At 44.0% G+C, this 72,089-nt stretch overlaps 1 protein-coding gene and 2 non-coding genes across 3 annotated transcripts; all 3 read left to right on the plus strand.

The window, feature by feature from the left end:
* Nucleotides 1-1,823: 1,823 nt before the first annotated feature.
* LOC138361201 (peptidyl-prolyl cis-trans isomerase-like) lies at nt 1,824-18,545 on the plus strand. Its single transcript, XM_069320622.1, has 3 exons — nt 1,824-2,091; nt 4,187-4,366; nt 4,483-18,545. Exons 1-3 carry the CDS (start codon nt 1,975-1,977, stop codon nt 4,993-4,995), a joined length of 810 nt encoding a protein of 269 aa, XP_069176723.1. The 5' UTR covers nt 1,824-1,974; the 3' UTR covers nt 4,996-18,545.
* Nucleotides 18,546-33,264: 14,719 nt separating this feature from the next.
* TRNAN-GUU (transfer RNA asparagine (anticodon GUU)) lies at nt 33,265-33,338 on the plus strand. Its single transcript has one exon. It is a non-coding gene; the product is annotated as a tRNA-Asn (tRNA).
* A 4,338-nt stretch (nt 33,339-37,676) lies between these two features.
* TRNAM-CAU (transfer RNA methionine (anticodon CAU)) lies at nt 37,677-37,748 on the plus strand. The gene has a single exon. It is a non-coding gene; the product is annotated as a tRNA-Met (tRNA).
* The last annotated feature ends 34,341 nt before the right edge of the window (nt 37,749-72,089 follow it).

Below are 72,089 nucleotides of genomic sequence, written 5' to 3' on the forward strand. Positions count from 1 at the left end.
CAGCTGTGGTGAAACTGATGCATCAGGGACGCGTGTTTACATCTGAATGCCGAGCAAACAGACGAATACCAAACATGAACACAGCGTCTGAATACCAAAAAGTGTGAATTATGAGCAGTGCAAATACCGAGGCTCCTGTGTACAAAGATATTATGTAAATATTATATAATTTGTATTGGTAAATACAGTACAATACTGTAATATTGCTTTTTGTTGTAAATTCTTCTTGCTTAACCAAATATTTTTTTCCACAGGATAACAACCCAGAGGAATGTTCAGTGTGTTTTAACAATTATGATGACAATCAGCTACGGCCTCGCACACTGCTGTGTGGCCACACATTCTGCTCCCAGTGTATTGACAATGCTATCAAGAATGGGCAGCTGACCTGCCCCAGCTGCCGTGCCGAGCACGCTGCCACAGCTGCTACTCAGTTCCCAATTAATTATGGTATGGAGGCCCTTATCAGAAAACTAAAAGGTATCGAGGTTGTACCAGAGAAAACGTTACCAGCAAAACCCATTAAAGCTCCTGCAAGAGGAATCAGCAAGAAGTTACATTCCATGGTGGAGGAGCAGAAGAGCAGCATCAGCAGCCTCATTACTAGCTGTGAAGAGGTACTGTCCCAGCTGGGGGAGTACCGGGGCCAGCTGGGGGACTGGAAGACTCACCACCTCCAGCTCCAGGACAGACTCTATTCTCTGGTAGAGCAGAACAAGTCAGCAATGAAGCTCTTGGAACTGGAGGATACCAGTGTGGTGGATATGACAACACAAGGAGAGGAAGGGAAGACTCAGCTGCAGGCCATGTTGGGGAGCCTCGACACAGTCAACACAGCACAGGAAGTATTCATGACTATCAATGAAGTTGACCAATGCAACATGGCGGTAGAAAATTGGCTCAAGAAGTGCCAGGAACTCTTCCCTGATGTCAAGACTGTCCACACCTCAGTGAAGGTACGCTGCTGAAGATCACATTGTTCTCACCCAACTGAGTGTAGTATTGCCTCTATATAAACACTTTTGACATGGACACACATCAAGATGAGAGTAGACTTTATATATAGGAAACATTTTGCTCTAACACCTGAAACATTTTTATTAATAAAGTCAACTGTCATCTTGGTGTTTCTCTACACTGTGGTCAGTGTAGAGAAACATTACTTATATTGTCAAATTACTTTACTCAGTCTGATGCTTCAATTTAGTGCAGTTACTTTACTCAGAGCCTGATGCTTCATTATAGACCAGTTACTTTACTCAGAGCCTGATGCTTCATTATAGTCCAGTTACTTTACTCAGAGCCTGATGCTTCATTATAGTCCAGTTACTTTACTCAGTGCCTGATGCTTCATTATAGTCCAGTTACTTTACTCAGAGCCTGATGCTTCATTATAGTCCAGTTACTTTACTCGGAGCCTGATGCTTCATTATAGTCCAGTTACTTTACTCAGAGCCTGATGCTTCATTATAGTCCAGTTACTTTACTCAGAGCCTGATGCTTCATTATAGTCCAGCTACTTTACTCAGAGCCTGATGCTTCATTATAGTCCAGGTTCCACATTAATGTTTGTGTTGGTAATGACAGGTGCAGGAGACCATCAGGGAGGCCCTGGAGATGAAGACCACAGAGACAGGTGCCACAGCTGACCCCATACACCTGGGAGACTCAGCCTCCACCATTAATGTTTGTGTTGGTAATGACAGGTGCAGGAGACCATCAGGGAGGCCCTGGAGATGACGACCACAGAGACAGGTGCCACAGCTGACCCCATACACCTGGGAGACTCAGCCTCCACCATTAATGTTTGTGTTGGTAATGACAGGTGCAGGAGACCATCAGGGAGGCCCTGGAGATGATGACCACAGAGACAGGTGCCACAGCTGACCCCATACACCTGGGAGACTCAGCCTCCACCATTAATGTTTGTGTTGGTAATGACAGGTGCAGGAGACCATCAGGGAGGCCCTGGAGATGACGACCACAGAGACAGGTGCCACAGCTGACCCCGTACACCTAGGAGACTCAGCCTCCAGCATCATGAATAAAGTTCAGGAAATCACTGGAGAGATCCCCCAGAAGCAATTAACAGTAAGTTTTTTATTTTCTCTCATGGTTCATATCACAAGATATTGAGTTGCGTTTTGAGGAGAGGAAGCCTGTTCTTAGGTTTATGGAGGTTTCGCAAGGTCAACAACTGACTTTCCTTAACATACAATACACAATACTTGCCTAACTTCTGGTAAACATTTACTGGTAGGTGAACAACAGAAACAGGTGAAAAGAAACATGTGAACCATTTCTGTTCTGCATAAAAATTGAACCTGTGATCCTCTATTGAACCCGGGATCCTGGCTCCCTCACAGAGGCACAGAGAGCGGGTGACACTCCACCAACCTACCGAGAAAGCATCCAGGAAGACAGTGAACCAAAACACACCACTGCTGGGTTAGAAGAGACTGAAGCCTTGAAACTGCCAACAAACTCCCAAACAATGCCAGCTCCAACCACCCTGCCAGTAGAGGGGGCCTGGAGCTACAGGTCCAGCACCAACACCCTGCCAGTAGAGGGGGGTTGGAGCTACAGGTCCCGGACCAACCCCCTGCCAGTAGAGGGGGTGGAGCTACAGGTCCAGCACCAACCCCCTGCCAGTAGAGGAGGGCTGGAGCTACAGGTCCAGCACCAAGCCCCCTGCCAGTAGAGGGGGGCTGGAGCTACAGGTCCAGCACCAACCCCCTGCCAGTAGAGGGGGGTTGGAGCTACAGGTCCCGGACCAACCCCCTGCCAGTAGAGGGGGTGGAGCTACAGGTCCAGCACCAACCCCCTGCCAGTAGAGGAGGGCTGGAGCTACAAGTCCAGCACCAACCCCCTGCCAGTAGAGGGGGCTGGAGCTACAGGCCCAGCACCAACCCCCTGCCAGTAGAGGAGGGCTGGAGCTACAGGTCCAGCACCAACCCCCTGCCAGTAGAGAGGGGCTGGAGCTACAGGACCAGCACCAACCCCCTGCCAGTAGAGAGGGGCTGGAGCTACAGGTCCAGCACCAACCCCCTGCCAGTAGAGGTGTGCTGGAGCTACAGGTCCAGCACCAACCCCCTGCCAGTAGAGGGGGGGGTTGACCCACAGGTCCAGGACAAACCCCCTTCCAGTAGAAGGGGGCTGGAGCTACAGGTCCAGCACCAACTCTCTGCCAGTAGAGGGAGGCTGGAGCTACAGGTCCAGCACCAAGCCCCCCTGCCAGTAGAGGGGGGGGGATGGAGCTACAGGACCAGGACAAACCCCCTTCCAGTAGAGGGGGGCTGGAGCTACAGGTCCAGCACCAACCCCTTGCCAGTAGAGGAAGCGCGGGAGCTACAGAACCAGCACCATCCCCCCTGCCAGTAGAGGGGAGCTGGAGCTACAGGTCCAGCACCAACCCCCTGCCAGTAGAGGGGGCTGGAGCTACAGGTCCAGCACCAACCCCCTGCCAGAAGAGGGGGGACTGGAGCTACAGGTTCAGTACCAATTCCCTGCCAGTAGAGGGGGGGGCTGGGGCTACAGGTCCAGAACCTACCCTCTGCCAGTAGAGGGTGACTGGAGCTACAGGTCCAGCACCAACCCCCTGCCAGTAGAGGGGAGGAGTGTGTGGGGCATGAGCTACAGGTCAAGCACTAACCCCCTGCCAGTAGAAAGGGGCTGGAGTTACAGGTCCAGCACCAACCCCTTGCCAGTAGGGGGAGCGCGGGAGCTACAGGTCCAGCACCAACCCCCTGCCTGTAGAAGGGGGATGGAGCTACAGGTCCAGCATCAACCTCCTGCCAGTGGAGGAGGACTGGAGCTACAGGTCCAGCACCAACGCCCTGTCAGTAGAGGGGGCTGGATCTACAGGTTCAGCACCAACCCCCTGCCAGTAGAGGGGGGCTGGATCTACAGGTCCAGCACCAACCCCCTGCCAGTAGAGGGGGGGCTGGAGCTACAGGTTCTGCATCAATCCCCTGCCAGTAGAGGGGGGCTGGAGCTACAGGTCCAGCACATACCCCCTGCCAAATGAGGGGGGGGGGGGGCTGGAGCTACAGGTCCAGCACCAACCCCCCTGCCAGTAGAGGGGGGCTGACACTGACCACAGGTGATAATTCGGTTGACACTGTCCACAGGTGATAATGGGGATGACACTGTCCACAGGTGATAATGGGGCTGACACTGTCCACAGGTTGAGGACCTCCGCAGGATGAGGGAGCCCGTCAAGAGGCTGGTGGAGGCTGGCCGGGTGTTGGCCGTCCAGGAAGACCAAGATGGCCGCCGCTCCGCCAGGATAACTCTACAAGACGGACAGCTGTACCTCCACCCACTCCTGCGTCAGCCCACGCCCGCCCACGCCCACACCCTCCAGGTTACTTTATTACACCCAGTAGTCTTACTGACATTTCTGACTGACTGAGTTTTGATAACTAATATGATAACATTTTATTATAAAGTTATCAGTATGATTTATTTCATTTTCTGCAGGAGAGTGAGGTTGTGGGCTTGCTGGAGCCCTCCTGCACCCTGGCGTTCCTTGACCTCGGGTGGGCGGGGTCAACAAGAGGGCGGGTCACCATCCGGCTGACCCCTGACACTCCGCTGGCCAGACAGTTTGTGTTGTTGTGTACAGGCCAGCGGGGCCACACCTACCGCAACACTAAACTGTTGCGGGTGGGGAACAAGGGTCAGCCGGATGAATGGGTGGGGGGCGGAGACTACGAGAGTAATGATGGTAAGGGAGGAACCCCACTGCTGCCTGACCTCCAGGGGCGGTACCGGAGGTCAGGCCGGGCAGGAACTGTGTTGTCCTTGTGGTGGCTGGGGGGTCCCAGGTGTGCCCAGTTCGTCATCACCACCAGGGACCGCCAGGATGGTCGCCAGTGGTTAAATGTCTTCGGTGATGTGGTGAGCGGCCTGGATGTGGTGAGGGCAGCAGTCAACCACAGTGACATTAGGGAGGTGACTGTGGTGGACTGTGGTGTTGTGCTGCCACTCTAGTTCACTGTACTACCACCATCACTACTGTGGTGTTGTGCTGCCACTCTAGTTCACTGTACTACCACCATCACTACTGTGGTGTTGTGCTGCCACTCTAGTTCACTGTACCATCACCATCACTACTGTGGTGTTGTGCTGCCACTCTAGTTCACTGTACCACCACCATCACTACTGTGGTGTTGTGCTGCCACTCTAGTTCACTGTACCACCACCATCACTACTGTGGTGTTATGCTGCCACTCTAGTTCACTGTACCACCACCACCACTAGTGTGGTATTGTGATACCACTCTAGTACACTGTACCACCACCATCACTACTGTGGTGTTGTGCTGCCACTCTAGTTCACTGTACCATCACTACTGTGGTGTTGTGCTGCCACTCTAGTTCACTGTACCATCACTACTGTGGTGTTGTGCTGTCACTCTAGTTCACTGTATCACTACCATCACTACTGTGGTGTTGTGCTGCCACTCTAGTTCACTGTACCATCACTACTGTGGTGTTGTGCTGCCACTCAAGTTCACTGTACCATCACTACTGTGGTGTTGTGCTGTCACTCTAGTACACTGTACCACCACCATCACTACTGTGGTGTTGTGCTGCCACTCTAGTTCACTGTACCATCACTACTGTGTTGTTGTGCTGCCTCTCTAGTTCACTGTACCACCACCATCACTTCTGTGGTGTTGTGCTGTCACTCTAGTTCACTGTATCACTACCATCACTACTGTGGTGTTGTGCTGCCACTCTAGTTCACTGTACCATCACCATCACTACTGTGGTGTTGTGCTGCCACTCTAGTTCACTGTACCATCACTATCACTACTGTAGTGTTATGCTGCCACTCTAGTTCACTGTACCACCATCATCACTACTGTGGTGTTGTGCTGCCACTCTAGTTCACTGTACCATCACCATCACTACTGTGGTGTTGTGCTGCCACTCTAGTTCACTGTACCACCACCATCACTACTGTGGTGTTGTGCTGCCACTCTAGTTCACTGTACCACCACCATCACTACTGTGGTGTTGTGCTACCTCTCTAGTTCACTGTACCACCACCATCACTACTGTGGTGTTGTGCTGCCACTCTAGTTCACTGTACCATCACTACTGTGGTGTTGTGCTGCCACTCTAGTTCACTGTACCATCACTACTGTGGTGTTTTCCTGCCACTAATTCACTGTACCATCACCATCACTACTGTGGTGGTGTGCTGCCACTCTAGTTCACTGTACCATCACCATCACTACTGTGGTGTTGTGCTGCCATTGTAGTTCACTGTACCACCATCATCACTACTGCGGTGTAGTGCTGCCACTCTAGTTCACTGTACCATCACTACTGTGGTGTTGTGCTGCCATTCTAGTTCACTGTACCACCACCATCACTACTGTGGTGTTGTGCTGCCACTCTAGTTCACTGTACCATCACTACTGTGGTGTTGTGCTGTCACTCTAGTTCACTGTACCATCACTACTGTGGTGTTGTGCTGCCATTCTAGTTCACTGTACCATCACCATCACTACTGTGGTGTTGTGCTGCCACTCTAGTTCACTGTACCATCACTACTGTGGTGTTGTGCTGTCACTCTAGTTCACTGTACCATCACCATCACTACTGTGGTGTTTTGCTGCCTCTCTAGTTCACTGTACCATCACCATCACTACTGTGGTGTTGTGCTGCCACTCTAGTTCACTTTATCATCACTACTGTGGTGTTGTGCTGCCACTCTAGTTCACTGTACCACCACCATCACTACTGTGGTGTTGTGCTGCCACTCTAGTTCACTGTACCACCACCATCACTACTGTGGTGTTTTGCTGCCACTCTAGTTCACTGTACCATCACCATCACTACTGTGGTGTTGTGCTGCCACTCTAGTTCACTGTACCACCACCATCACTACTGTGGTGTTTTGCTGCCACTCTAGTTCACTGTACCATCACTACTGTAGTGTTGTGCTGTCACTCTAGTTCACTGTACCATCACTACTGTGGTGGTGTGCTGCCACTCTAGTTCACTGTACCATCACCATCACTACTGTGGTGTTGTGCTGCCATTGTAGTTCACTGTACCACCATCATCACTACTGCGGTGTAGTGCTGCCACTCTAGTTCACTGTACCATCACTACTGTGGTGTTGTGCTGCCATTCTAGTTCACTGTACCACCACCATCACTACTGTGGTGTTGTGCTGCCACTCTAGTTCACTGTACCATCACTACTGTGGTGTTGTGCTGTCACTCTAGTTCACTGTACCATCACTACTGTGGTGTTGTGCTGCCATTCTAGTTCACTGTACCATCACCATCACTACTGTGGTGTTGTGCTGCCACTCTAGTTCACTGTACCATCACTACTGTGGTGTTGTGCTGTCACTCTAGTTCACTGTACCATCACCATCACTACTGTGGTGTTTTGCTGCCTCTCTAGTTCACTGTACCATCACCATCACTACTGTGGTGTTGTGCTGCCACTCTAGTTCACTTTATCATCACTACTGTGGTGTTGTGCTGCCACTCGAGTTCACTGTACCACCACCATCACTACTGTGGTGTTGTGCTGCCACTCTAGTTCACTGTACCACCACCATCACTACTGTGGTGTTTTGCTGCCACTCTAGTTCACTGTACCATCACCATCACTACTGTGGTGTTGTGCTGCCACTCTAGTTCACTGTACCACCACCATCACTACTGTGGTGTTTTGCTGCCACTCTAGTTCACTGTACCATCACTACTGTAGTGTTGTGCTGCCACTCTAGTTCACTGTACCACCACCATCACTACTGTGGTGTTGTGCTGCCACTCTAGTTCACTGTACCACCACCATCACTACTGTGGTGTTGTGCTACCTCTCTAGTTCACTGTACCACCACCATCACTACTGTGGTGTTGTACTGCCACTCCAGTTCACTGTATCATCACTACTGTCGTGTTGTGCTGCCACTCTAGTTCACTGTACCATCACCATCACTACTGTGGTGTTGTGCTACCTCTCTAGTTCACTGTACCACCACCATCACTACTGTGGTGTTGTGCTGCCACTCTAGTTCACTGTACCATCACTACTGTGGTGTTGTGCTGCCACTCTAGTTCACTGTACTACCACCATCACTACTGTGGTGTTGTGCTGCCACTCTAGTTCACTGTACCATCACCATCACTACTGTGGTGTTGTGCTGCCACTCTAGTTCACTGTACCACCACCATCACTACTGTTTTGTTGTGCTACCACTCTAGTTCACTGTACCATCACCATCACTACTGTGGTGTTGTACTGCCACGCTAGTTCACTGTACCATCACCATCACTACTGTGGTGTTGTGTTGCCTCTCTAGTTCACTGTACCATCACTACTGTGTTGTTGTGCTGCCACTCTAGTTCACTGTACCATCACCATCACTACTGTGGTGTTGTGCTGCCACTCTAGTTCACTGTACCATCTCTACTGTGGTGTTGTGCTGCCACTCTAGTTCACTGTACCATCACTACTGTGGTGTTGTGCTGCCACTCTAGTTCACTGTACCACCACCATCACTACTGTGGTGTTGTGCTGCCACTCTAGTTCACTGTACCACCACCATCACTACTGTGGTGTTATGCTGCCACTCTAGTTCACTGTACCACCACCACCACTAGTGTGGTATTGTGATACCACTCTAGTACACTGTACCACCACCATCACTACTGTGGTGTTGTGCTGCCACTCTAGTTCACTGTACCATCACTACTCTGGTGTTGTGCTGCCACTCTAGTTCACTGTACCATCACTACTGTGGTGTTGTGCTGTCACTCTAGTTCACTGTATCACTACCATCACTACTGTGGTGTTGTGCTGCCACTCTAGTTCACTGTACCATCACTACTGTGGTGTTGTGCTGCCACTCTAGTTCACTGTACCATCACTACTGTGGTGTTGTGCTGCCACTCTAGTTCACTGTACTACCACCATCACTACTGTGGTGTTGTGCTGCCACTCTAGTTCACTGTACCATCACCATCACTACTGTGGTGTTGTGCTGCCACTCTAGTTCACTGTACCACCACCATCACTACTGTTTTGTTGTGCTACCACTCTAGTTCACTGTACCATCACCATCACTACTGTGGTGTTGTACTGCCACTCTAGTTCACTGTACCATCTCTACTGTGGTGTTGTGCTGCCACTCTAGTTCACTGTACCATCACTACTGTGGTGTTGTGCTGCCACTCTAGTTCACTGTACCACCACCATCACTACTGTGGTGTTGTGCTGCCACTCTAGTTCACTGTACCACCACCATCACTACTGTGGTGTTATGCTGCCACTCTAGTTCACTGTACCACCACCACCACTAGTGTGGTATTGTGATACCACTCTAGTACACTGTACCACCACCATCACTACTGTGGTGTTGTGCTGCCACTCTAGTTCACTGTACCATCACTACTCTGGTGTTGTGCTGCCACTCTAGTTCACTGTACCATCACTACTGTGGTGTTGTGCTGTCACTCTAGTTCACTGTATCACTACCATCACTACTGTGGTGTTGTGCTGCCACTCTAGTTCACTGTACCATCACTACTGTGGTGTTGTGCTGCCACTCTAGTTCACTGTACCATCACTACTGTGGTGTTGTGCTGCCACTCTAGTTCACTGTACTACCACCATCACTACTGTGGTGTTGTGCTGCCACTCTAGTTCACTGTACCATCACCATCACTACTGTGGTGTTGTGCTGCCACTCTAGTTCACTGTACCACCACCATCACTACTGTTTTGTTGTGCTACCACTCTAGTTCACTGTACCATCACCATCACTACTGTGGTGTTGTGTTGCCTCTCTAGTTCACTGTACCATCACTACTGTGTTGTTGTGCTGCCACTCTAGTTCACTGTACCATCACCATCACTACTGTGGTGTTGTGCTGCCACTCTAGTTCACTGTACCATCTCTACTGTGGTGTTGTGCTGCCACTCTAGTTCACTGTACCATCACTACTGTGGTGTTGTGCTGCCACTCTAGTTCACTGTACCACCACCATCACTACTGTGGTGTTGTGCTGCCACTCTAGTTCACTGTACCACCACCATCACTACTGTGGTGTTATGCTGCCACTCTAGTTCACTGTACCACCACCACCACTAGTGTGGTATTGTGATACCACTCTAGTACACTGTACCACCACCATCACTACTGTGGTGTTGTGCTGCCACTCTAGTTCACTGTACCATCACTACTCTGGTGTTGTGCTGCCACTCTAGTTCACTGTACCATCACTACTGTGGTGTTGTGCTGTCACTCTAGTTCACTGTATCACTACCATCACTACTGTGGTGTTGTGCTGCCACTCTAGTTCACTGTACCATCACTACTGTGGTGTTGTGCTGCCACTCTAGTTCACTGTACCATCACTACTGTGGTGTTGTGCTGCCACTCTAGTTCACTGTACTACCACCATCACTACTGTGGTGTTGTGCTGCCACTCTAGTTCACTGTACCATCACCATCACTACTGTGGTGTTGTGCTGCCACTCTAGTTCACTGTACCACCACCATCACTACTGTTTTGTTGTGCTACCACTCTAGTTCACTGTACCATCACCATCACTACTGTGGTGTTGTACTGCCACGCTAGTTCACTGTACCATCACCATCACTACTGTGGTGTTGTGTTGCCTCTCTAGTTCACTGTACCATCACTACTGTGTTGTTGTGCTGCCACTCTAGTTCACTGTACCATCACCATCACTACTGTGGTGTTGTGCTGCCACTCTAGTTCACTGTACCATCTCTACTGTGGTGTTGTGCTGCCACTCTAGTTCACTGTACCATCACTACTGTGGTGTTGTGCTGCCACTCTAGTTCACTGTACCACCACCATCACTACTGTGGTGTTGTGCTGCCACTCTAGTTCACTGTACCACCACCATCACTACTGTGGTGTTATGCTGCCACTCTAGTTCACTGTACCACCACCACCACTAGTGTGGTATTGTGATACCACTCTAGTACACTGTACCACCACCATCACTACTGTGGTGTTGTGCTGCCACTCTAGTTCACTGTACCATCACTACTCTGGTGTTGTGCTGCCACTCTAGTTCACTGTACCATCACTACTCTGGTGTTGTGCTGTCACTCTAGTTCACTGTATCACTACCATCACTACTGTGGTGTTGTGCTGCCACTCTAGTTCACTGTACCATCACTACTGTGGTGTTGTGCTGCCACTCTAGTTCACTGTACCATCACTACTGTGGTGTTGTGCTGTCACTCTAGTACACTGTACCACCACCATCACTACTGTGGTGTTGTGCTGCCATTCTAGTTCACTGTACCATAACTACTGTGTTGTTGTGCTGCCTCTCTAGTTCACTGTACCACCACCATCACTTCTTTGGTGTTGTGCTGTCACTCTAGTTCACTGTATCACTACCATCACTACTGTGGTGTTGTGCTGCCACTCTAGTTCACTGTACCATCACCATCACTACTGTGGTGTTGTGCTGCCACTCTAGTTCACTGTACCATCACTATCACTACTGTAGTGTTATGCTGCCACTCTAGTTCACTGTACCACCATCATCACTACTGTTGTGTTGTGCTGCCACTCTAGTTCACTGTACCATCACCATCACTACTGTGGTGTTGTGCTGCCACTCTAGTTCACTGTACCACCACCATCACTACTGTGGTGTTGTGCTGCCACTCTAGTTCACTGTACCACCACCATCACTACTGTGGTGTTGTGCTACCTCTCTAGTTCACTGTACCACCACCATCACTACTGTGGTGTTGTGCTGCCACTCTAGTTCACTGTACCATCACTACTGTGGTGTTGTGCTGCCACTCTAGTTCACTGTACCATCACTACTGTGGTGTTTTCCTGCCACTAATTCACTGTACCATCACCATCACTACTGTGGTGGTGTGCTGCCACTCTAGTTCACTGTACCATCACCATCACTACTGTGGTGTTGTGCTGCCATTGTAGTTCACTGTACCGCCATCATCACTACTGCGGTGTAGTGCTGCCACTCTAGTTCACTGTACCATCACTACTGTGGTGTTGTGCTGCCATTCTAGTTCACTGTACCACCACCATCACTACTGTGGTGTTGTGCTGCCACTCTAGTTCACTGTACCATCACTACTGTGGTGTTGTGCTGTCACTCTAGTTCACTGTACCATCACCATCACTACTGTGGTGTTTTGCTGCCTCTCTAGTTCACTGTACCATCACCATCACTACTGTGGTGTTGTGCTGCCACTCTAGTTCACTTTATCATCACTACTGTGGTGTTGTGCTGCCACTCTAGTTCACTGTACCACCACCATCACTACTGTGGTGTTGTGCTGCCACTCTAGTTCACTGTACCATCACTACTCTGGTGTTGTGCTGCCACTCTAGTTCACTGTACCATCACTACTGTGGTGTTGTGCTGTCACTCTAGTTCACTGTATCACTACCATCACTACTGTGGTGTTGTGCTGCCACTCTAGTTCACTGTACCATCACTACTGTGGTGTTGTGCTGCCACTCTAGTTCACTGTACCATCACTACTGTGGTGTTGTGCTGCCACTCTAGTTCACTGTACTACCACCATCACTACTGTGGTGTTGTGCTGCCACTCTAGTTCACTGTACCATCACCATCACTACTGTGGTGTTGTGCTGCCACTCTAGTTCACTGTACCACCACCATCACTACTGTTTTGTTGTGCTACCACTCTAGTTCACTGTACCATCACCATCACTACTGTGGTGTTGTACTGCCACGCTAGTTCACTGTACCATCACCATCACTACTGTGGTGTTGTGTTGCCTCTCTAGTTCACTGTACCATCACTACTGTGTTGTTGTGCTGCCACTCTAGTTCACTGTACCATCACCATCACTACTGTGGTGTTGTGCTGCCACTCTAGTTCACTGTACCATCTCTACTGTGGTGTTGTGCTGCCACTCTAGTTCACTGTACCATCACTACTGTGGTGTTGTGCTGCCACTCTAGTTCACTGTACCACCACCATCACTACTGTGGTGTTGTGCTGCCACTCTAGTTCACTGTACCACCACCATCACTACTGTGGTGTTATGCTGCCACTCTAGTTCACTGTACCACCACCACCACTAGTGTGGTATTGTGATACCACTCTAGTACACTGTACCACCACCATCACTACTGTGGTGTTGTGCTGCCACTCTAGTTCACTGTACCATCACTACTCTGGTGTTGTGCTGCCACTCTAGTTCACTGTACCATCAGTACTGTGGTGTTGTGCTGTCACTCTAGTTCACTGTATCACTACCATCACTACTGTGGTGTTGTGCTGCCACTCTAGTTCACTGTACCATCACTACTGTGGTGTTGTGCTGCCACTCTAGTTCACTGTACCATAACTACTGTGTTGTTGTGCTGCCTCTCTAGTTCACTGTACCACCACCATCACTTCTTTGGTGTTGTGCTGTCACTCTAGTTCACTGTATCACTACCATCACTACTGTGGTGTTGTGCTGCCACTCTAGTTCACTGTACCATCACCATCACTACTGTGGTGTTGTGCTGCCACTCTAGTTCACTGTACCATCACTATCACTACTGTAGTGTTATGCTGCCACTCTAGTTCACTGTACCACCATCATCACTACTGTTGTGTTGTGCTGCCACTCTAGTTCACTGTACCATCACCATCACTACTGTGGTGTTGTGCTGCCACTCTAGTTCACTGTACCACCACCATCACTACTGTGGTGTTGTGCTGCCACTCTAGTTCACTGTACCACCACCATCACTACTGTGGTGTTGTGCTACCTCTCTAGTTCACTGTACCACCACCATCACTACTGTGGTGTTGTGCTGCCACTCTAGTTCACTGTACCATCACTACTGTGGTGTTGTGCTGCCACTCTAGTTCACTGTACCATCACTACTGTGGTGTTTTCCTGCCACTAATTCACTGTACCATCACCATCACTACTGTGGTGGTGTGCTGCCACTCTAGTTCACTGTACCATCACCATCACTACTGTGGTGTTGTGCTGCCATTGTAGTTCACTGTACCGCCATCATCACTACTGCGGTGTAGTGCTGCCACTCTAGTTCACTGTACCATCACTACTGTGGTGTTGTGCTGCCATTCTAGTTCACTGTACCACCACCATCACTACTGTGGTGTTGTGCTGCCACTCTAGTTCACTGTACCATCACTACTGTGGTGTTGTGCTGTCACTCTAGTTCACTGTACCATCACCATCACTACTGTGGTGTTTTGCTGCCTCTCTAGTTCACTGTACCATCACCATCACTACTGTGGTGTTGTGCTGCCACTCTAGTTCACTTTATCATCACTACTGTGGTGTTGTGCTGCCACTCTAGTTCACTGTACCACCACCATCACTACTGTGGTGTTGTGCTGCCACTCTAGTTCACTGTACCACCACCATCACTACTGTGGTGTTTTGCTGCCACTCTAGTTCACTGTACCATCACCATCACTACTGTGGTGTTGTGCTGCCACTCTAGTTCACTGTAACACCACCATCACTACTGTGGTGTTTTGCTGCCACTCTAGTTCACTGTACCATCACTACTGTAGTGTTGTGCTGTCACTCTAGTTCACTGTACCATCACTACTGTGGTGGTGTGCTGCCACTCTAGTTCACTGTACCATCACCATCACTACTGTGGTGTTGTGCTGCCATTGTAGTTCACTGTACCACCATCATCACTACTGCGGTGTAGTGCTGCCACTCTAGTTCACTGTACCATCACTACTGTGGTGTTGTGCTGCCATTCTAGTTCACTGTACCACCACCATCACTACTGTGGTGTTGTGCTGCCACTCTAGTTCACTGTACCATCACTACTGTGGTGTTGTGCTGTCACTCTAGTTCACTGTACCATCACTACTGTGGTGTTGTGCTGCCATTCTAGTTCACTGTACCATCACCATCACTACTGTGGTGTTGTGCTGCCACTCTAGTTCACTGTACCATCACTACTGTGGTGTTGTGCTGTCACTCTAGTTCACTGTACCATCACCATCACTACTGTGGTGTTTTGCTGCCTCTCTAGTTCACTGTACCATCACCATCACTACTGTGGTGTTGTGCTGCCACTCTAGTTCACTTTATCATCACTACTGTGGTGTTGTGCTGCCACTCTAGTTCACTGTACCACCACCATCACTACTGTGGTGTTGTGCTGCCACTCTAGTTCACTGTACCACCACCATCACTACTGTGGTGTTTTGCTGCCACTCTAGTTCACTGTACCATCACCATCACTACTGTGGTGTTGTGCTGCCACTCTAGTTCACTGTACCACCACCATCACTACTGTGGTGTTTTGCTGCCACTCTAGTTCACTGTACCATCACTACTGTAGTGTTGTGCTGCCACTCTAGTTCACTGTACCACCACCATCACTACTGTGGTGTTGTGCTGCCACTCTAGTTCACTGTACCACCACCATCACTACTGTGGTGTTGTGCTACCTCTCTAGTTCACTCTACCACCACCATCACTACTGTGGTGTTGTACTGCCACTCCAGTTCACTGTATCATCACTACTGTCGTGTTGTGCTGCCACTCTAGTTCACTGTACCATCACCATCACTACTGTGGTGTTGTGCTACCTCTCTAGTTCACTGTACCACCACCATCACTACTGTGGTGTTGTGCTGCCACTCTAGTTCACTGTACCATCACTACTGTGGTGTTGTGCTGCCACTCTAGTTCACTGTACTACCACCATCACTACTGTGGTGTTGTGCTGCCACTCTAGTTCACTGTACCATCACCATCACTACTGTGGTGTTGTGCTGCCACTCTAGTTCACTGTACCACCACCATCACTACTGTTTTGTTGTGCTACCACTCTAGTTCACTGTACCATCACCATCACTACTGTGGTGTTGTACTGCCACGCTAGTTCACTGTACCATCACCATCACTACTGTGGTGTTGTGTTGCCTCTCTAGTTCACTGTACCATCACTACTGTGTTGTTGTGCTGCCACTCTAGTTCACTGTACCATCACCATCACTACTGTGGTGTTGTGCTGCCACTCTAGTTCACTGTACCATCTCTACTGTGGTGTTGTGCTGCCACTCTAGTTCACTGTACCATCACTACTGTGGTGTTGTGCTGCCACTCTAGTTCACTGTACCACCACCATCACTACTGTGGTGTTGTGCTTCCACTCTAGTTCGCTGTACCATCTCTACTGTGGTGTTGTGCTGCCACTCTAGTTCACTGTACCATCACTACTGTGGTGTTGTGCTGCCACTCTAGTTCACTGTACCACCACCATCACTACTGTGGTGTTGTCCTGCCACTCTAGTTCACTGTACCACCACCATCACTACTGTGGTGTTGTGTTGCCACTCTAGTTCACTGTACCACCACCATCACTACTGTGGTGTTGTCCTGCCACTCTAGTTCACTGTACCATCACTACTGTGGTGTTGTGCTGCCACTCTAGTTCACTGTACCATCACCATCACTACTGTGGTGTTGTGCTGCCACTCTAGTTCACTGTACCATCACCATCACTACTGTGGTGTTGTGCTACCACTCTAGTTCACTGTACCATCACTACTGTGGTGTTGTGCTACCACTCTAGTTCACTGTACCATCACTACTGTGGTGTTGTGCTGCCACTCTAGTTCACTGTACCATCACCATCACTACTGTGGTGTTGTGCTACCACTCTAGTTCACTGTACCATCACTACTGTGGTGTTGTGCTGCCACTCTAGTTCACTGTACCATCACCATCACTACTGTGGTGTTGTGCTGCCACTCAAGTTCACTGTACCATCACCATCACTACTGTGGTGTAGTGCTGCCACTCTAGTTCACTGTACCATCACCATCACAACTGTGGTGTTGTGCTACCACTCTAGTTCACTGTACCATCACCATCACTACTGTGGTGTTGTGCTGCCACTCTAGTTCACTGTACCATCACCATCACTACTGTGGTGTTGTGCTACCACTCTAGTTCACTGTACCATCACTACTGTGGTGTTGTGCTGCCACTCTAGTTCACTGTACCATCACCATCACTACTGTGGTGTTGTGCTGCCACTCAAGTTCACTGTACCATCACCATCACTACTGTGGTGTAGTGCTGCCACTCTAGTTCACTGTACCATCACCATCACAACTGTGGTGTTGTGCTACCACTCTAGTTCACTGTACCATCACCATCACTACTGTGGTGTTGTGCTGCCACTCTAGTTCACTGTACCATCACTACTGTGGTGTTGTGCTGCCACTCTAGTTCACTGTACCACCACCATCACTACTGTGATGGTGTGCTGCCACTCTAGTTCACTGTACTACCACCATCACTACTGTGGTGTTGTGCTGCCACTCTAGTTCACTGTACCACCACCATCACTACTGTGGTGTTGTGCTGCCACTCTAGTTCACTGTAACACCACCATCATTAATGTGGTGTTGTGCTGTCACTCTAGTTCACTGTACCATCACCATCACTACTGTGGTGTTGTGCTGCCACTCTAGTTCACTGTACCATCACTACTGTAGTGTTGTGCTGCCACTCTAGTTCACTGTACCACCACCATCACTACTGTGGTGTTGTGCTCCCACTCTAGTTCACTGTACCACCACCATCACTACTGTGGTGTTTGCTGCCACTCTAGTTCACTGTAACACCACCATCACTACTGTGGTGTTGTGCTGTCACTCTAGTTCACTGTACCATCACCATCACTCTTGCATCACTGCGTGTTTTGATGCCAATGTAATTTAAGGACAGACTTTTTTCACAATATCATCATAACTTCACTATCTTTGGTATTATACTTTGGTATCATATACCTGACAATCACGGCTGTATCACCATCAATGCTATATCTTCCCAGTCCTGTAACCTATCATTGCTGTATCACTATAGCTTCACTATCACCTCTATATATCACCATCACCTCAGGCCCCACACTTGGGGTCATATACTGACCATGTTGAATAACAAACTGTTGGTGTCACTATATGACAGCTATTGTCACTGTTATATCACCAACAGCTCACTATCACATAACACTATCACTGCTACACCAACATCATTTCACTTTCACTGCATTATCTTCTCGTTGATATTTTTCCTCCTTACATTTACTGATATATCACTATCACTGTCATATCACTATCACCTCACTATCACTGCTATTTCACTATTACACGGGTGTGTTGTGATATTACCATACTGGACCATGGTGTGTTGTGATATTCCCATACTGGTCCATGGTGTGTTGTGATATTACCATACTGGACCATGGTGTGTTGTGATATTACCATACTGGTCCATGGTGTGTTGTGATATTACCATACTGGACCATGGTGTGTTGTGATATTCCCATACTGGACCATGGTGTGTTGTGATATTATCATACTGGACCATGGTGTGTTGTGATATTACCATACTGGACCATGGTGTGTTGTGATATTACCATACTGGACCATGGTGTGTTGTGATATTACCATACTGGTCCATGGTGTGTTGTGATATTACCATACTGGACCATGGTGTGTTGTGATATTACCATACTGGTCCATAGTGTGTTGTAATATTAACATACTGGTCCATGGTGTGTTGTGATATTACCATACTGGTCCATGGTGTGTTGTGATATTACCATACTGGACCATGGTGTGTTGTGATATTACCACACTGGACCATGGTGTGTTGTGATATTACCATACTGGACCATGGTGTGTTGTGATATTACAATACTGGCCCATGGTGTGTTGTGATATTACCATACTGGTCCATGGTGTGTTGTGATATTACCATACTGGACCATGGTGTGTTGTGATATTACCATACTGGTCCATAGTGTGTTGTAATATTAACATACTGGTCCATGGTGTGTTGTGATATTACCATACTGGTCCATGGTGTGTTGTAATATTACCATACTGGTCCATGGTGTGTTGTGATATTACCATACTGGTCAATGGTGTGTTGTGGTATTACCATACTGGTCCATTGTGTGTTGTGGTATTACCATACTGGACCATGGTGTGTTGTGATATTACCATACTGGACCATGGTGTGTTGTGGTATTACCATACTGGTCCATGGTGTGTTGTGGTATTACCATACTGGTCCATGGTGTGTTGTGATATTACCATACTGGTCCATGGTGTGTTGTGATATTACCATACTGGTCCATGGTGTGTTGTGATATTACCATACTGGCCCATGGTGTGTTGTGATATTACCATACTGGACCATGGTGTGTTGTGGTATTACCATACTGGACCATGGTGTGTTGTGATATTACCATACTGGACCATGGTGTGTTGTGATATTACCATACTGGTCCATGGTGTGTTGTGATATTACCATACTGGACCATGGTGTGTTGTGATATTCCCATACTGGACCATGGTGTGTTGTGATATTATCATACTGGACCATGGTGTGTTGTGATATTACCATACTGGACCATGGTGTGTTGTGATATTACCATACTGGACCATGGTGTGTTGTGATATTACCATACTGGTCCATGGTGTGTTGTGATATTACCATACTGGACCATGGTGTGTTGTGATATTACCATACTGGTCCACAGTGTGTTGTAATATTAACATACTGGTCCATGGTGTGTTGTGATATTACCATACTGGTCCATGGTGTGTTGTGATATTACCATACTGGACCATGGTGTGTTGTGATATTACCATACTGGTCCATGGTGTGTTGTGATATTACCATATGGGTGTGAGGTGGTGTTATGCCCACACATACACCAGTATGATCATACTGTAGCTGGTGTATGATGTGCTCAAACTGTATAGTGATGTCTTGGCTGATTAGCCTAGTGTCATGAATATTAATTTATGTAGTTATTCTTCTTTCGACAACACACTAGTATTAAATGTGTATTGCCAATGTATTCCATATATATCTATGTATATTATATATCTGTACTATAAGTCCTTGCCATGTATTTGTGGATATATATTAGAAGTCTAGTGAATAGCAGTAGCCTAATGTCATGTAGCTTGAAAAACATCTGTATATGCTTTTATTATGGAATGCTACATAATGCTGTATAGGAAATATTATGTGAACTATGATGGAGAATGTATAAATTTAGGTCTCGGAAGTATTACTGTCATGTATACTGTGTAATTTCCTTTCATTATTGTTCATTGCATTGTCCTCTAACATTAAATTATATTTTGGCACTGTGAGATGTATACCACATAGACATGGTTTTGATACACATGTTTTATATATATATACTTTATATTGTATTCATGTATACTTATGTATAATGGCTGGCTGACAGACGTCTTGAAATCCTCCCTTAACCCCTCCTCCCCTCTCCCGCCAGTGTTACCATGTCTTGCCAATATGAATTCTTTGTTCACATATTTTTATATCGTTATATAATCTTTAATGTACTGAATTATTGATATGTAAGGTTGTGTATTATAGTCTTTATTTTGTTGATATATGAATTAGAAGTTCTTGATCGAGATATGTCTGTGTATGAGCTTGAGATATTTGAAAGAGAGGCGTCAGCTGACTCATAGAGGTGGATACAGTGTCGCTCCCGGCCAGCATGGCTCTGGGCGGTCACTCTTTGATTTTCTCAGTCGATTATTATTATTAACATCTTTATTGACAAAAATAATTATAATTTTGCCTAATCTGAGGATTTTGATAAAGTCTTATTAAAGTGAGGATAATGCTGGTATTCACTGTCACGCAGGACAGAGGGTCATACACAACACAATAGGTCTAAACTGTAGGCTGAAGCACATATATATCATGGTTACAATCAATGTTTTAATGTATGGATATGTGAAAACAACTTTCTATTGTGCACTGCCACACAAGAGCAGGGATGGTTCATAAGTGATGCAGCTTAGAAGTAATATAAATAAAATTGTTCTTCATTCTTTAAAATGGACAAGCAAATTTTGGATAAATTGTTAGGATGTCGTCCAGAACACCTGAGTCAATAAAATAGTTACACAGTTGGTGGTACAAGAGGCCAGGAGGCCTGAAGTCCTTTACGGTTTCACATTCAACAATATAGTGTTCTAGTGAATGCATTAAAGGTTTATCACAGAATTTACAATCTGAGTATTCTGGTAGTGGCTCAGCCTCACTAACCTGCCAGATGTGTCTATAGCCAAGGCGAATTCGCGCAATGACTACATCACACTGCCTGGTTCGGTTACTGTGCTGACCATACAAATACCTATTATTACAAAACTTGTCATAACTTTTAATACTGCAGCTTTCAGGTCTCTGGGCATTTCTTAGTTCTTCTAAATCTGAATTAATTTCTTTAATTTGTATGTTTCTAATAATTGCATTAGTTAGTCCAAAGTCATAATCAATGTTTTCTTTCCTGCAAGCCTCATTGGCCAATCGATCTACAAAGTCATGTTTTCCAACTCCAACATGGGATGGGATCCACACAAATTTTATACAAGAGTTATTATCATTGGCAAAAATTACATTCCGTTTAATATTACAAGCTACTTCCAACATACATTGTGATGGGTTATTTAAGGACTGCAGAGCACTTTTAGAGTCACAGAAAATAACTCCACCACCATTGAGCTTAAGGTATTCAGTGGCTAGATAAATGCCCAGTAGCTCGGTCTGTGTCGTGCTTGCCCAGTTGTTCAATCTCTATGTACTAGACATGATCATTTCATTCCACTTATATACTGCACATGCACAACCTGTTCTACCAATGCCTAACTGCGCAGAGCCATCAGTAAAGGCATAGGATTCAGTGGGTTTGAGAATTTGAAGATGACTGTCAATAGCTTCTAATGTTATACATCTCAAAATGTCAGTGTTATACATTTGTTTTACACTGATGGGGGGTATAATGCCGAGAGACCTCCACATCTTTCCAAGGGGGAATATTGTGAACAGTTTTATCAGGGTTAAGAGACACATTCAGTTTCTGAAGATTATAGGCACAACAACTGAGCCACACACTGTAGGGAGCTTTTTGCGGCGGATTGAGGGAACAGTCAGAATTGTTTAGAATGGATCTCAATTTAATTTGAATAGAGCTGGGGGACCATTATTTTTCAAAGTTTTGGCGCAAAACATAGTATTAAGTAGAACTATTCTTTCGTAAATTGAAGGGAAGTTTAGTTCCTTTCTCATGTTAACAATTCTGACAGTTCTAGGACAACCCAGGATGATGCGCATGGCATCATTCTGTACTACATCTAGGCCTTGTAATTGTTTAGGAGAAAAATTAAGAAGGTGCAAGGCATAATAATCAAGAACAGATCGTGTAAAGGCAATATAAAAACTACGAGTATATTTTATGTTACTGAAAAATCCTTTGCCAACAAGAGTTCTCAGTCGAGCGCATGTGTTGTCGCTACGGCCCGGGTCTTGTGACCTTATTTGTGTCATTTGACTGTTAGGATATCTGTCATGTTGTAGTAATGTATACCATGGATCAATTCTACCATTGTGTATCCTTTATACCAGGTGATAGGTGCTGTTATATATATTAGTGAGGTGGGTACCTGAGGATCTTAAGTGATGCCATTGTGCTGTATATGATATTGATTCCTCATGCCTCATTTGTTAATGGTTCTGACACCACCACCACCCTGTATTGGCATTAGCAGCTTAATAGGCGCTAGTGTCCCACTGCGCCACGATAGAGCCTGGCGTCAGCTAGTGCTGATTGTATGCAGTTTTGAGACCTGTTGATGATCATGCCCAGCTTTGAGAAGCTGGATAAATCATTGAGTGTGAGTTTATAGATTGTATTATTTTTGTTATGTTCATTTATGTTAATACCCAGTAAACTGGAATATTTTTTGTTAGCCTTTCACTCCCCTAGACACTTATTGATATTTGGCCAGGCTATGTTTTCCATTGATGCTGTGTGTGTGTGTATATGTATATGTATATGTATATGTGTATATATATATATATATATATATATATATATATATATATATATATATATATATATATATATATATATATATATATATAATATATAATATATAATATATAATATATATTGGGAGTTCATAACCTCATATCATAACAGGTGGGGATAATTTCTTAGTTCTTTCTCACCCAACTTGGGAGTGTCAACAAGAATCACTGCTGTCGTTGCTGAGCAGCAATATGAGCCCAGAGGTCCACTTTGGATAGTCGTTGTCCCTGTGAGGCTTTGGGCACCCCCAGCTCCACTGGTTCCTCCCCTCAACTGTGAAGGAAAGAAAGCTCTGCTTCTGGCACTTCACTGATGCCAGTAACACCCAGAGAGTCACCTGGTGAGGCCTCACATCAACCATATGTGCACCAACCATACCAGATTGAAGAAATGCAATTTATTTATATACAAGTAGGTACATTTGGTTTATAAGAATACATAGCAATGATGTTTTTACATTCTTGTAAATCCTTGTAAATTAGAACAGAAAGCCACTCAAGAGAACAAGAACACTCCAAAATATTTATTTAAGAACATTTAATACAAATAAATGATGATGACCAATATTGATATTAACTGAGGCTGGACCCACAACCCCTCAGTGTACTCTTCTTGAACTCTCCTCAACACTCCCGTTACACCATGTCACAAACATGTTGTTAATTATCTTATCACACGTGACTGTCTCCTCTGTAACTGAGGTGAACCTTTGGTCAAAACTGTACATACAACTAATGTGCTCAATATCTTCACCACATAACCTTCACTTCCTGGCCAAAAATAGTTACCAATAAATCAACATATGGTCAAACCCTTCACATAATGTTCAACAATAAATGGGTACATTAACTTGCACATATATGTCTAATATTGGTAAGTCCGTTGATGATTGTTCATCAGTAACATTCCTTGAGGTAATTAAGATCAGCCATTCTCGACACCAAGACAAAAGAATATTACATGCATGGAAAGGTATGAGCAGTTGGTCATAGGAGACACTGCTAACGACCCGTTGTTGAGTGCCTTAAACACTCCAATGGGATGTTGGGGCAATGTTTACACTGATGCATCTGGCAGCGTGGCGCCTCCCTTGCTGGCTGAGACCCAGTAACAGTCTGGGCTTCACACTGTCCTCCAAATATATCAACCCAGCCTCTTGTTTACACACTGCTTTTGTAACTGTGTGCACCTGTGTACTGCTGTGTAACTATGTGCACCTGTGTACTGCTGTGGGAGTGGACGGGGTTAGAGGGAAAGACCCGGCTTAAAAAAGGTGAAACGTATAAGAGTCAATATCTTCACTAGTCTATAATCACATCGCCACCATTCTAGTTCTCTTCACACAATGAGACTTTCCACCTGCAGAGTTCAGTATGGTCATCCCGTGCAATTGGTGTTTGCTAGAGATGAATTTATAATAATCTGACCCAATTAACACTCCTATATCTTTGATACGGTCAGATTTGTTTTATGGATCAGCTAATTTGACTCGCTGCTCTTTTAAATGTTTAATTGTGATCCCTAGACCTGGTACATGTAGGTCAGATGGGATTGTGTCCACGACTATAGAGAATACAGGTCTGAGGTAACCACCCAAGGGAATGTAGGGTTTGACCACGTTGTAGGGTTTAGGTCCACTGTTGGATAATAACCCAAGTATATTCAGGGTGACCTGCATCACTGGTTTGAATTCCATTTGTTCTGTCGCCCTCTGTGTGACAAAGGTTTTCTTGGAACCCTCATAAAACAGCCTAAGACTAGTAGTTTCCTTTTCCCCTGAGGCAGAGTTAACATGGCTGTTGGCAGGGTTGCAGCAGTGTTGGTTTGGGTCAGTATAACCCCTGTACTGCCTTCCACTTGACAGTCGTTGTCTGCTGCAGTAGTTTAGGGTTTAACGCCGGGTGACGATGGAGTTGGTCTCCTACCGTCACTCCTTCACATTCCTGCCCGTTGTTGACGTGAGGAGGCTTGGTGGGCTGCTGTCAGAGTGTGATGCTCCATGGGACAGCATTTCCTCTGTCCTTTAGTAGCCTTATGCTTCTAAAGGACATACCTCATTGTCCTTTCGTGAGAGGGGCTTAGTGGGCAGCAGTCATGGTATGATATTCCATGGGACAGTCCTCTGCCGTCTTCACTAATCATGTTGGATGCTATTTCTTCTTCCTCAGGTTTCGTTTTGCCTCCCCCCCCCCCCTCTTCTTCTTTCTAATTGTCATTTCCCGCCGATCTTTTGCATGGCTTCATTATTCTTTCGAACATCTTCTGTTTTGAAGCCCGGATGTTTGGGGAGGCACACTTTCACCCGTAGAACTGTGGTACCCGACGTTGCGAGGGAGGAGACGCTTTTATTGTCAATCCTCGCCTTCGTTGCTGAACCCGATTTTGACGGACTGACGGTTCTTAAGGTGATGATTGCGGGGAGTACACTCATGATGCACCCCTGGGGAGGGGGGGGGCATCTTGCCAGGTGTTCTATCTTCTAATTGTGGCTCCATGATGGGTATGGGGGTTTATTCGTAAATTAAATTAATACCTGCTCATTCCTATGCCACTGAATGATCCTCTTATAACTTCCCCAGGCTCGTGGCGTGGGCGACCAAGCCCCCGTGGCGGACTGTGTTGGAAGATTGGGCTCTTTAGCTCCCGCAACATTGGGCCCAGATCAAGCTACTCCTTTGACCCTATCGACTAACTCCCTCCGGTCCCCTCCCACCTCTGTGGTAGGGTTGAGCTCCACGACCCCAGGGATGACCACGTCAGCACCTTTTACCTCCCCCCTCTCCCCACTCTTACTGGGAGTGCTTCATCCCCCCCCCCCCCCACAGCTGCACTCGCATGATTCCTGCCAGTGCTAATATGTTCCACACCTTGTTTGGCCCTGCTATGTGGACTAAATACTTTGATCTCAACCATCTGCATTCTACACGGCCTGATGATTTCTTCCTCCATAAACACCCCGCTGATTCAGTGGATACCTCTGTTTCTTTTAACCTCACCCGTACTGGTTCATGTGTCATTGCTGCTCCTTCTCAGGAAGCAGCTGCCCACTTAGCCATATTGTCCAGCATTGGGGAGACCCCTGTTAGGATCTCCAAAAATACCTGGTTAAATGTCAGTATTGGCACTGTTATCCGCCCGCACTATGTTGCGGCTGGTGTTAGGGACCTGAAAGACTGCCACGAGGATATTAAACATATCCTTGCAGCCCAAGGCCATTCTGTCCTCCAGGTTGATACGTTCACCCAAACCTTTCGTGGTCGTCACCAGCCTCTTCGCAACCATGCAAACCATGCTCTGAAACTCTCCCTGGACAGATGTAATAGGACCCATTATCACCACACCAGAAATAAATATCTGTTTGATATCCCCAGGATCAAACTTAATCTGTGTAAACACTCTATGCAAATTAAGGGACCTAGTCTATGGAACCCACTCCCTAGTGAATTGAAAAGCTGTCAAACTTTTGCGTCATTTAAAAACAAAACCAAAAAGTACCTAATTTCATCTTCGTAGTTTCCTACATTGAACTTTAAATTTGCTCTGTATCTAGTGTTAGCCAATCTCCCAATCTTTATGTACTTAACCCAAACAACCTTATCATTGTGTTCATTGCTGTCTTCTTTTATGTGCTAGCTATATGCTGTATTGTGCCTACTAATTTTTGTTAAATTACCATTCAAGCTGTCATTGCAGTCAATCTGAGCTACCTATGTGCCTTAATATGCCTACAATTTTCTCTCAATTTTTATTTTTTTTTCTTGCTATGTAACTGTTATAATTTTTATAAATTTTGCAAGTATTTACCTACTTAAAATTTTCTTAGATTAAGGACCTGCCCGAAACGCTGCGCGTACTAATGGCTTTACAAGAGTGTAATTACTATGCTATGTATCCGCACAATCCCAATGTACCTTCTTGTATATATATAAATAAATAAATAAATAAATTAATAAATAAATATATAAATTGTGAAGATCACTTTTGATAGTACCTTCCCTTCCGCTTTCTATAATTCTTGCTGATGCCAGATGCCAGATACTCCATTCAGGAGTACATTCCCTCTCCTAGACTTTACAATAGGTTATCTTGAGATTATTTTGAGATGATTTCGAGGCTTAGCGTCCTCGCAGCCAAGTCCTCGACCAGGCCTCCTTATTGTTCCACACCCCCAGGAAGCAACCTGTAGCAGCTGTCTAACTCCCAGGTACCTATTTACTGCTAGGTAACAGGGGCCTTAGGGTGAAAGAAACATTTTGCCCATTTGTCTCCTTCTATCTTCTATTCCAACTTCTACCCAGTTATTCATTCTTCAATCCTTGCCCGTTGGCAGGGTCGTTTGTCTTCTGTTACCGGTAAAATAAGTAAAGTAAAGTAAAGTAAATTTTATTCAGGAAAGTACATAAATAGTTGATTTACAAACATAATGTTGGATTTATAAATAGAGCTAGTACATACAGTACCTAAAGCCACTAGTACGCATAGCGTTTTGGGCAAGGTATGGGAAAAAAAACTTAGAATAAAACTTAATAGTAATTGGGATTTGGTATAAATTATGTTGAAAAAAGGAATAAAAAATACAAAAAAAGGGGTGGGGGGAACATGGCAGAAATCAGAAATTGTACAAGTTCGTGAACAAACAGCATTGTTTTAAAAAAAAATAGCACGACATGGGGTTGACATATAAGGGGTAAGGTAGGTTACATGGAGTTAATTAGGTAGTACTTGGTTTTACTCTTAAACTGGTTGAGAGAGGTACAGTCTTTGACATGATAGGGGAGGTCATTCCACGTTCTGGGTCCCTTGAATTGTAGAGCATTTCTAGTTTGGTTAAGTCGCACTCTTGGAATATCAAATAGGTATTTGTTTCTGATGTGATGCCCATGAGTTCTGTTACAACCTTCTAAGAAGCTTCTAAGGTCAGGATTGACATTGCAGTTCAGAGTTTTAAATATATTGAGTACACATGAGAGGATGTGCAGTGACTTAATATCTAACATATTTAAAGATTTGAGTAAGGGTACCGAGTGCTGTCTGGGGCCAGAGTTAGATATTGTTCTAATAGCAGCTTCTTGTTGAGTAATTAGAGGACGTAAATGATTTTGTGTAGTAGAACCCCAAGCACAAATACCATAGTTGAGATATGGATAGATGAGGGAGTAATAGAGAGTCACCAGGGCTGGGCGGGGTACATAATATCTGATATTAGAAAGAATGCCAACAGTTTTTGAAACTTTTTTTTATATATTTAGAATGTGACCCTGGAAATTCAGCTTGTTGTCTATGAGAACACCTGTTACGAACCCGAATCCAGCGTCCGAGCACGGAGCAGTGACGACCGCGCCATCTGTGGGTCAGCTCCCGAAACCCCCTCCAAATGGACGACGACACCTGGTGAGGACGAAGTGTACCGGCCACAAGGGCCAGTTTCCAGTCCTGTTCAGCTCACAACACCGCCGCTGCTGACCTCTGGTGAGGTGGTGCTCAGACGACAACGCCATCTATGGAGTGGATACGTCGGGCGTTTGTGTCTGAGCCTGTAAGTGAGGTGCTTTAGTGTGTCCCTGTTATTGATGACGTGTCTGCTTACAGAGTCGACCTGGGACTGCTGTAAGGGAAGTTGAGTCAGTCTACCCAAGGCAGCCGTCCCCATACCAAGTGCTTTGCTGCAGCAGCTGTGAGTCGCCTCTCGGAGGAACACTGTGGTGTTACCCTGCCAGTGAAGTGGCAGTTGAAGGATTGTCGTACCCGGGACCGACTGGTGGAGACGATTGACCACTGGGGTATTGTGGACAGGAGAGTGATCTGTGGTATCACACGAGGCTCCTGACTAGGGCGCTACCCTAGTATCGCTCGTGGAGTGGCCTGAACAGCGTTGCTGATCCGGAACCTGCCAGCAGTCTGCTGGACTTGTGGTTGACGGCCTCCACGGCGGTGCCCCCAGTGGAACTGTGTTTTGGCTGGCCTGTGGCCGGGGTAGACTCAGCTTCTCGAAGAATTCGTCGTGAGGCCACGAGAGCACCGAGGGCTTGACACCGAGAGGATCCAGAGTCTTCAGGAGAAGACGACCGTGTAGATAATTCCCCTGTGCAGTGTTAATACCCCTCCCCCTGTGTAATTTTATATATATTATTTATTGGTGGCGGTTATTATATTATATTAAGTTTTTGCCTTTCTTTCCCTTCCCCTTTTAGTTTACTTGCGTTACGGATCACATCCCTTGAAAGCCACTACTGGCTTGGGGCCGGATACCCTTCCTCTAACAACATCAGAGTAAGAACCCAGTTGCGACCCGAGAGGGCCGTAACAACACCAAAGAATTTGCCATCTACTTTGTTACAAATTTGGATATTGTTTATCCCGAGATTAATTTGATTTGAGGATTTATTGCCAAACAAAATATAGAAAGTTTTGTCAATGTTGAGGGTGAGTTTGTTGGCAGTTAGCCAGAGATGGACTTTATTTAGTTCAGTATTCACTGTGACATTTAGAGTAAGAGGGTCAGGACTGGAGAAGATGAAGGTTGTGTCGTCAGCAAATAGAATTGGTTTGAGGTGTTGAGAGGCATTTGGAAGGTCATTAATGTAGATGAGAAAGAGGAGAGGGCCAAGTATGCTGCCCTGAGGAACACCAGTGTTGATGGGTAGGGTGGGAAAAATTGAATTATTCACAGAAACATACTGAAGCCTGTCAGTAAGGTAAGATTGAAGGTATTGCAGGAAGTGACCTCTGTCTCCATAATGATGTAATTTAAGAAGAAGGTTTTGGTGGTTGACAGTGTCAAAAGCCTTATGCAGGTCCACAAACAACCCAACAGGGAACTCATTTTTATCAAGAGCTGCATGTATCAAGTTTTATCAAGAGCTGCATGTATCAAGTTAAGTGCATCGTTAATACTTTTTTGGGGGGTCTGAAGCCATATTAACAAGCGCTAAGTATATTGTGTTTGGCTAGATAAGAGTAAAGCTGCTTGTAGATTAGTTTTTCAAATACTTTTGACAAGCTTGGCAGAATTGATATAGGTCTGAAGTTGTTGACATCAGTGAGATCACCACATTTATGGACTGGGGTTACTCTCGCTTTTTTTTTAGAATATCTGGAAAAGTTTGGAGTTCAAGTGACTTGTAGAGCAATGCAATGGCATGGGCTAAAGATCTGGAGTTTTTTTTTGTAGATTAGAGTTGGTATCTCAGCAAGGGCACTAGATTTGGTCTTAAGGGAACTGATTATGTCAGTAACATCAGTGGAATTAGCGGGCGTTAGGTACAGAGACTGTGGGTAGTTATCTGTAAGATAGTCCTGAACATCAGTACTGAAAGATGGAATATCATTTGCAAGGTTGACCCAATGGAAGAGAAGAATCTCTTGAATTCAATAGCAGTATCAGTGGCTGAAAGCAGACCATCGTTATTGGACAGGATTATTGGTACAGTGCTCTGTATACTGTACAGGGTGCTGTATACTGTACGGGGTGCTGTATAGTGTACAGGGCTCTGTATACTGTACACTGTTCTGTATACTGTACGAGGTTCTGTATACTGTACACTGTTCTGTATACTCTACGCTGTTCTGTATAATATACACTGTTCTGTATACTGTATGGGGTTCTGTATATTGTATGCTGTTCTGTATACTGTACGGGGTTCTGTATACTGTACACTGTTCTGTATACTGTACGGGGTTCTGTATACTGTATGCTCTCCTGTATACTGTACACTGTTCTGTATACTGTACACTGTTCTGTATACTGTACACTGTTCTGTATACTGTACACTGTTCTGTATAATGTACACTGTTGTGTATACTGTACATTGTTCTGTATTCTTTACAGGGTTCTGTATACTATATAGGGTTCAGTATACTGTATGGTGTTCTGTATACTGTACGCAGTTCTGTATACTGTATAGGGTTTCTGTATGCTGTACACTGTTCTGTATACTGAATGCTGTTCTGTATACTGTATGCTGTTCTGTATACTGTACGCTGTTCTGTATACTGTACGCTGTTCTGTATACTGTACACTGTTCTGTATACTGTACACTGCTCTGTATACTTACACTGTTCTGTATACTGTACACTGTTCTGTATACTGTATGCTGTTCTGTATACTGTACACTGTTCTGTATACTGTACACTGTTCTGTATACTGTACGCTGTTATGTATACTTACACTGTTCTGTTTACTGTACACTGTTCTGTATACTATACACTGTTCTGTATACTGTACACTGTTCTGTATACTGTACGCTGTTATGTATACCTACACTGTTCTGTATACTGTACACTGTTCTGTATACTATACACTGTTCTGTATACTTACACTGTTCTGTATACTGTACACTGTTCTGTATACTGTATGCTGTTATGTATACTTACACTGTTCTGTATACTGTACACTGTTCTGTGTACTGTACGCTGTTCTGTATACTGTACACTGTTCTGTATAATTTACACTGCTCTGTATACTGTACGCTGTTCCGTATACTGTTCGGGGTTCTGTATACTGTATGCTGTTCTGTATACTGTACGGGGTTCTGTATACTGTATGCTGTTCTGTATACTGTACGGGGTTCTGTATACTGTACGCTGTTCTGTATACTGTGGCTTGCTGTGTTCGTCCTGGGGCCCTCAACCGTTCCTGGTATGGGAGCCACCATGCCCCGTCTTGCTTGCTGTGTTAGTCCTGGGGCCCTCAACCGTTCCTGGTATGGGAGCCACCATGCCCCGTCTGGCTTGCTGTGTTAGTCCTGGGGCCCTCAACCGTTCCTGGTATGGGAGCCACCATGCCCCGTCTGGCTTGCTGTGTTAGTCCTGGGGCCCTCAACCGTTCCTGGTATGGGAGCCACCATGCCACGTCTGGCTTGCTGTGTTAGTCCTGGGGCCCTCAACCGTTCCTGGTATGGGAGCCACCATGCCCCGTCTGGCTTGCTGTGTTAGTCCTGGGGCCCTCAACCGTTCCTGGTATGGGAGCCACCATGCCCCGTCTGGCTTGCTGTGTTAGTCCTGGGGCCCTCAACCGTTCCTGGTATGGGAGCCACCATGCCCCGTCTGGCTTGCTGTGTTAGTCCTGGGGCCCTCAACCGTTCCTGGTATGGGAGCCAATATAGTTCTCAGATGCTTTTTGTCGCTCTGTGTTGTACTTTCTCCACAGCAGATATGTTCTGAAGTTGAGGCCTCTATGCTTGATACAGCAGTCCAAATGTGGCCGCACCAGAGATGTTTACAGTTCAATAACTTCATTTTCCATGAAGTCAAAGGTTCGTTTCACTATTCCTACGGTTTGGTTGACTTTCTTATTAGAGTTCCCAATTGTTGAGAAACTTTCAATGACTGGTCACCGTGCATGCAGTAGTATATGCAGTCCCCGTGGCGCAGTGGTGAAACTCTAGCCCGGCAATTCGCGAGCAATTTAGTCTGGGTTCGTATCCTGACCGAGGAGGATTGACTAGGTTCCAATTCTTAACAGTACGCCTCTCTTCATCCAGCAGTGAAACGATTTGACGGGTCGTATTCCGGGGTTATTAATTAAGATTAATATTAATCTTAGGACTTAGCCGTATTAGGATATAGGACCTGGCCGAAACGCTATGCGTGCTAGTGGCTTTACAAGAATGTAAAAACTGGTGGACCATCCAAGTAGTAGGCGTCCATCTGTCTCAGGAGACTATGGAGTTCCGTTCTGGTTGTCGGTCTGGAGTGGCCTCACCAGGGCACAAAGCCAGGGTAGGTTGATACGGGGGGAGAAGCTGTCACCCATGCAGCAGGTCCCCCTCTCCACAGCACAGAACGTCTCAATTGGAAAGGCAAACGCCAATAAGACAGGTTCCAGCGCCGTCGCAGGAACTGTCAGTAAGAGGTTGAAGACAACAAGGAACTGCCTCCAGGGGGCTCCAGCTCCGGAGTTAACCTCGAAGTTGGTACAAGAAGGCACAGGGACTCCAACCCCAGATTCTTTTTTGTTGTTGTTACTCTTTTTTGTGGGGGGAAAGGAGGAAAATTAGGGAAGAAAGAAAAGGAGGAAACTTAGGAAAAATGGGGGAGCCATTGACAAGCTGCCGGCTTCCCGTCTCCGTCGTGACCACTAGACACAAGGTTACTTAGGCATTAGGACACTATAGGAATTATCATCATCAGGAAAATATCATCAAAGCAAATGGGGGACCGTCGACAAGCCGCCGGCCTCCTGTCCTCATCGAGGCCACTATTAGTAGCTCTCAAACTCAGATAATTATTACACTTCGATATCTAAGTAGTTCCGCCTTATTACAAATTTGTTTAGTACGTTCCTCGAGCCTCCGTGGCACAATTGGTTAGCGCGTTCGGCTGTTAACCGAAAGGTTGGTGGTTCGAGCCCACCCGGGGGCGATTATTTAGGCCAACTCTAGGGGTTGACCTCAGACAAGAGCGACATAACACACTTGACAGCGATGTCACACTTGGCCCCGTGATCCAGCCCGTCCTCCTCAAGTCTCCCAACGTCAACAAACTCTCGCGCGTAAGTGACCTTATCCTAACACAACAGAGAACGGCACAGTATGTCAACGTCGCGACCCATCCTCCTGTTTACACAGTAGTTGTTGTATATGCTCCATAGTACAAACGTTGACGTACTAAGTCATTACATAATAGAACTTACTGATCACTTTATAGTCTGAAGTCTTAATTATAGTCTTAATTATAGACTCTTTATAGTCGGAAGTGAAGTATATAGCACTAATCACTTTATAGTCTGAATTCTTAATTATAGTCTTAATTATAGACTCTTTATAGTCGGAAGTGAAGTATATAACACTAATCACTTTATAGTCTGAAAAAATAAAGCTAAAAAAACATATATATTCCTAGGTCTAGCATAGCAGACATATGTACGATATTAGGCCTTAAACAGCGTGTATTAGGCCTAGGAAGGTTCAGTTAGTTAAGGTTGTCTTTGCAACAATAAGAGGATGGGCTGCAGTTTCACGAGCCGCTACTATTTTCTAGTACGACAAATTTTGGTCTTGGGAAGAGTATTCGTCAAAAGGCGCCGTTCTATTAGGAGGACGGGTTGAACATCTACATGCCGAGTTTTGGCGGCATAACACAACAATTTAGAAAATAATATATAATTATAAACTGCCTCCCAGTCCTTCGGAGCTCATCAACTGTTTAATATGTGTAAAGTCGCCAAAGACTGAGATAACATGTTCGTAAGTACTTGCGTAACTGACTGATGAATCTCGGTCCAGACACAAAATATAATTCTTATGCTTGGAATGTTTACATGCAAGAAGAGTTGCTATAGACCTCAACAAACACGACAGATCAGCCTCCAGGGCTGAGTGGATCCCATACTTATCCTGTAGACCCCATGTATACCTATCCTGTGAGCGTTAGTGCCTCCAATACATGTCCTGTTCATGAGTGGTAGTGAACCCATACCCATCGTGTGCAGCAGTGATCACATACCCATGCTATGATGTATGTCATACGCAGCTGGCTGTGCACAGTAGCAATGATGTGCGCATCCCATGCGCAAGATCAGTACGTATTGGTGCGTTACTGCGCAGAAACACTGATACTTTTATTTATGAAGAAAATATTACCAATTATAATATTATAAAAGATGTATAAAATGTATCGTCCAAATAATATGAGCAGCAGAGTGGCGCAGTGGAAGCGTGCTGGGCCCATAACCCAGAGGTCCGTAGATCGTAACTACGCTCTGCTACGAAATTGATTTAATGTATTAATAATGTTTTTATATTACAAATGTAGGTACATAGCAGTGTCTTGCTACCCCCTTCAATATAAGTAATTACAAATTACAGATTGAGCTAGCTATATGTTAAAAAAATAAAGGCACAATAACGAACGTGGGAGATTTGCAATAACGAACGTGGGAGATTTGTACCTGAATTTACCTGTCTCTCGTGTCCTCGACGGATAGTGGAAGCCATCGGCTTGTCAAAGGCCCCCCCCCCCATGGTTCATGAGGACTGTTTCTATTTGGATTTTGAACTGAGGTAATATCTTGGTATTTAACGACTTCGCCAGTTAGACAATTCCATAGGATAACCCTAGTTTATAGTTTAGTTCATTTAATATGAACTCTGAACTCTGAACTCTGAAACTCTCCCTGGACAGATGTAATAGGACCCATTATCACCACACCAGAAATAAATATCTCTTTGATATCCCCAGGGTCAAACTTAATCTGTGTAAACACTCTATGTAAATTAAGGGACCTAGTTTATGGAACTCACTCCCTAGTGAATTGAAAAACTGTAAAACTTTTGCCTTATTTAAAAGCAAAACCAAAAAGTACCTAACTTCATCTTCTTAGTTTCCTACACTGAGCTTTAAATTTGCTCTGTACCTAGTGTTACCCAATCTCCTAATTTTTATGTAATTTCAAACAACCTTATCATTGTGTTCATTGCTGTCTTCTTTTATGTGCTAGCCATATGCTGTATTGTGACTACCAATTTTTGTCAACTACCATTCAAGCTGTCATTGCAACCAATCTTATATTGTTTCTGCTGTATTATGCCTACCAATTTTTTTGTCAACTACCATTCAAGCTGTCATTGCAATCAATCTTAGCTACCTATGTGCTTTAATATACTGTACCTACAATTTTCTCTCATCTTTTTTTTCATTTCATGTAATCTGTTATCATTTTTTGTCTATAATTTTGCAAGTATTTACCTCCTTAAAATTTTCTTAGATTAAGGACCTGCCCGAAACGCTGCGCGTGCTAGTGGCTTTACAAGACTGTAATTACCATATTTGTATCCTCACATTCCTTATGTACATTCTTGTATATGCATAAATAAATAAAATAAATAAATAAATAAATATGCACCCCATACCCGTCCTGTGGGCGGTAGTGGGAAGAGTTACAGAAGCACATAATGGGCTCAGGGACTGAACCCCACAATTCATTTAGCTGAGCAAGTTAATCTTGCTGAGAGTTACAAAATTCAATGCACATCATCACATCAACAATGGGCTCGAGACCGCCAACAAGTACAGTTTCTAAATTAAGCAACTGACATGGTGAGAGCCCTACAGCGAGAAACATTTGTTCGCTAACCAACTGTGTTACGGAGGCTACGCTCTCTAAAACCTTACAAATATTTCCTCCTGCTTCTTACCGCTCGCTCCCGCCATCGAAAGTCCTAATATCACTTCCTCCTGCTTTCTCCCGCTCTCTGAAGCTCTAGTAACACTTCCTACCACTCTCTGAACATATAAAAATACTTCATCCTGCTCGCTCCCGATCTCTGAAACCCTATTAATACTTCCTTCTGCTACCTCCCACTTCCTCCCGCTCTCTGAAGCCTTAAAAATATTCCCTCCTGTTTCCTCATGAAGCACATACCTTACAAATACTTCCTATTGCTTCCTACCACTGGCTCCTGCTCTCTGAAGCCTTAAAAATACTTCCTACTGCTTCCTCCCGCTCTCTGAAGCCCTAATATCACTTTTTCCTGCTTCCTATAACAAATGTTTCAGAGATGTGTAAATATTTAATTCAGAATGATCTGCTACCAGATATTTTTGCCAAATATCCCCAGTTTGCTAACTGTAGGTAGTACCAAAGTGATTGTAAGCTATCCACCGCTGCCCACTGGAGGGGAGGGCGTTGTGCAGGACAAACATATCAATTCAATAAAATAATAAAATGTTTATTCAGGTAAGGTACATACATTCAAGAAATTTTACATAATTTGATCGATTTATAGATGGAGCTAGTACATACAATGCCTAAAGCCACTATTACGCAAAGCGTTTCGGGCAGGAAATTGTGACACTAGCTCTCCACATATGTCAGTTGCTTAATTTTAAAACTGTACTTGGTGGTCAATCACGAACCCATTTATGATGTGACGACTTATACTGAATTTTTTAACTAGCTTATCAAGATTGACGCTTGCTTAGCTAAGTGAATTGTGGGGTTCAGTCCCTGAGCCCATTATGTGCCTCTGTAACCCCTTCCACTACCTCCCACAAGATGGGTATGGGGTGCATAATAAGTGAACTAAACTAAACTAAACCTCTCATGTTATCGTGACGTCACACACGCCGTACACACATAAAACAGGATTTTCTCTCTATTTTCGTTATTAAACCTTGTTTAATTTATATAATTACTCAAGCAATGTGTTTTGATCATATTATATCGCTGAAGAAAAACTATGTGCATCTTCGGTATCAATTAACCGGATTTGGTCCATATAATAACAGGTCACTATACTTCAGGTTTCCGTAGTGTAGTGGTTATCACTTGCGCCTCACACGCGCAAGGTCCCCGGTTCGATCCCGGGCGGAAACATTTGTCTTTTAAATGTTTGTGTTCATAATCCATTGAAATAAACTCCAAGTGTCCAACCACTTGGGTCGGACGGTAGGGCGACGGTCTCGCTTCTTTCAGGTCGGCGTTCAATCCCCGACCGTCCAAGTGGTTGGGTGCCATTCCTTCCCCCCGTCCCATCCCAAATCCTTATCCTGACCCCTTCCCAGTGCTATATAGTTGTAATGGCTTGACGCTTTCCCCCTGATAGTTCCCTTCCCTTCCCTTCCCTTCAAAGACCTAAAATTAATAACAAAGTGTATTGACAATATTTATTAAATCATAAAACTTATGCTATTTTGTAATATGTTAATACTACATTATAGTAATTATTATATTGAGGGTCATATAAGTATGTATTGTGGAGCAGAGTGGCGCAGTGGAAGCGTGCTGGGCCCATAACCCAGAGGTCCGTAGATCGAAACTACGCTCTGCTACAGTCTAATTTTTCCTACCATAACACCCCAAATGGCCGGGGAGGATTTACTGGGCGCAAATCCTTAACTGTAGCCTCTGTTTAACTCAGCAGTAAAATGCGTACTTGGTTGTAACAACGATTCTTCGCGACGGGGATCGTATTCCAGGGACCTGCCCGAAATGCTACGCGTACTAGTGGCTGTACAAGAATGTAACAACTCTTGTATATATCTCAAAAAACAAAAACAAAATGAAATGTTTATATCTTTAATAAATGCAATCCATTCTCCGTACATTTTGTAACTGTGTAGAGCACCGAACATATAAATTAAATATTGACGTAATGGACAATTACATAGTAGAATTTGGTACTACCTGTATTCACCTTATAGTTCGGAAAAAGTATAGCTAAAATCAAACAGATATATTCCAAGGCCTAGTATAACATATATGTACTATATTTGGCCTCAGCATGTATTAGACCTTGGATGGTAAGTTACGTTAGGTTTTATGAGAAACAAATACAAAGGTTCGGGCCAACCTTGCCCGAAACGCTTTGCGTAATAGTGGCTTTAGACATTGTATGTACAAGCTCTATCTATAAATCCAACAACATGTTTGTATCTCACCTTGTATGTATGTACTTTACCTGAATAAACATTTGATTTGATTTGACGGAACCTTTGCCGGTTTATCCAAATTCAATAATACCAAATTCTACTATCCAATTGTCCATTACATCAATATATGTACGATGGAGGATGGATGTGTTGCTTATAAGCACTGCTATTAATATATCATAAGCTCCTACATAGATTACACACAGAAATCACAATAGCGTGATGCATCAAATGAACAAATCCACAAGGTCCGTGACGAGGGTTCAAACCTACGTCCGATAGCATCCCAGACGCTGCCTTAATCGACTGAGCTACGACATGGTAAAAGAATTGCAACCACAAGTTCTACTGATCATACTTGGATCCTGCAGCCTCTCCGAGACACAAACCAGGATTTTACACAATTCCCCCCATGCACCCGAGCTCTGTCAATAAGCCGTTCTACCTCTTCGCCCTTACTTCATTACAAAATGAAGTAAGCTTGGATCATTACTGCTTGGATCCCCGAATGTCCAAGTGATTGGGCACCGTTTTTCCACTCCATACTTTTGATTCTTGCAGGGTCAGCGTTCGATCCCCGATGGTCCAAGAGGTTGAGCACCGTTCCTTCACTCCATCCTCACATCCCAGCCCATCCTAATGTCCCTTCCCAGTGTTATATATTCATACTGGCCTGGCGCTTTCACCTCATCATTTCCTTACCTTACCTTACATCCTCTTCTCATAAAGATTAATTTTCCTTCCCGACTTTCTCCTTCTCACGCCTCAGTTGTCAGTTGATGATGTATGATGAAGTGGATGAATGTATGACTGTTGAGTTCTTCATTAAGCAGGAAGAGTCGTGGCCAGACTGGGAGGTCGGACCCGGTGTTCACGCGGTCACCAGTTGGACCCGGTGTTCCCGCGGTCACCAGTTGGACCCGGTGTTCACGCGGTCACCAGTTGGACCCGGTGTTCACGCAGTCACCAGTTGGACCCGGTGTTCACGCGGTCACCAGTTGGACCCGGTGTTCACGCGGTCACCAGTTGGACCCGGTGTTCACGCGGTCACCAGTTGGACCCGGTGTTCCCGCGGTCACCAGTTGGACCCGGTGTTCACGCTGTCACCAGTTGGACCCGGTGTTCACGCTGTCACCAGTTGGACCCGGTGTTCACGCGGTCACCAGTTGGTCCCGGTGTTCACGCGGTCACCAGTTGGACCCGGTGTTCACGCTGTCACCAGTTGGACCCGGTGTTCACGCAGTCACCAGTTGGACCCGGTGTTCACGCGGTCACCAGTTGGTCCCGGTGTTCACGCGGTCACCAGTTGGACCCGGTGTTCACGCGGTCACCAGTTGGACCCGGTGTTCACGCTGTCACCAGTTGGACCCGGTGTTCACGCTGTCACCAGTTGGACCCGGTGTTCACGCTGTCACCAGTTGGACCCGGTGTTCACGCGGTCACCAGTTGGTCCCGGTGTTCACGCGGTCACCAGTTGGACCCGGTGTTCACGCTGTCACCAGTTGGACCCGGTGTTCACGCGGTCACCAGTTGGACCCGGTGTTCACGCTGTCACCAGTTGGTCCCGGTGTTCACGCGGTCACCAGTTGGACCCGGTGTTCACGCTGTCACCAGTTGGACCCGGTGTTCACGCGGTCACCAGTTGGACCCGGTGTTCACGCGGTCACCAGTTGGACCCGGTGTTCACGCGGTCACCAGTTGGACCCGGTGTTCACGTGGTCACCAGTTCGACCTCTAACAATCAAATTCTTCCTTTTTTCATATTTAACCCAAATAATACATAGTTATAATTATTAAATCCTATTTTTTCATCTATTTAATCCCCCTTTAATATTTATTCACTTTTTATTAATCTATTCCAGCACATTTTACGTATGTATTTATCACATATAAATTAGTACTTTAATCATCATGTATATATTTATCCATTCACATTTTTAGATACTTTATCACCTGTATTTATACACTTAACCATCTTTAATAACAATTCATAAGCATATAATTTATTCTTTCCCGTTTTGTATTTGATTATTTAATTATTTTATATAAATCAATTTATATCTTAGTTATTTTTCCATCACATTTTATTTATCTTTTCAATCTCTTATCATTTGTAATTTACATATTAGCAATGAACAATTAATATGGTGCAAGAATACAACGTTTAATGCTTGATGGTAAAACGAGTTGAGTGTTGCATCACATTGCTAACGTCTTATGAGTGTTGAAACACAGCAATAACATGTTGTGAGTGATGCAGCGATGCAACACAGGAATAACGTGTTGTGAGTGTTACAACACATAAATGACATTTTGTGAGTAGTGCAACACAGAAATGACGTTCTGGAAGTGTTGCGCGCATACATTATAGATTGGGAGTGTTGTTACATCATTGCAACACAAGATTAGCGTGTTGTGAGAGTTGCACCGCACAAATAACCCGTTGTGAGTGTTGCAACTCAGGGGTGACATGTTGTGAGTGTTGCACTTCAGAACAGAAGTGTTGTGAATAATGCAACGCAGAAATAAAGTGTTTTGAACGTTGAAACACAGTAATAATGTTTTGTGACTGTTGCAACGTTGTAATACAGAAATAACGTGTTGTGTATGTTGCAACGGACCAGTACAACGTGTTGCGAGAGTTGCAACACAGAATAAGGGGGTTTGAGTGATGCAACACAGGGATAATATGTGGTGATTGTTGCAGCATTGCAACACATAAATAACATGATGCATCACTCCCGGTATAGTATTTTTATGTTGTAACATTCACAGCAAATATGTTAGTCCTATGTTGCAACACAATATTTCTGTGCTGCGACAATATCACATCATTCATGTGTTGCAACACTCACAACTAATTTCTGTGTTGCAACTCTCACAATAACTCATTCTTATATTGAAACATCACAACACGCTAGTCCGATGCTTTACAAAGCTCACAACTTGTGTGAAAGCAGTTATGTTATGTCTGAATATTTTTGTTTGTGGACAAGTAGATATTCGTTCATAGGCAGGATCTCATTCTGGATTTCTTAATTCCTCTCTAGCATCAATATAAAAATATAATCAATTATGTAATGAATCCCGTAACATATTTATAGGAATATACATACTTCCTCTGTATATAAAAGGAATATTCATGTATTTACCTTAAATATTACCATAATGGCTTAACTAATTACTATAATATTACCATAATTACCGCAGCTAATATTATAAATATTATATAAGTTAGTGGAAACAAGTAATTTCTCTATCATAAAGATTCTATTAATATTTGTAAACAAAGCTGGCAAAGACTGAGAAAAGATGTACACGTTCGTAAGTGCTTGCGTAACTGCTTCGTGAATCTGGCCCCAGGAGCCTAATGGCGTAGTCACGAATCATGGTAAACCAGTTAAGATGCTGCCAATATTTCCTTTCGCCACAATTTTTACCTGCCAAAAGTTTACACTGTAGAAAGACAATAACAACAACATGTGGCAGATATGACAATAAGAAATGTGATTATTATCATTAATCGAAGCTTACTCGTTCCTGGCGGCTTGCCATGAGTCATAACCAGTTAATATTAGATAAACATAAATGGCCATATTTGAAATATTATATACAAAATAACCCGAACTGAAGCACCTCCTGGTGGTTATCTTCTATCTTGAGGCTATCTTGAGATGATTTCGGGACTTAGCGTCCCTGCGGCCCGGTCCTCGACCAGTACTCTTTTTTTGTTACACATCCCCAGGAAGAGGCCCGTAGCAGCTGTCTAACTCCCAGGTACCTAGTTACTGCTAGGTGAACAGAGGCATCAGGGTGAAATAAACTCTATCCATTTGTTTCCGCCTTCGCCGGGGATCGAACCCAGAACCTTAGGACTATGAATGCCAAGCGCTGTCCACTCAGCCGCCAGGCCCCTAACTGTAAAGAAGGTAACTGAATGATGTCAATTTGACTCGCTCTTTCCATGAAACCCCCCTCACCCCCTCCCCGCTCAGCTCGTTGTCGCCGTGTGGGGGCTTAGTGGGCGGCTGCCGGAGTGTGATGCTCCTTGGAACAGTCCTCTGTCCTTTTCTAGCCTTGTGCTCCTGCTGCCGTCCTCTCCAATCCTGCTGGGCATCTTTTCCTTTTCCTTCTGTTTCGTTTTTCTCCCCCTTCTTCTCCTATCTGCTTGCCGATTCCTGCCGACCTTTTGCTCGTTCTGGTTCTTCCCTTGGACTTCTTCTATTTTGACGCCCGGGTGCTTGAGGAGGCATACTCTTGCACCCGCAGAACTGTAGTACCCGACGTCGAGAGCGAGGGGAACCTTTTATTGTCAATCCCCCTTTCGTCACTTAACCCGATCTCGACGGACTGTCGGTTTCTTAAGGTGGCGTTTGTGGGGCGTATACTCACGACGCACCCCTAGGAGGCCCCGACAAGATCGGCGATAGCTTCTTGTTGGGTGTCCTGCCTCTAATTGTGGCTCCATGGTGGGTGTGGGGGCACATTCGTGAATGAATTCTTCTTTTCGTCAAGATGATAACCCCTGTTTCGGCTTCTTCTGGTTTACCTTCTCAGGCTCGTGGGGTGGGCGACCAAGCCCCCGAGTCGGTCCGTATTGGAAGACCGGGCTCTGTAGCCTCCGCTGCATTGGGCCCCGACCTTGCTCCTCCTTTGGCCTCTCTGACTCCTTCCCCTGGCTCCCCTCCCTCCTCTGTGGTTGGGTCGAGCCCCAAGCCCCCAGTGGTGACTACCTCGTCCCCTGGCGCGGCTCCTTCTCTAGTTGTAACTACTGCGCCTTTTAACCCCTCTCTCTCTGGGGGTTCTCACCGCCGTCCTCGTCACGGCCACCCTCGCTCGATTCCTTCCAGTTCTGCTACCTATCAAGCCTTGTTTGGTCCCGCTTCGTGGGCCAAATATTTTGATCTCCTCCCTCTTGATTCTGCGCCTCCTGACGATTTCTCCCTCCATCGACATCTCATTGATTCCGTGGATGCCTCCATTACTTTCAACCCCACTCGTCTCGGTACACGTGTCGTTGCTGCTCCTTCTCAGGATGCTGCTTCCCGCTTGGCTGCCTTATCCTGCCTTGGCGAGACCCCCGTTCGGGTCTCGAAGAACGCTCAGTTGAATGCCAGTGTTGGCACTATTTTGCTCCCGCCCCATGTTGCGACCGGTGTTCGGGACCTGCGCGACTGCCACGACGATATTCGACATATCCTCGCTGCCCAGGGCCATTCTATTCTCCAGGTGGACACGTTTACTCGTCCCCCTCGTGGTAGTCGCCGTCAACCCCTCCGGGTTGTGAAGATTACCTCTGATGGTAGAACCCTTCCACCCTCTGTCATTCTTGCTGGTGCCAGGTGCTCTGTCCAGGAGTACATTCCTTCTCCTCGGCTCTGCAACAAGTGCTGGAGGTTTGGGCATGGTGCCCTCCGCTGCTCCGGGACTGTCTCTCTCTGTCCTTTGAGTGGTGGCGAAGGTCACTCTAAGTCGGAGTGCACTTCTCCCCAGGCTCGTTGCCTCAACTGCGGTGAGGCCCATCCTACCTTCTCCCGTGCGTGTGTCCATTACAAGCTTGAGGCAGCCGTCCTCAACCTGAAGCACCGGGAGCGTTTATCTTTTCCTGAGGCGAGGCGCCAGGTTCGCCGGCTCCCGCCTTATGCTAATATCTCTTATGCTCGCGTGTTGCGCTCTTCCTCTCCTCGTCCTTCCCGCCTTCCTCAGACTCACAACCGTTTCCGGGCCTTGGACCCTGATGCGCCCACTGCCCCCTCCTCTGTTCCTTTGGGTTCTCTCCCGAAGGATCCTCCTCCTGGTCCTCTGTCTGGGGTTCCCCTTCCTTCTACCCGGTCTGTCGTGTCTTCTGTGTCTTCTTCCTCGTCCCCCTCTGATCCTCCTTCCCATCCTCTTCCTCCATCTATTGGCTCTCCCCACCGCCTGTCGGTGCGGGCGGATGTCCATCGCTCTCCTAACGGCCGTCGTGTGTGCTCTCGTTCGGCTTCTCCTGTTGAGACACTGGAATCCGTTGCCCGGTACGTAGTTGCTGGGACACCGGTCTCTTTAAGTCAGAAGCGTAAGCCTGGCTCCTCTCCTTCCTCTTCCCCGGCGGGTAAGAAGGCTTCGCTTTCTTCCTCAGCTCCTCCTTCTGGCTCTGTTGCTCCTTCCCCTCCCGTTTCAGTGCTTGCGCCCCCTGTTCCTGCTATGGAGGTTTCTTTGGTCCCTGCTTCCCTTTCGGTTGCTGCTCTTGCTGGGGTGTGCTCCCCTCTTTCTACTCCCCCTCTTCCTGCTGCTGTCCTTGACTGCTCCTCTCCGTTGTCTCCTCCTCTTCCTCCTCCTCCTCCTCCGGACCCTACCCGCCCACCTCTGATCTGTTCTCCCGTTTCCTTCCCTCCGTCTTTGCTCAGTTTACCCATGCCCCCTAACCCTGACTTTGCTGACCCTGATCCCGACCCTGATATTCTTTAACGTGCTCTGTTGCTCTTTCGCCTTTGTTTCTTCCTTGTTCTCTGTTTTTGTCCTTTCTCTTCTCGTCGTTGTCCATTCTTCAATGGAACGTTCGAGATTATTACGCCAATTTCCTCGAACTCCAACTTCTGATTTTGCGGTTTTCGCCCCTTTGTGTCTGTCTCCAGGAGCCAATGCTTGGAGCTCGTCCTGGTCGTTTTCGTGGCTATTCCTTTCTCTCTCCCCCCCCCCCCCCCCCGGCCATTGCTGGGGCTTCTAATTCTTCTGCTCTCTTGATTCGGGCTGATGTTCCCTTTGTTCCTTTACTTTTTCCTTCGCCTCTCCATTGTTCTGCTGCTCGTATCTTTGTGGGGAAATGGTACACAGTTTGTTCCATTTATCTCCCCCCGAGTGTCCCGCTCTCTCTTCCTGATTTGAAACATCTCCTAGACTCCTTGTCGGAGCCTGTGCTCCTGCTGGGTGACTTCAATTGTCGTCATTCTCTTTGGGGTGACGTTCTGAGGAATACCCGGGGTCGCCTCCTTGAGCCGTTTCTCCTCTCTTCTTCCCTGTCTCTTCTGAATTCTGGTGAGCCCACTCATTTGAACTCTCGGACTCGCACCCTTTCTTGTCTTGATCTTTCTCTCTGCTCTTCTTCTCTTTACTTAGATTTCACGTGGCAGGTTCTTGATGACCTCCATGGAAGTGATCATTTCCCCATCCTTGTTTCCTTTTTCTCTTTTCGCCCTTCCCTCTCTTTCCCTAGGTGGCAGTTTGCTAAGGCAGACTGGACCCTATTTACCCTCAGTGCTGCTCTCTCTGACCTCTCCCTTCTGCCTCTTTCTCGCGCTCTCCTCATTTTTCATGACACTGTCTTCAACGCTGCCCTCCGCTCTATTCCTCGCTCTTCCTCTCGGGGTCCACGGAAGTGCGTTCCCTGGTGGAATGCGGACTGTGCTCGGGCTGTCCGCTGTAAGCGTGCAGCCTGGAAGAGGCACCGCCGTAGGCAGACGACCGATTCTTTTCTTTTCTTTCGGAAAGCGAGTGCGGTGACCCGTAGGGCCATCCGTACGGCTAAACGTGAATGTTGGGCATCTTATGTCTCAACAATTACGTCCGAAACCCCTCTGGCCCAGATCTGGAAGCGTATCCGCAAGATAGCGGGTAAGTTCGTTCCCGATGTTTCACCGGTCCTTCACCTCCATGATACTCTTGTGGCGGACCCGTTGAAGGTCGCTTCCGAACTGGGTTCCCACTTTTCTTCTGTTAGCTCTGGTCTTCATCTTCCCCAATCTTTCCTTCTTCGTAAACCTGTCCTTGAGTCTCGTCCTTTAGATTTCTGCACTCATCTTCAGCTTCCCTATAATGATCCCTTCTCTCTCTCTGAACTTCGTTCTGCCCTGGCCCTCTGCGGTTCTACGGCGGCGGGCTCCGATGGTATTCATTATGAGATGCTTCGCCATCTCCCTCCGAGCACGTCTCAGTATTTACTGGGTCTGTATAATCGGATCTGGGAGTCGTCGTCAGTCCCTGAGGACTGGCTCGATGCCGTTGTCCTCCCTGTTCGCAAACCGGGGTCTCTGGGTACTTCCCCTAAGGACTTTCGCCCTATTGCTCTCACAAGTTGTGTCTGCAAACTCTTTGAACGTATGGTTAACGTTCGTCTGATGTGGTTCCTGGAACACCATCACCTCCTCTCCCCTTCTCAATTTGGTTTCCGCAAGTGCCGCAGCACGACAGATGTCCTGGTGAACTTGGAGGTCTATATTCGTACTGCTTTTGCTGCGAAGACCTCCGTTGTTGCCGTCCTTTTTGACCTAGAAAAGGCTTACGACACCACTTGGCGTTATCATATCCTATCTCAACTTCATTCTTTTGGCCTTCGTGGTCATCTCCCTCTCTTTCTCCGCAGCTTCCTCTCTCGTCGTTCCTTTCGGGTGCGCCTTGGTACCGCTCTCTCTCCCTCTTTTCAGCAATACGAAGGTGTGCCCCAGGGTAGTGTTCTGAGCACTACTCTTTTTCTGGTTGCCCTCAATGGTCTTCTTTCCTCTCTTCCTTCTGGTGTCTTCTCCGCTCTCTATGTCGATGATCTTACCCTTTGTTGTCAGGGTGATGATTCGCCTCTCCTTCAACGCCGGCTTCAACTTGCAATTGATGCCGTGTCGTCTTGGGCCACAGGTCATGGCTTCAAGTTCTCTACTTCTAAGACTTGTGCCATGACTTTTACGCGGAAACGGGTTGTTCTTCGTCCCTCTTTGTCACTTTATGGTCATCCCCTTGAATACAAAGATTCCGCGAAGCTTTTGGGGTTATTCCTTGACACTCGTTTGTCTTGGTCTCCCCATATCTCTTACCTCCGTGTTGAGTGCTCTAAGGCCCTTACCCTCCTTCGGGTCTTGTCCCATACTTCTTGGGGGGCAGATAGGCGCACTCTCCTTGCTTTACATTCCTCTCTCGTCCTGTCTAAGCTCGATTATGGTTGCCCTGCTTACTCGTCTGCTTCTCCTTCTACTCTTCGCCGTCTTGATGCTTTGCACCATACTGGGTTGCGCCTCAGTTCTGGTGCCTTTCGTTCGACTCCCATCCTTAGCTTGTATGTTGACACTGGCTTCCTGTCTCTCCAGGACCGCCATGATCGCTACTGTCTTCGCTATCTTGCGCCGTCCTAGCAACATCCTTCCTCTCGCCTCTGTCGTGCTTTAACTTTTACCCCTCCTGCGGTTCCTGTTCCTCTTCACCACCTCCCTCTTTCTGTCCGGTTATCTCGCCTACAGGATTCTCTTTCCATTCGTATTTCTGATGTTTCTCCTCGTGTTGTTCCTTCTTTGCCCCCGTGGAGGGTCCCTCTTCCGCGGTTTTGTACATCCTTGACCCGTATCACTAAAGCTTTTACCCCTCCTACGGTTCTCAAACGCCTTTTCCTCGAGCACTTTTCTTCTCACTCCCGCTCCGTTTCTGTCTTCACCGATGGGTCTAAGTCAGCGGACGATGTTGGCTACTCTGTTGTTTTTCCTGATCGCACTTATATGTGTCGCTTGCCTCCGGAGACTAGCATCTTTACAGCGGAACTTTATGCTATTCTCTATGCTCTTCGTCTCCTGCTTTCTCGTTGTCAGTCTTCCTTTGTGGTTGTTGTTGACTCTCGTAGTGCCCTCATGGCTCTCGGGTCCTTTAATCCGGTTCATCCAGTAGTTGTCGAGATCCAGCATTGGCTGTTTCTCGTTCACAGTAAATTTAAGTCGGTTGAGTTTTGTTGGGTTCCCAGCCATATTGGTGTGTCTTTAAATGAGCGTGTGGATGCTGCCGCCAAGGAAGCTGTCCGTTCTTGTCCCATCTCTCGTAAAGGCATTCCGTATTCCGACTTTTACCCGGTTATCCATTCCTCAGTCCTTACCCGTTGGCAGGCTTCTTGGTTGTCTGTTACTGGTAACAAGCTACATACTCTTAAATGTTGTGTTTCCTCGTGGCCGTCCTCCTTCCACCGTAACCGGCGGTGGGAAACAGCTCTGGCGAGGTTGCGTATTGGCCATACTCGCTTAACCCATGGTCACTTGATGGAGCGCCGCCCTGCTCCTTATTGTCCTAGTTGCATTGTCCCTCTTACGGTCGTGCATGTCCTTCTTGAATGTCCTGACTTCCAGGACGAGCGTGTGTCTTGCTTTCCGACCGCCCCTCGCGGTCACCTGTCCCTCGATAGAATTCTTGGTGACTCGGATACTTTTGATATCGTTCGCCTTATGCGTTTTTGTTCTCGTATTGGCATCCTTGGTGATATTTAGCGCCCTCTGATTATTTTGCGTATTTGATGGTGCTACATAGCCTTCCCGGTTTGGTGCCTTCTTTTGATAATTACTTACTTACTTTCCATGAAACAAGTTGGACAAAGAATACTCTCATTAAATAGACATTCAGTTAATGAATATTGGCAAGATCCAGAATATTTGGTACAAAGGTGAACGACAAACCACTATGATAAGATTACTGGACTAATTGTACATTAAAAGAGTGGAAATTATATCAAAGGTTATTATGAAATAAACAAGTCTTTGTGGCTGTTTTAGGCTATGGTACAAATACACCATGGAATACAATGACAACAATGACCCTTCTCACACAATACACCATGGAATACAATGACAACAATGACCCTTGTCATATAACACACCATGGAATACAATGACCCTTCTCACACAATACACCATGGAATACAATGACCCTTGTCATATAATACACCATGGAATACAATGACCCTTCTCACACAATACACCATGGAATACAATGACATCAATTACCCTTCTCACACAATACACCATGGAATACAATGGCAACAATGACCCTTCTCACACAATACACCATGGATTACAATGACAACAATGACCCTTGTCATATAATACACCATGGAATACAATGACCCTTCTCACACAATACACCATGGAATACAATGACAACAATGCCCCTTCTCACACAATACACCATAGAATACAATGACAACAATGACCCTTCTCACACAATACACCAATGCATACAATAGAATACAATGACCCTTCTCACACAATACACCATGGAATATAATGGAATACAATGACTCTTCTCACACAATACAACATGGAATACAATGACAACAATGATCCTTCTCACACAATACACCATGGAATACAATGGCTCCTCTCACACAACACACAATGAAATACAATGACAACAAAGACCCTTCTCACACAATACTCCATTGAATATAATGACAACAATAACCCTTCTCACACAATACTCCATGGTATGCAATGACTCTTCTCACACAATACTCTATTGAATACAATGACAACAATAACCCTACTCACACAATACTCCATGGTATACAATAATAATAATAATAATTTATAATAATTTTTATTTAGGCAAAGGTACATACATAAAGAGATTTTACAAAGTTTGTTGGCTTTATAGATAAGAGCTAGTACATACAATGCCTAAAGCCACTATTACGCAAAGCGTTTCGGGCAATGACTCTTCTCACACAATACTCCATTGAATACAATGACAACAATAACCCTACTCACACAATACTCCATGGTATACAATGACTCTTCTCACACAATACACCATTGAATACAATGACCCTCCTTACACAATACATCATAGAATACAATGTCAACTAAAACCCTTCTCACACAGTTCACCATGGAAAACAATGACAACAATGACCCAATTAACTGTTGTTATTGTTATAAACAGTCTCCTGGTGCTTCGGAGCTCATTAACTGTTTAATAACTATAAACAAAGCCGCCAAAGATTGAGAAAAGATGTTCGTAAGTACTTGCGTAACTGCTTCGTGAATCTGGCCCCAGGAGCCTAATGGCGTCGTCACGGATCATGGTAAACCAGTTAAGATGCTGCTAATATTTCCTTTCGCCACAATTTTTACCTGCGAAAAGTTTACACTGTAGAAAGACAATAACAACATGTGGCAGATATGACAATAAGAAAGGTGATTAATATCATTAATTGAAGCTTACTCGTTCCTGTTGGCTTGCCAGGAGTTCCTGGTGGCTTGCCAGGAGTTCCTGGTGGCTTGCCAGGAGATCCTGGTGGCTTGCCAGGAGTTTGTTCCTGGTGGCTTGCCAGGAGTTTGTTCCTGGTGGCTTGCCAGGAGTTTGTTCCTGGTGGCTTGCCAGGAGTTTGTTCCTGGTGGCTTGCCAGGAGTTCCTGGTGGCTTGCCAGGAGTTCCTGGTGGCTTGCCAGGAGTTCGTTACTGGTGGCTTGCCAGGAGTTCCTGTTGGCTTGCCAGGAGTTCCTGGTGGCTTGCCAGGAGTTCCTGGTGGCTTGCCAGGAGTTCGTTACTGGTGGCTTGCCAGGAGTTCCTGTTGGCTTGCCAGGAGTTCCTGGTGGCTTGCCAGGAGTTCGTTACTGGTGGCTTGCCAGGAGTTCCTGTTGGCTTGCCAGGAGTTCCTGGTGGCTTGCCAGGAGTTCCTGGTGGCTTGTCAGGAGTTCGTTACTGGTGGCTTGCCAGGAGTTCCTGGTGGCGTGCCAGGAGTTCGTTACTGGTGGCTTGCCAGGAGTTCCTGTTGGCTTGCCAGGAGTTCCTGGTGGCTTGCCAGGAGTTCGTTACTGGTGGCTTGCCAGGAGTTCCTGTTGGCTTGCCAGGAGTTCGTTACTGGTGGCTTGCCAGGAGTTCGTTACTGGTGGCTTGCCAGGAGTTCCTGTTGGCTTGCCAGGAGTTCCTGTTGGCTTGCCAGGAGTTCCTGGTGGCTTGCCAGGAGTTCCTGTTGGCTTGCCAGGAGTTCCTGGTGGCGTGCCAGGAGTTCGTTCCTGGCGGCTTGCCAGCAGTCATAACCAGTTAATATTAGGTAGTCACAACTATAATAATAATATTAATAATAATAATAATTTTTATTTAGGTAAAGGTACATACATAAAGAAATTTTACAATGTTTGTTGGCTTTATAGATAGAGCTAGTACATACAATGCCTAAAGCCACTATTACGCAAAGCGTTTCGGGCAGGAAAAAACACTAATGACTAAAGCTTAAAACTAATGGGTAAAAAGAATAAAATGTGTTGAGTACAAATAAAAATAGAGGTAAAAGAGGGGGGAACATTGTTGAAAAAGCAGCACAAATACAATTACAAATTATTACAGAAAATTACATTCAAACAGCGTTGATTTGAAAAAAAAAAAAAACATACATGGGTTGACAACAGATGGGTAAGGTAGGTTACAGGGAATTTATTAGGTATAGCTTCTTTTTTAATTTAAACTGGTTGAGAGAGGTACAGTCTTTAACATGGTTGGGAAGGTCATTCCACATTCTGGGCCCCTTGATTTGTAGAGCATTTCTGGTTTGATTAAGTCGTACTCTAGGAATATCAAAACTGTATTTATTTCTGGTGTGGTGCTCATGGGTTCTGTTACAACCTTCTATGAAGCTTTTGAGATCAGGATTGGCATTATAGTTTAGCGTTTTATATATGTATAATACACATGAGAGAATGTGCAGTGACTTAATGTCTAACATATTCAGAGATTTGAGTAGGGGTACCGAGTGATGTCTGGGGCCAGAATTGGATATTGTCCTAATAGCAGCTTTGTGTTGAGTAATTAGAGGACGTAAGTGATTTTGGGTAGTAGAGCCCCAAGCACAAATACCATAGTTGAGATATGGATAGATAAGGGAGTAATAGAGAGTCACCAGGGCAGGGCGTGGTACATAATATCTGATCTTAGAAAGAATGCCCACAGTTTTTTAAACTTTTTTTGATATGTTTAGAATGTGTCCCTGGAAATTCAGCTTGTGGTCAATGAGAATGCCAAGGAATTTGCCATCTAATTTGTTACAAATTTGGGTATTGTTTATTTTGAGATTTATTTGATTAGAGGATTTATTGCCAAACAGAATATAGAAAGTTTTGTCAATGTTAAGGGTGAGTTTGTTGGCAGTTAGCCACAGATGGACTTTATTTAGCTCAGTATTTACTGTGGCATTTAGAGCAAGGGGATCAGGACTGGAGTAAATGAAGGTTGTGTCATCAGCAAATAGAATTGGTTTGAGGTGTTGGGAGGCATTTGGAAGATCATTAATGTAGATGAGAAAGAGGAGAGGGCCAAGTATGCTGCCCTGGGGAACACCAATGTTGATGGGTAGGGTGGGAGAAATTGTATTATTCACAGAAACACATTGGAGCCTGTCAGTAAGGTAGGGTTTGAGGTATTGAAGGGAGTGTCCTCTGACACCATAATGATGTAATTTAAGAAGAAGGTTTTGGTGGTTGACAGTATCGAAAGCTTTACGCAGGTCCACAAATAACCCAACAGGGAACTCATTTTTATCAAGAGCTGTATGAATCGAGTTAAGCATACTAATAAGTGCATCGTTAGTGCTTTTTTGGGACCTGAAGCCATATTGGCAAGGGCTAAGTATATTGAGTTTGGCTAGATATGAGTAAAGCTGCTTATAGATTAGTTTTTCAAAAATTTTTGACAAGTTTGGCAGGATTGATATAGGTCTGTAGTTGTTAACATCTGTGAGATCACCACATTTGTGGACAGGCGTTACTCTCGCTTTTTTTAGAATATCTGGAAAGGTTTGGAGTTCAAGTGACTTGTTGAAGAGCAAAGCAATAGCAGGGGCTAAAGATCTGGAGGCTTTTTTGTAGATTAAAGTTGGTATCTCCTCAAGGGCACCAGACTTGGTTTTAAGGGAAAGGATTATCTCATTGACGTCAGTGGAATTAATAGGCTTTAGGTACAGAGACTGTGGATAGTTCCCTGTAAGATAGTCCTTAATGTCAGTACTGGAACTAAAGCTAATGAAGAACAAATGAACCAAATGTTATTGACTACCTCACAGTATTAGCAACAATGCTAATACTGGTGAGGTATTAGCAATGGTGTGATAAAACAGCTGTGAGAACAAAGTACTGGCGAGAGTATTGATGGTCAGAGTGAATGGTAATCTTACCTTGCAACAAGGTGTTGTGGCAAAGGTGCTCCCCCCGTCCAGGCAGGAGCAGCCGCCATGGTGCTGGTAGAGCTCCACTATGGTTGTAGTGGATGGTGGATCTCCTGGCCGCCAGTAATCCATAAGGTAGCCTCAGGTGGTTGTGGTGGATGGTGGATCTCCTGGCCGCCAGTAATCCATAAGGAAGCCTCAGGTGGTTGTGGTGGATGGTGGATCTCCTGGCCGCCATTAATCCATAAGGTAGCCTCAGGTGGTTGTGGTGGATGGTGGATCTCCTGGCCGCCAGTAATCCATAAGGTTGCCTCAGGTGGTTGTGGTGGATGGTGGATCTCCTGGCCGCCAGTAATCCATAAGGTAGCCTCAGGTGGTTGTGGTGGATGGTGGATCTCCTGGCCGCCATTAATCCATAAGGTAGCCTCAGGTGGTTGTGGTGGATGGTGGATCTCCTGGCCGCCAGTAATCCATAAGGTAGCCTCAGGTGGTTGTGGTGGATGGTGGATCTCCTGGCCGCCAGTAATCCATAAGGTAGCCTCAGGTGGTTGTGGTGGATGGTGGATCTCCTGGCCGCCAGTAATCCATAAGGTAGCCTCAGGTGGTTGTGGTGGATGGTGGAGACACTGCCACTTGCCGTCTCTCCACTCTAGTGCAGCCTAACACCCCAACACCCCTAACACACACGCGCACACCTGCACTATGACACTCTTTCACAAACAATTATTATGCAACATATTCACAAACACACATTCAGCAACACCTTCACAAACAAACACTCAGCAACACCTTCACAAACAAACATTCAGCAACACCTTCACACACACTCAGCAACACCTACACAAACAAACATTCAGCAACACTTTCACAAACAAACATTCAGCAACACCTTCACAAACAAACATTCAGCAACACCTACACAAACAAACACTCAGCAACACCTTCACAAACAAACATTCAGCAACACCTTCACAAACAAACACTCAGCAACACCTTCACAAACACACATTCAGCAACACCTTCACAAACACACATTCAGCAACACCTTCACAAACAAACATTCAGCAACACCTTCACAAACAAACACTCAGCAACACCTTCACAAACATTCAGCAACACCTTCACAAACAAACACTCAGCAACACCTTCACAAACACACATTCAGCAACACCTTCACAAACACACATTCAGCAACACCTTCACAAACAAACATTCAGCAACACCTTCACAAACACACACTCAGCAACACCTTCACAAACACACACTCAGCAACCCCTTCACAAACACACATTCAGCAACACCTTCACAAACAAACACTCAGCAACACCTTCACAAACACACACTCAGCAACACCTTCACAAACACACACTCAGCAACACCTTCACAAACAAACATTCAGCAACACCTTCACAAACACACACTCAGCAACACCTTCACAAACACACACTCAGCAACACCTTCACAAACACACACTCAGCAACACCTTCACAAACAAACATTCAGCAACACCTTCACAAACACTCAGCAACACCTTCACAAACACACATTCAGCAACACCTTCACAAACAAACATTCAGCAACACCTACACAAACAAACATTCAGCAACACCTTCACAAACAAACACTCAGCAACACCTTCACAAACATTCAGCAACACCTTCACAAACACACACTCAGCAACACCTTCACAAACACACACTCAGCAACACCTTCACAAACACACACTCAGCAACACCTTCACAAACAAACATTCAGCAACACCTTCACAAACACACACTCAGCAACACCTTCACAAACAAACATTCAGCAACACCTTCATAAACACACACTCAGCAACACCTTCACAAACAAACATTCAGCAACACCTTCACAAACACTCAGCAACACCTTCACAAACACACATTCAGCAACACCTTCACAAACACACACTCAGCAACACCTTCACAAACACACACTCAGCAACACCTTCATAAACACACACTCAGCAACACCTTCACAAACAAACATTCAGCAACACCTTCACAAACACACACTCAGCAACACCTTCACAAACAAACATTCAGCAACACCTTCACAAACACTCAGCAACACCTTCACAAACACACATTCAGCAACACCTTCACAAACACACACTCAGCAACACCTTCACAAACACACACTCAGCAACACCTTCACAAACACACACTCAGCAACACCTTCACAAACAAACATTCAGCAACACCTTCACAAACACACACTCAGCAACACCTTCACAAACACACACTCAGCAACACCTTCACAAACACACACTCAGCAACACCTTCACAAACACACACTCAGCAACACCTTCACAAACAAACATTCAGCAACAACTTCACAAACACACACTCAGCAACACCTTCACAAACAAACATTCAGCAACACCTACACAAACAAACATTCAGCAACACCTTCACAAACAAACACTCAGCAACACCTTCACAAACATTCAGCAACACCTTCACAAACAAACACTCAGCAACACCTTCACAAACAAACATTCAGCAACACCTTCACAAACAAACATTCAGCAACACCTTCACAAACAAACATTCAGCAACACCTTCACAAACACACATTCAGCAACACCTTCACAAACAAACATTCAGCAACACCTACACAAACAAACACTCAGCAACACCTTCACAAACAAACACTCAGCAACACCTTCACAAACATTCAGCAACACCTTCACAAACAAACACTCAGCAACACCTTCACAAACAAACATTCAGCAACACCTTCACAAACAAACATTCAGCAACACCTTCACAAACAAACATTCAGCAACACCTTCACAAACACACATTCAGCAACACCTTCACAAACAAACATTCAGCAACACCTTCACAAACAAACACTCAGCAACACCTACACAAACAAACACTCAGCAACACCTACACAAACACTCAGCAACACCTTCACAAACAAACACTCAGCAACACACTCCTCAGGGAGGCGTCACTGGTAAAGCCAAACACCTGTGAGTGATAAGTTCCGGCAAAGTTTCTTTACAACACAAAGGGAAGTTTGGCATTTATTTACCTAATTGCGTGTATGTTATGTCCAGCAGAGTCTCACGATGTTGCAGAATGTTGCAGACTAAAGTGTAGAGTTTTTGTATAGTTGAGCTTGTCTTGAGGTATCTTGTGGTAATTGTGAGGTTATCTTGAGGTTATCTTAAAATGATTTCGGGGCTTAGCATCCCCGCGGCCCAGTCCTCGACCATGCCTCCTTTTTCTTACACATCCCCAGGAAGCAACCCATAGCAACTCTCTAACTCCCAGGTACGTATTTACTTCTTGGTGAATAGAAGCATCAGGGTTAAAGAAACTTTGCAAATTTGTTTCCGCCGCCACTGGGGATCGAATCCGGAACCTTAGGACTACGAATGCCAAGCGCTGTCCACTCAGCTATCAGGCCCCTAATTGTGAATTACTTTGGTAAGATTCATTTATTAAATAACCATATTTTACTACTATTTGGATCCTTCCTTAGGAAGGATCCAATTTTTTTTGCACGATGAGACCGATATAACTTGAATTCCAATATCATAACCCTATTCAGAATGACTGCTAACTTTCCGTTAACTTTGTTAAATATGACAATAACATATATGTCACTAAATAAAAAATTCAAAATTCAAATGTTTATTCAGGTAAAGTACATACATGCAAGGTGAGATACAAACATGTTGTTGGATTTATAGATAGAGCTAGTACATACAATGCCTAAAGCCACTATTACGCAAAGCGTTTCGGGCAGGAAAAACACTAAAGACTAAAACTTAATACTAATTGAGATTTAAGTATAAAATGTGTTGAGAACAAATAAAAATAAAAATGGGGGGAACATTGCAGAATAACAGCAAAAAATACAATTTGGTCGACAAACAGCATTGCTTAAATAAATAGCAGACATGGGTTGACATTATAGGGGTAAGGTAGGTTATAGGAAGTTAATCAGGTAGTGCTTAGTTTTTATCTTAAACTGGTTGAGAGAGGTACAGTCTTTAAAATATTTAAAGACGTAAACTTTATTTATTTGTACTCATCCCAAGAATTAATAATATTATATATAACATTATTATTAAACATTTTGTTTTGGCAAATTACTTCTAACTTAGACTGAACTCATTTGTTTACTAGATGTTTGGACGGCTCCAGCGACTGTTTTAGTTGCCAACTTGTTACAATAACTATTCTATAATTTGTCGTATGTTAGACAAAACGAGCATTAACATTTGTTGGTGTGTGTAAAGAGAACATGTGTCTGGTAGAGAAGCTTAGTGTGAGGCAAGTGGTTTGTGGAACAATAAAAGAGCTAAAGAATTGTATTTTTGACAGTTACTTTATCATCAACAGCAGAGGTTCCCAACCTGGGGTCCACAAGCTAGGTTCCCAACCTGGGGTCCACAAGCTAGGTTCCCAACCTGGGGTCCACAAGCTAGGTTCCCAACCTGGGGTCCACAAGCTAGGTTCCCAACCTGGGATCCACAAGCTAGGTTCTCAACCTAGGGTCCACAAGCTAGATTCCCAACCTGGGGTCCACAAGCTAGGCTCCCAACCTGGGGGTCCACAAGCTAGGTTCCCAACCTGGGGTCCACAAGCTAGGTTCTCAACCTGGGGTCCACAAGCTAGGTTCCCAACCTGGGGTCCACAAGCTATGTTCCCAACCTGGGGTCCACAAGCTAGGTTCCCAACCTGGGGTCCATAAGCTAGGTTCCCAACCAGGGGTCCACAAGCTAGGTTCCCAACCTGGGGTCCACAAGCTAGGTTCCCAACCTGGGGTCCACAAGCTATGAAAGTGTATTATACATATATAAAACGCTAAACTGTAATGCCAATCCTGACCTCAAAAGCTTCATAGAAGGTTGTAACAGAACCCATGAGCACCACACCAGAAATAAATAGTTTTGATATTCCTAGAGTACGACTTAATCAAACTAGAAATGCTCTACAAATCAAGGGACCCAGATTGTGGAATGACCTTCCCAACCATGTTAAAGACTGTACCTCTCTCAACCAGTTTAAGATAAAAACGAAGCTATACCTAATAAATTCCCTGTAACCTACCTTACCCCTCTATTGTCAACCAATGTCTGTTTTTTTTTTTTAAAGAGTGCTGTTTGTCGACAGAATTGTATTTGTGCTGCTTTTTCAGCTATGTTTTCATTTTATTCTTTATGCTCAATTAGTATTAAGCTTTAGTCATTTAAGTTTTCCCTGCCCGAAACGCTTTGCGTAATAGTGGCTTTAGGCATTGTATGTACTAGCCCTATCTATAAATCCATCACTCTTTGTAAAACCTCTTGTATGTATGTACCTTACCTAAATAAACATTTGATTTGATTTAATTTTATTTGATTTGAGTATGGCCAATTCGCAACCTCCCCAGAGCTGTTTCCCATCGCCGGTTACGGTGGTAGGAGGACGGCCACGAGGAAACACAACATTTAAGTGTACATAGTTTGTTACCAGTAACAGACGACCAAGAAGCCTGCCAACGGGTAAGAATGGAGGAATGGATAACCGGGTAAAAGTCGGAATATGGAATACCTTTACGAGAGATGGTACAAGAGCGGACAGCTTCATTGGCGGCAGCATCCGCACGCTCATTTAAAGACACACCAATATGGCTAGGAACCCAACAAAACTCAACCAACTTAAATTTACTGTGAACAAGAAACAGCCAATGCTGGATCTCGACAACTACTGGATGAACTGGATTAAAGGACCCGAGAGCCATGATGGCACTACGAGAGTCAACAACAACTACAAAGGAAGACTGACAACCAGAAAGCAGGAGACGAAGAGCATAGAGAATAGCATAAAGCTCCGCTGTAAAGATGCTAGTCTCCGGAGGTAAGTGACACATATAAGTGCGATCAGGAAAAACAACAGAGTAGCCAACACCGTCCGCAGACTTAGACCCATCGGTGAAGACAGAAACGGAGCGGGAGTGAGAAGAAAAGTGGTCAAGGAAAAGGCGTTTTAGAACCGTAGGAGGGGTAAAAGCTTTAGTGATGCGGGTCAAGGATGTACAAAACTGCGGAAGGGGGACTCTCCACGGGGGCAAAGAAGCAACAACGGGGGGCAACACGAGGAGAAATATTAGAAACATGAACGGAAAGAGAATCCTGTAAGCGAGTTAACCGGACAAAGTGGGAGGAGGTGAAGAGGAACAGGAACCGCAGGAGGGGTAAAAGTTAAAGCATGACAGAGGCGAGAGGAAGGATGTTGTAAGGACTGCGCAAGATAGCGAAGACAGTAGCGATCACAGCGGTCCTGGAGAGACAGGAAGCCAGTGTCAACATACAAGCTAAGGACGGGAGTCGAACGAAAGGCACCAGAACTGAGGCGCAACCCAGTATGGTGCAAAGCATCAAGACGGCGAAGAGTAGAAGGAGAAGCAGACGAGTAAGCAGGGCAACCATAATCGAGCTTAGACAGGACGAGAGAGGAATGTAAAGCAAGGAGAGTGCGCCTATCCGCTCCCCAAGAAGTATGGGACAATACCCGAAGGAGAGTAAGGGCCTTAGAGCACTCAACACGGAGGTAAGAGATATGGGGAGACCAAGACAAACGAGTGTCAAGGAATAACCCCAAAAGCTTCGCGGAATCTTTGTACTCAAGGGGATGACCATAAAGTGACAAAGAGGGACGAAAAACAAATAAGCTCAAGTCATGTGACATAGATGATGTTACTCTAGTGGTGTTGACCCAGAGCGGCCTGGGAAGCTGAGCGAGGCACGTGTACTGTACATACTCTCAACATCGTCCACCTCAGTGTCGCCATCACTCATGTCAAGATCTGTGATAGGTATTTTTCTAGACTGTAGCCTAACTCGTCAACAATCGGTCTATCATCATACAATATGACCCGTATTTTCTCCTCCTGAGAGTCATTTTGCAGCACCACGGCTGACCGTGGACTGGGAGCTCGTAGACGATGCATCAGACATGGTTACTTCCTTGTAACTGAGGTGCCTCATGGCCCTGGGGCATGCTGGATTTTTTTTTAAATGGCTGGCGATCACTGGAGGCCTCAGGCATTCATTTCGTACCTGAGTCACCGCACACCAGCTTTGAATCCTATGCTAAAAATACAAGCACCTGCAGGGGTACCCCTGATCTAACGCCTACTGGTGCTCTGTACAGTGCAGTGGTTAATAACTATGAATTATGATTAACAAATACCGAAGAATTGTCACTGGATAAATAAACTAATGTTACATTGAGCTCATTTATGTGCTAATTAAAAAAAGACTATGGTTAAAGTGACCTTGTACGTATGGACAATTGTTAAGTTCTAAAACATTCCTAGTTACAGTGTGGATGATGACATTGTAGAGACATTTCTTTAGTTATTTTTATATAATAACAGGTTTTAAGTAAGAGACAAGTGTTGCACATTATTTTATCTATAAATAATATAAACTAATGATAGAGCCTAAATAAATAATAATTCCACATCATTCACATGCATCAAGCCAACAATATGTTATACGTACAACTGATCAAAATATTATAGGCTATTCCTATACCTGATAATACAGGCCTATAATGACCATACCTATCAAACAAACAATATTCAAATTAAGGCCTAATATAAACATTTAAAATCACAAATTTCAATGGAGACATCCTTGTATATTAATATACTGTCAGATTTAAGCATTTGTAAATCTAAGATAAGACATTTAGTCAGGTAAAGGTACATACATTGAAAATGAGTTACAAACATAATGTCGGATTAATAGAGCTAGTACATACAATGGCTGAAGCCATTAATACGCACATCATTTCGGACATGGTGTGGGGGAAAAAATATGGGGGAAGAACGAGGAGAAACCGAAGCACCACCCACAGCACCACCATTATCACCAGAAGCAACTAAAGCACCACCACCTTCATCACCATAAAAAATTAATACTAATTGAGATAAAAACCAAAAATTTAATTGAAAAAAGAAAATGAGAATGATAATAATTACATGATGGATATAACAGCAGAAAATACAACAAAACAGAAGGAATTTTACCTAAATAAACAAAGATTAAAATTTTCCTTAAGTTTATACATGGCAGATATCAGAAGTTAAACAAGTTGGTTAATAATCAATAATGTTTGAAAACAGCGAGACACAGGTTGACATTTAGGAGGTAAGGCAGGTTACATGGAGTTTATTAGGTAGTACTTGGTTTTACTCTTGAACTGGTTGAGAGGGGTACAGCCTTTGACATGATTGGGTAGGTCATTCCACATTCTGGGTACCTTGATTTGCAGAGCATTTTTAGTTTGGTTAAATCACACTATTGGGTTATTAAATAGGAATCTGTTTCTAGTTTATAAAAGCTTAAAAAATAAATACAGTACTAATAGTTAAGCCTTCAATTAAATACTCCATATTATAACAACAATGTTGTAGTCAGACTAATATGAATGCCAAGTTCTGGTTTATAAAAGGCCAGTTTCTGGAAAATGCAAAGGCCAGGTTCAGGCTAATATAATTGCCAGATTCATCAATAAAATTGTCAGGTTAATATAATTACCATAATTAGGTTAAGGCCAGGTTCAGGCTAATATAATTGCCAGATTCATCAATAAAATTGTCAGGCTAATATAATTACCATAATTAGGTTAATTTAACTTTCAGATTCATGAGTTTTATAATTGTCGAACTAAGGTTGATGTAACTGCCAGATTTAAGCAAATATATGTAATTGACAGTCAGGGTAATATACCTGTCAACCATGCTAATTGTCACTCAGACTAAACAAATTGCTAGTTTCGGGCTAATAAGATTGCCAGTCAAGCTAATTTAATTGCCAGATACAGACAAATATAACTACCAATCAGGCTAACATAATTACCAGTTAAGAGGCCAGTTTCAGGATAATAAAATTAAAAATTACAGGATAAGATAGTGGCCAGTTACAGGATAACATCCTGTTTAGGATCTTATATTAGAATACTTAAGAATAGAGGATTATGTTAGCCAGTCAGGTTAACATAATTCAAATTCAAAAAATTTGAATTGCCAGTCAGCCACACATAATTGCTAATCGGGTTAACATAATTGCCAGTCAGGCTAATATAATTGCTAGTTACATGCTAATATAATTATCAATAAGGCTAATATAACCTGGTTGATGGGGTTCTGGGAGTTCTTCGACTCCCCAAGCCCGGCTCGAGGCCAGGCTTGACTTGCAAGAGTTTGGTCCATTAGGCTGTTGCTTGCAACAGCCCGCAGGCCCACATACCCACCGCAGCCCGGTTGGTCTGGCACTCCTTTGAAGAAACTATCTAGTTTCCTCTTAAAGATGTCCATGGTTGTTCCGGCAATATTTTTTATACTTGCTGGGAGGATGTTGAACAACCGTGAACCTCTGATGTTTATACAGTTCTCTCTAAATTGTGCCTATGGCATATCGGGAGCCGGTCGGCCGAGCGGACAGCACACTGGACTTGTGATCCTGTGGTCCTGGGTTCGATCCCAGGCACCGGCGAGAAACAATGGTCAGTTTCTTTCACCCTATGCCCCTGTTACCTAGCAGTAAAAATAGGTACCTGGGTGTAAGTCAGCTGTCAATGGCTGCTTCCTGGGGGTGAAGGCTTGGTCGAGGACTGGGCCGCGGGGACACTTAAAAGCCCCGAAATCGTCTCAAGATAACCTCTGCTCTTCAATGATTATATCCTGCATTTTCTTCCATATCGTTCACTTCAATATGTTGTTATTTTACTGTGCAGATTTGGGACCTGGCCCACCAGTATTTTCCACGTGTATATTATTTGATATCTCTCCTGTCGTCTTTCTAACAAGTACATTCGGAGAGCTTTAAGACGATCCCAATAATTTAGATGCTTTATCTCGTTTATGTATCCAGTAAATGTTCTCTGTACTCCCTCTATTTCAGCAATCTCTTCTGCTCTGAATAGGGAAGTGAGTACTGAGCAGTACTCAAGACGTGACAGCAGAAGTGATTTGAAGAGTACAACCATTGTGATGGGATCCCTGGATTTGAAAGTTCTAGTAATCCATCCTATCACTTTCCTGGCTGCCGCAATATTTGCTTGGTTATGCTCTCTAAAATTTAGGTCGTCAGACAACATTATTCCCAAATCCTTTACATGTTTCCTTCGTACTATGGGCAAATTTGATTGCGTTTTGTACCCTATATTATGTTTAAGGTTCTCATTTTTACCATATCTGAGTACCTGGAATTTATCGCTGTTAAACATCATGTTATTTTCTGTTGCCCAGTTGAAAACTTTATTAATATCTGGTTGTAGTTTTTAAATATCTTCAGCAGAGGTAATTTTCATACTAATCTTTGTGTCATCTGCAAAGGATGATACGAAGCTGTGCCTTGTATTTGAGTCTATATCTGATATGAGAATAAGGAAAAGCAGTGCCAGTCAGGGTAACAAAATTACCAATTACAGGCTAATATGATTGCCAAGTTTTGGATAATTGTCAGTTACAGAATAATTAAATTACCAGTTACAGGATAAGATATTTGCCAGTTACAGACTAAGATAATTGCCAGTTACAGGATAAGATTATTACTAGACAGGCTAACATAATAACCAGTCAGGCTGGCATAATTATCAGTCAGGCAGACATAATTACCATTCAGGCTAATACTGTATTAGACAAGTTATACAAATATAATTGCTATTCAATCTAATTTAATTGCCAGTTAGGGGAAATATAGCATAACTGCTAAAGTTAGGCCAAAGGGAAAAACCTAACTCGAACAGTTACAAATGCCAGTCGGGCTACTATAATTCTCAAGTGATTCACATTTCTAATCAAGGGAAGTAAAACTCATAAATAAGCCTAAAAAAAAATGAACATGAGTTTGAACAGCAATCTGAATTTCTTGTGCCAATAAAATGGTTTCATCTTGAGTACATCTCAAACTGTTTTCTACACCAGATCCGATGTTAGATAATATTACAACAAAATGTCTAACTTAACTACAGAGTATATGTTAAATAAGGATGTACAGAGAACAAAAACAGCAAAAACATTATTCATGCATATATGAAGAAAAGACATTTAAAACTTTGTGTCATCTTTGTTAAGAAAAAAATATATTTCTTTACCTCTGAACAATTTTAAGTTTTTGTACACAGACACTACCTTTCTTGCTTGGTTTATGAGGAGCTCCTAACTTCTAAACTGACAACTTCTCTAGTTCTTGCTTGGTCTATGAGGAGCACCTAATTTCTACACTGACAACTTCTCTAGTTCCTGCTTGGTCTATGAGGTGCACCTAATTTCTACACTGACAACTTCTCTAGTTTTTTCTTGGTCTATGAGGAGCACCTAACTTCTACACTGATGATGTCTCTAGTTCTTGTGCAGGCGATGAGTCACAATAACGTAGCTAAAGAATGTTGACCAGACCACACACTAGAAGGTGAAGGGACAACGATGTTTCTGTCCGCCCTGGACCATTCTCAAGTCGATTGTGTTCTTGCTTGGTTCCTTGAGGAGTACCTAACTAGGTACTCCATTCTCTAATTCTTGCTTGGTTTATGAGGAGTACCCAACTTCTACACTGACACCACTAGTTCTTGCTTAGTCTATAAGGAGTACCTAACTTCTTCACTGACAACCTCTCTAATTCTTGCTTGGTCTACAAAGAGTATTTAACTTTCATAAAAGAAGAAAATCATAAAATGCCTTCAGATCTTAACCTTTCATGATGAAGCATATTTCTTAATCAAAACAGGACAATTACCACTGAAGGACATCCAACAGACATGGTGATAGAACAATACTGTATTTTCATGAAGAAACTCAATTTCCAAACTTAATATCAGATTAAAGGTAAATTAATTTACTAATGTGTGCCTCATTATACCTCAACGTTCTCTCAATTATCTTCCGCACTTAAAGTCTTTAGCCTATTGCCTGAACACATCATCTTGTGCCTCTTCACATCTCTAAGCTGTTTGAATCTCTTCCCACACTATGGACACTCATGAGGTTAATCATGTGAATGCACAAACATGTGAGACTTCATGTTTCCAAGATGACAGAATCTCATCTTACACTCTGGACACTCGTGAGGTCTGTCACCTGAATGCACTAACATGTGAGACTTCATATCGCCAAGACGAAAGAATCTTTTCTTACACTCTGGACACTCGTGAGATTTATCACCTGAATGCACAAACATGTGAGACTTCATATCTCCAAGACGACTGAATTTCTTCCCACACTCTGGACACTGATAAGGTTTGTCACCTGAATGCACTAACATGTGCTTTATTATAGTTCCACGTTCTCTAAATTTTTTGCCACATTCAGCACATTCTAAAGGTCTTTCGTCCGAATGCACCATCCTGTGAGTCTTCATATGTCCAAGCTGACGGAATCTCTTCCCACACTCTGGACACTCGTGAGGTCTGTCACCTGAATGTACTAACATGTGAGTCTTCATATTTCCACGGAGAGTGAATCTCTTTCCACACTCTGGACATTCATGAGCTTTCTCACCTGAATGCACTAACATGTGAGTCTTCATACTTCCACCTTGACTGAATCTCTTCCCACACTCTGGACATTCATGAGGTTTGTCACCTGAATGCACTAGCATGTGAGACTTCATATCTCCAAGACAACTGAATCTCTTCCCACACTCTGGACATTCATGAAGTTTGTCACCTGAATGCACTAGCATGTGACGCTTCATATCTCCAAGACGACTGAATCTCTTCCCACACTCTGGACACTCGTGAGGTCTGTCACCTGAATGTACTAACATGTGAGTCTTCATATTTCCACGGAGAGTGAATCTCTTTCCACACTCTGGACATTCATGAGGTTTGTCACATGAATGCACTAACATGTGCTTCATTATAGTTCCACGTTCTCTAAATTTTTTGCCACATTCAGCACATTCTAAAGGTCTTTCGTCCCCATGCAACATCCTGTGAGTCTTCATATTTCCAAGCTGATTAAATCTCTTCCCACACTCCGGACACTCATAAGGTTTGTCACCTGAATGCACTAACGTGTGACGCTTCATACTTACAAGCTGCCTGAATCTCTTCCCACACTCTGGACACTCATAAGGTTTGTCACCTGAATGCACTAACATGTGACGCTTCATGCTTCCAAGTCGAGTTAATACCTTCCCACACTGTGGACACTGGCGCGTCTTCATCTTCTTTATTATGGGTGCAGTTTGTGTGAAGGTATTCTCCTCTGGGTGACTGCACGAGTGATGATGGTGGGAGACGCGTCAGGGTCAAAGTCAATGTTGACGGTTGGGCAAGGCTTGAGTGTTGTTTCTTAGACTTAGACTTGATATGAGAACTTAGCGGTCACTGGTAGTGCTTCTTCCTTATAATAGGTGCAGTTTGTGTCAAGGTTTTCTGGTTGGACACTCACTAGCACTGTTGACAAAATGGCGCTCGATGCACATACAAGTGTTCCAATGTTTTTTTCTGGTTCCATATCTTATTCTTTAACTTATTTTTATTTAGAGCTGGTTGTGTTCATTTAATATTTATGTTTTCCTCGTGTTTTCCAGTCGCAGTTCCAGTCCAGTTACTTGGAGTTGTTTGGTTAAATATAATAGCACATAATTCAATATTTTTTTAAAGGAAACAGTTCTTCCTTGGTGGATGCACGTCTATGCATGTGAGGAGCCCGGCACACGCCTAGATTTAGATTATATTTTTTTTATTCGGGTAAAGGTACATACATTAAATTACATACATAATGCTGGATTTAAAGATAGAGATAGAGATCCGGCAGACATAAACAATTATAGACCAATATCAAACCTACCCTTACTATTAAAAACATTTGAAAAAAATATCTACAAACAGCTCTACTCCTATCTTGTAAAATTCGACATTCTTAGCCCCTGTCAGTTTGGCTTCCGCTCCCAAAAGAGTACCAACGATGCAATTATTAGTCTCCTTGATAAAATTTACTCAGCCCTTAACAAAAATGAGTTTCCGATTGGACTCTTCATTGACCTGAGAAAGGCCTTTGATACTGTTAATCACAATTACCTCTTACGTAAACTCCATCATTATGGAATCCGAGGCCATGCACTGGACTATATCCAATCCTATCTTAGTGATAGACACCAATGTGTAGCCATCAATAATATAACTTCTCCCACTCTCCCAATAACCGTTGGAGTGCCACAGGGCAGCATCTTGGGACCTCTCCTATTTCTTATATACATCAATGATCTGCCTAATGTCTCTAACATTCTGAAACCTATTTTGTTTGCTGATGATACTACCCTCATCTACTCTAACCCCAACCCACATACACTAAATGATGTTGTTAATAATGAACTAAAAAAAAGTCCACTTATGGATGTCAACCAACAAACTAACACTTAACTTAGAAAAGACCTACTACATTTTATTTGGAAGCAAATCTACAAATGCAGTTCAGCTTCAGAGAGATAATGTAAACATTAGCAATAAAAATGATGGAAAGTTTCTTTGCCTATTCCTAGACAAGAGACTCAACTTCAGCACCCACATACAACTCATAACTAAGAAAGTCTCTAAAACAGTTGGGATACTCTCCAAAATCAGATATTATGTACCTAACTCTTCTCTCATCTCTCTATATTATGCACTAATCTATCCCTATCTTAATTATAGTATCTGTGCATGGGGTTCAACCACTGCAAACGTCCACCTCAAGTCCATCATCACCCAGCAAAAATCTGCTATCAGAATAATAACAAATTCTGCTTTCAGACAACACTCAGCCTCCTTGTTTAACTCCCTAAACATGCTAAACATAATCTCACTCCACAAATTTTCTTGTGTCAATTACATTTACAAAACCCTGTTCTTAAATGCAAATCCTGCTCTGAAACTCTCCCTGGACAGATGTAATAGAACCCATTATCACCACACCACAAATAAATATCTCTTTGATATCCACAGAGCCAAACTTAATCTGTGTAAACACTCTATGCAAATAATGGGACCCAGTCTACGGAACTCACTTCCTAATGAATTGAAAAGCTGTCCAACTTTTGCGTCATTCAAAAACAAAACTAAAAAGTACCTAATTTCATCTTCATAGTTTTTTACCTTTTGTTTTAAAATTACACTGTATCTATTGCTACCCAATCTCCCAATCTTTATGTACCCAATCCGAACATCTTTACCATTGTGATCATTGCTGTCTTCTTATATGTGCTATCAATCTGCTGTAGGGTGTCTGTTATTCTTGTTTGAATTACCAATCAAGTTGTCAATATAATCAATCAGAGCTTTAATATACCAATGTGCTTTAATATACTAATGTGCTTTAATATACTTACTAATCTCTCTCATCTCATTTTTTTTCTTGCAATGTATTTGTTATAATTTATTAATTCTGATAGAGTTTACCTACTTAAAATTATCTGTTAGATTAAGGACCTGCCCGAAACGCTGCGCATACTAGTGGCTTTACAAGATTGTAAATACTATGCTATGTATTCTCTCAAACCCAATAAATAATAAATAAATAAATGTTTATTCAGGTAAGGTACATACATACAAGAGATTTTACAAAAATTTATCGATTAATAGATAGAGCTAGTACATATAATGCCTAAAGCCACTATTACGCAAAGCATTTCGGGCAGGAAAAACATTAATGACTAAAACTTAAAACTAATTGAGTATAAAGAATAAAATGTGTTGAGAACAAATAAAAATAAAAACAAAAAAGGGGGGAACATGGCTGACAAAGCAGCACAAATACAATTAGGTCGACAAACAGCATATTGTTTAAAAAAAAACAGACATGGGTTGACAATAGAGGGGTAAGGTAGGTTACAGGGAATTTATTAGGTAGTGCTACGTTTTTATCTTAAACTGGTTGAGAGAGGTACAGTCTTTAACATGGTTGGGAAGGTCATTCCACATTCTGGGTCCCTTGATTTGTAGAGCATTTCCAGTTTGATTAAGTCGTACTCTTGGAATATCAAAACTGTATTTATTTCTGGTGTGGTGCTCATGGGTTCTGTTACAACCTTCAATGAAGCTTTTGAGGTCAGGATTGGCATTACAGTTCAGCGTTTATATATATATATATATATATATATATATATATATATATATATATATATATATATATATATATATATATATATATATATATATATATATATATATATAATACACATGAGAGAATGTGCAGTGACTTAATATCTAACATATTCAGAGATATGAGTAAGGGTACCGAGTGATGTCTGGGCCCAGAGTTGGATATTGTCCTAATAGCAGCTTTGTGTTGAGTAATTAGAGGACGTAAATGATTTTGGGTAGTAGAACCCCAAGCACAAATACCATAGTTGAGATATGGATAGATGAGGGAGTAATAGAGAGTCACCAGGGCAGGGCGGGGTACATAATATCTGATCTTAGAAAGAATGCCAACAGTTTTTGAAACTTTTTTTGATATATTTAGAATGTGTCCCTGGAAATTCAGCTTGTGGTCAAGGAGAACGCCAAGGAATTTTCCATCTAATTTGTTACAAATTTGGGTATTGTTTATTTTGAGATTTATTTGATTAGAGGATTTATTGGCAAACAGAATATAGAAAGTTTTGTCAATGTTAAGGGTGAGTTTGTTGGCACTTAGCCAAAAAGATGGACTTTATTTAGCTCAGTATTTACTGTGGCATTTAGAGCAAGGGGGTCAAGACTGGAGTAAATGAAGGTTGTGTAGTCAGCAAATAGAATTGGTTTGAGGTTTGAGGTGTTGGTGCATTTGGAAGGTCATTAATGTATTTATTTATTTATTTATATATATACAAGAAGGTACATTGGGTTTGTGAGAATACATTGGATAGTACAGTATTTACATTCTTGTAAAGCCACTAGTACGCGCTGCGTTTCGGGCAGGTCCTTAATCTAGCAGATAATTTTAAGTAGGTAATTTCAATCAGAATTGATAAATGAAAGATACATTACAAGAGAAAAATGAGATGAGAGAGATAAGTAAGTATATTAAAGCACATTGTTATATTAAAGCTCTGATTGATTACATTGACAGCTTGATTAGTAATTTAAACAAGATTAATAGACACCATACAGCAGATTGACAGCACATATAAGACAGCAATGATCACAATGGTAAAGATGTTCAGAATGGGTACATAAAGATTGGGAGACTGGGTAGCAAAAGATACAGATAAACAAGATTTATAAACACCATACAATAGAATGGCAGCACATATAAGAAAACAGCAATGATCTCAATGGTAAAGATGTTCAAATTTAGATTTAGATTTAGATTTAGATGTTTATTCAGGTAAGGTATATACATACAAGTGATGTTACATTAATGGATTGATATATAGATAGAGTTAGTACATACAATGCCTAAAGCCACTATTACGCAATGCGTTTCGGGCAGGAAAACATTAATATCTAGAACTTAATACTAATTGAGCATAAAGAATAAAAAGTGTTGAGAACAAATACAAATAAAGATAAATAAAAAAAAAAAAAAAAAAAAAAAAAAAGGGGGAACATGACTGAAAAAGCAGCACAAATACAATAGGTTGACAAACAGTGTTGATTAAAAAAAGAAAATAACAGACATGGGTTGACAATAGAGGAGTGAGGTAGATTACAGGGAATTTATTAGGTAGTGTTTAGTTTTTATCTTAAACTGGTTGAGAGAGGTACAGTCTTTAACATGGTTGGGAAGGTCATTCCACATTCTGGGCCCCTTGATTTGCAGAGCATTTCTAGTTTGATTAAGTCGTACTCTAGGAATATCAAAACTGTATTTCTGGTGTGGTGCTCATGGGTTCTGTTACAACCTTCTATGAAGCTTTTGAGATCAGGATTGGCATTATAGTTTAGCGTTTTATATATGTATCATACACATGAGAGAATGTGCAGTGACTTAATATCTAACATATTCAGAGATTTGAGTAGGGGTACCGAGTGATGTCTGGGGCCAGAGTTGGATATTGTTCTAATAGCAGCTTTGTGTTGGGTAATTAGAGGACGTAAGTGATTTTGGGTAGTAGAACCCCAAGCACAAATACCATAGTTGAGATAAGGATAGATAAGGGAGTAATAGAGAGTCACCAGAGCAGGGCGTGGTACATAATATCTGATCTTAGAAAGAATGCCCACAGTTTTTGAAACTTTTTTTGATATATTTAGAATGTGTCCCTGGAAATTCAGCTTGTGGTCAATGAGAATGCCAAGGAATTTGCCATCTAATTTGTTACAAATTTGGGTATTGTTTATTTTGAGATTTATTTGACTAGAGGATTTATTGCCAAACAGAATATAGAAAGTTTTGTCAATGTTAAGGGTGAGTTTGTTGGCAGTTAGCCAAAGATGGACTTTATTTAGCTCAGTATTTACTGTGGCATTTAGAGCAAGAGGGTCAGGACTGGAGTAAATGAAGGTTGTGTCGTCAGCAAATAGAATTGGTTTGAGGTGTTGGGAGGCATTTGGAAGGTCATTAATGTAGATGAGAAAGAGGAGAGGGCCAAGTATGCTGCCCTGAGGAACACCAATGTTGATGGGTAGGGTGGGAGAAATTGTATTATTCACAGAAACATATTGGAGCCTGTCAGTAAGGTAGGACTCGAGGTATTGTAGGGAGTGTCCTCTGACTCCATAATGATGTAATTTAAGAAGAAGGTTATGGTGGTTGACAGTATCAAAAGCTTTACGCAGGTCCACAAATAACCCAACAGGGAACTCATTTTTATCAAGAGCTGTATGAATCGAGTTAAGCATACTAATAAGTGCATCGTTAGTGCTTTTTTTGGGTCTGAAGCCATATTGGCAAGGGCTAAGTATATTGAGTTTGGCTAGATAT

The sequence above is a fragment of the Procambarus clarkii genome, unplaced genomic scaffold, assembly GCF_040958095.1.
Source record: "Procambarus clarkii isolate CNS0578487 unplaced genomic scaffold, FALCON_Pclarkii_2.0 HiC_scaffold_257, whole genome shotgun sequence".
Classification (NCBI taxonomy): Eukaryota; Metazoa; Arthropoda; class Malacostraca; order Decapoda; family Cambaridae; genus Procambarus; species Procambarus clarkii.

Excerpts from the sequence above, each read along its gene's own strand:
- LOC138361201 (XM_069320622.1), top strand. The coding sequence starts at position 1,975 with ATGACGACCACAGAGACAGGTGCCACAGCTGACCCCGTACACCTAGGA. Across the intron at positions 2,092-4,186 it reads TCCCCCAGAAGCAATTAACA|GTTGAGGACCTCCGCAGGAT; the intron begins GTAAGTTTTTTA and ends CACTGTCCACAG. Across the intron at positions 4,367-4,482 it reads CCCACGCCCACACCCTCCAG|GAGAGTGAGGTTGTGGGCTT; the intron begins GTTACTTTATTA and ends CATTTTCTGCAG.